We start from the raw sequence: 60948 nt of genomic DNA on the forward strand, positions 1-60948 counted from the left end.
AATCCGACTCTGAATCGATACCGAAATCTCAAAAATCCGTTTCTATGAGATTTCAAAATTTTCCCAAATTTCAATCTCAAAATACTAATTAAATGGTGAAAATAATGATATATTCGTTTATATTAACCAAATCCGAGTTAGAATCACTTACGCCAATGTCTTTCCTTGAAAATCTATCAAAACTCGTCTCTGCTCAAGCTCCAATTTGTCAAAAATGACGAATGGGACGAATGCCCTCATTTATAATTCTGCCCAGGTAGCCCTCGATCATGACCTCGATCCTCGGCCTCGATCGTGGTTCGATCAAGGCCATCGATCATGGCCTCGATCGTTCGAACATGGCCTCAATCCTCGGCCTCGATCGTGACTTCGATCATGGCCCTCGATCCTCGGCCTCGAGCCCTGCCTTCGATCATGGCCCTCGAGCCTTTGCCTTCGATCATGACCCTCGATCGTGGCCTCGATCTTGGGTCTCGATCCTGGGCCTCGATCTTGGGCTCGATCAAAGCCCAGAATTTCCAGCATAAGAGAAAAATTGCAGCAGTTGTTTTAAGTCCAACTTTTGATCCGTTAATCATCCGAAACTCACCCGAGACCCTCGGGGCCTCAACCAAACATACCAACAAGTCCTAAAACATCATACGAACTTACTTGAAACCTCAAATCACATAAAACGACGCTAAAACCACAAATCATGCTCCAATTCAAGCTTAATGAAACTTAAAATTTCCAACTTTTACATTCGATGTCGAAACCTATCAAATCAAGTCTGATTGACCTCAAATTTTGCACACAAGTCATAAATAACATAACGGAGCTATGAAAATTTTCAGAACTGGATTCCGACTCCGATATCAAAAATTCAACTCCCCGGTCAAACTTTCAAACATAAATTCCTATTTTTTCGATTTCAAGCCTAATTTAACTACGGACTTCCAAATAAATTTCCGAACACGCTCCTAAGTCCAAAATTACCATACGGACCTATTGGAATCGTCAAAATTTTATTCCGGGATCTTTTTCTCAAAATGTTGAACGAAGTCAAACTTGGCCTTTTAAAGCCAACTTAAGGAATCAAGTGTTCCGATTTCAACCCAAACACTTCCAAATCCCGAACCAACCATCCCCGCAAATCATAAATCATTAAAAACACATACAGGAAGTTTTATTTTAGGGAACGGGGTTCTAAAAGTCAAAATAATCGGTTGGGTCATTACATTCTCCACCTCTTAAACAAACGTTCGTCCTCGAACGGGTTTAGAATTGTACCTGGAGTGCTGAATAAGTGTGGATATCTGCTCCACATGTTTTCCTAGGCCTCCCAAGTCACTTCCTTGACTGGTTGGCCCCTCCACTGGACGTTTACTATAGAAATCCTTTTGGACCTCAACTGGCGAACATTTTTATCAACAATGGCAACCGGTTCTTCTTCATAGCCCAAACTATTATCTAGCAGAACTGTGTTGAAGTTTAACACATGTGATAGGTCGGCATGATACTTTCGGAGCATAGATACATGGAAAATCGGATGAACTCCCGATAGAATGGGAGGCAATGCAAGCTCATAAGCAACCTCGCCAACTCGTCTCAACACCTCAAATGGGCCTATAAACCTTGGGCTCAACTTGCCCTTCTTCCCGAATATCATGATTACCTTCATCGGTGAAACCTTCAAGAGAACTGTTTCACCTATCATAAAGGATAAATCACGTGCTTTCTGATTTGCGTAACTCTTCTTTCTGGACTGCGCTGTACGAAGTCGCTCCTGAATCAACTTTACCTTTTCCAAGACATCCTTCACCAAATCAGAACCATATAACTTAGCCTCACCGGGCGCAAACCACCCTATGGGAGAACGACATCGCCGACTATATAAAGCCTCAAATGGAGCCATCTCGATGCTGGATTGGTAACTGTTATTATAAGAAAACTCGGCCAAAGGCAAGAAACGATCCCACTGACCTCCAAAGTCAATCACACATGCCTTGAACATATCCTCCAAAATATGAATTGTTTGCTTTGACTGCTTGTCGGTATGCGGATGAAAAGTTGTGCTGAGCTCTACCCGGGTCCCCAACTCACTCTGTACTGCTCTCCAAAAATGTGAAGTAAACTGAGGGCCTCTACCTGATATGATGGAAATTGACATGCCGTGCAACCGAACTATCTCCTGAATATAAATTTGGGCCAACCTCTCTGAAGTATGCGTAGTCACAACCGGAATGAATTGTGCCGACTTGGTCAACCTGTCGACAATGACCCAAACTGCATCAAACTTCTGCAAGGTCCGCGGCAACCCAACTACAAAGTCCATAGTGATGCATTCCCATTTCCACTCTGGTATAGTAATCTGCTGAAGTAATCCGACTGGCCTCTGGTGCTCATATTTAACTTACTGGCAATTTAGACACCTAGCTACATACTCAACTATGTCCTTTTTCATTTGTCGCCACCAATAATGCTGCCTCAGGTCACGATACATCTTCGTAGTACCTGGATGAATAGAATACCGAGAAATGTGTGCCACATCTAGGATCTTTTTCCTCAGTCCATCCACATTAGGAACACATAGACGATCCTGAAGTCACAGAACACCATCCGCTCCAATAATAACTTCCTTGGCACCATCCCGTAGTACCGTTTCTCGAAGAACCATTAAGTGTGGATCATCATACTGGCGAGCCTTGATCTGTTCAAATAGTGAAGACTGAGATACAACACATGCAAGAACTCGGTTGGGCTCTGAAATATCCAGCCGCACAAGTCTGTTGGCCAAGGACTGAATATCCAAAGCTAATGGCCTCTCATCTACTGAAATGAACGCCAAACTACCCATACTCTCCGCCTTTCTACTCAAGGCGTATGCAACCATATTTGCTTTGCCCGGATGATATAGGATAGTAATATCATAATATTTCAGTAACTCCAGCCATCTGCGCTGCCTCAAATTTAGGTCCCTTTGCATGAACAAATGCTGCAAACTGCGATAATCAGTGTAAACTTCACAAGACACCCAATAAAGATAATGCCTCCAAATCTTAAGAGCGTGAACAATCGCAGCTAACCCCAAATCATGTACCGAATAATTCTTCTCGTGGGTCTTCAGCTGACGTGAAGCATATGCAATAACTCGTCCTTCCTGCATTAATACATAACCCAAACAAATGCGTGGAGCATCACAATACACTGTATACATCCCTGAACCGGAAGGCAACACTAACACTGGTGCTGCAGTCAATCCTGTCTTGAGTTTCTGAAAGATCACCTTACAATCATCGGACCATCGGAATGGAGCACCCTTCTAGGTTAATTTGGTCAAATGTGCTGCAATAGATTAAAAAAACCCTCCACGAACCGACGATAATAACCTGGTAAACCTAGAAAACTCCTGATCTCAGTAGCCGAAGTGGGACGATGCCAATTTTGAACTGCTTCAATCTTTTTGGGATCAACCTTAATGCCCTCGCTCGATACAATATGCCCCAAAAATGCTACAGACTCTAGCCAAAACTCACATTTAGAGAACTTAGAATATAACTTTTGTTCCCGCAACGTCTGAAGCACTACTCTCATATGCTGCTCATGCTCCTCCTTACTGTGCGAGTAGAGCAAAATGTCATCAATGAAGACAATGACAAACAAATCAATATATGGCCTGAATAGCCTGTTCATCAGATTTATAAATGCTGACGGGGCGTTAGTTAAACCGAAGGACATCACCAGAAACTCATAATGACCATATCTAGTCCGAAAAGTAGTCTTCGGAACATCCGAATCCCGAATCTTCAACTGATGGTACCCCGACCTCAAGTCGATCTTAGAGAACACCCTATCACCCTGCAACTGGTCAAATAAATCATCAATACGCGACAACGGGTACTTGTTCTTAATAGTGACTTTGCTCAATTGGTGATAATCAATACACATCCACATTGCTCCATCCTTCTTCTTCACAAATAATACTGGTGCACCCCAAGGCGATACACTCGATCTGACGAACCCTTTGGCTAGTAACTCCTCAAGCTGTTCGTTCAATTCTTTCAATTCTTTCGGAGCCATGTGATACTGTGAGATAGATATAGGCTGTGTATCTGGAGCCAGGTCAATACAGAAATCAATATCACCGAAAGATCTGAAGGAAATACATCGGAGAATGCCCGAACTACCGGCAATGAATCAATAGCCGGAGTCTCTGCAGTAGTATCCCGAACATAGGCTAGATAAGCCAAACAACCCTTCTCAACCATGTGTTGAGCCTTTATGAAAGAAATAACTCGATTAAATAAACTAACAGACGAACCCTACCACTTCAGCTTAGAAAATGCTAGAATAGCCAAGGTAACAGTCTTGGCATGACAATCTAGAATAGCATGATATGGAGATAATCAGTCCATGCCCAGAATAATTTCAAAATCGGTCATCTCAAGCAATAGGAGATCTGCTCTAGTTTCATAACCACAGAATGTAATAATACAAGACTGGAAGATCCGGTTCACAATAACAGAATCACCCATAGGAGTGGACACATAAATATGAGTATGAAAGGACTCACGAGAAACACCCAGGAATGGAGCAAATAGAGATGACACATATGAATACGTAGATCCTGGATCAAATAATACTGAGGCATCTTTGTCGCAAATAGAAATAATACATGTAATCACGGCATCTGAGGCCTCTGCATCTGGTCTGGCCGAAAAAGCATAGAACCGAACTGGAGTGCCAATTGGATGGCCTCCGCCTGGCTGATCTCCACCTCTAGGACGGACCCTACCCACCTGTCCTCCACCTCTTGGTGGTCGAACAACTGGTGGAGCAACTGGTCCAGTAATCATAGGCTGCTGACCATGTTGCACTAGTTTACCCCGAATCCTGGGGCAAAATCTCCGTATGCGACTGGAATCCCCGCACTCGTAACAACTCTTTGGTGCGATGGCCTACTGACTAAGTGTCTGGCCCTGGGGACCTGAATACCCACTAGAAGGGCCCTGAATAGCTGGTGAGCGATAAGAACTCTCTGGTATAGCACTGAGATAGGGTCGCACTGGAGCACCTCGAGGAGGCGGTGGAGCTGGATATGGGGGCCAGCTGGACTGCCCTCTCTCGAACTGACCTCTGCCCCTAGACGGAGCACCTCTGAACTCTCCAGAATACTTGAACCGCTTATCTCTCATAACATGCTCTAGGCTCCGCTGATGTACACCCTCAATCTTGTGGGCTATCTCTATGACCAGCTCATAAGAAGTACCCATCTCAACCTCTCGAGCCATAGTGGCCTGAATGCCAGTATGTAAACCCGCAATAAACCTCCACACTCTCTCAGTAGGGAGTATCATAAGTGCATGGCGAAATAACTCAGAGAACCTCGCCTCAAAATCGGTCACTGACATCTGACCCTGCTGGAGCTACTCAAACTAAAACCGCAACTCTTCCCTCTGAGAGGGTGGAATATACCTGTCCAGGAAAATACGCATGAACCTGTCCCAAGTCATGGGAGGAGAATGTGGTGGTCTGCCAAGAACATAAGACTGCCACCATCTATGGGCTCTGCCCTCTAGCTGAAAAGTAGCAAAGTCTACCCCATGAGACTCCAATATTCTCATGTTGTGCAATCTATCCTTGCACCTATCAATGAAATCCTGGGGATCCTCATGTCGCTCACCCCCCAATGACAGGAGGATGTAATCTAGTCCATCTATCCAATAGTTTCTGAGGATCAGCGGCTGCAGCTGGCCTGGGCTCAGGTGTAGCTGCTGCCACTGGCTGGGCTCCACCCACGGGTAGTGCACCCTGGGTATGATATACAGCAGTTGCATGTCCATGAGCCTGTGCGGTAGGGGCCTGTGCTCCCCCGCCCGCTTGGGATGTGGCTAGGTCTGCCGGAAATAAACCGTCCTGAGCCATATTGTCCATGAACCGCAGCATACGACCCATAACATCCTGGAATCCCGGTGCAGATGTGAAATCCACCAGAGCTGACTCTGCCACAGGCACCTCACCCTGTTCCTCAATAATGGGATTCTCTGCTGGACCCACTAGCGGGATAACTGGAACAGTCCTGGGATGTCCTCGCCCTCTACCATGGGCTGGAGCCCTCCCTCGGCCTCTGCCTCAGCCTCTAGCAACTGGGGGAGTAGCTCTTCCCTGGTTTGGAACTTCATTAGAGCGCGTTCTCACCATCTGTGAGAGAATAAGAGAAGGATATTTAGTACTACATCAATGGCACGATGGAATATGAAGAAAGGTAGTTTCCTAACACCCTATAGCCTCTCAAAGATAAGTACAGACATCTCCGTACCGATCCGCAAGACTCTATTAGGTCTGCTCATAACTTGTGACACCTACGTGAACCTAGTGCTCTGATACCATATTGTCACGACCCAATTTCACCAATAGGTCGTGATGGCGCCCAACACTACAGCTAGGCAAGCCAACAAATAAATTAAACGTATATCAATTATTTTCAGAATAATTTTCTAAGTAATTTTATTATTTTTTTCTAAAAATATTAAAGAAATTTGAAAAGATACTGATTAACTTAAATCCAAAAAAATAATACAATTCCAAATTCTATCAATGTGTGTGCCAAGACCTGGTGTCACAAGTGTATGAGCATCTAGTAGATTATACAAAACTTCAAATACTGTCTGAAATAAAAATAAACAGAATAAAATGCAAGAAGAGGCACTGGTAGCTGCAGAACGGCTCAGAAAGGCAGCTCACCACTACGCCTCTGGATAACGTGGATGTGCGATGATAGGTCCTCCACTAGTGCCTGTCTCATATCCTGCACAAAAAGTGCAGCAAGTGCAGTATGAGTACGTAAACAACGTGTACCCAGTAAATATCAAGTCTAATCTCGAAGTGCTAGAGACGAGATGGTCGACTTTGACACTCACTAAGGGTCAACAATATTAAATAGAATAAAACATAATTTATTTAACTCAGCATGATTCACAAAGTCAACAATAATTTTATTTAATGAGCAGAAATAATTAAATTCCCTCAAATACAACAATTCTCAATATATTAATTAAATTCCTTCAATTTCAATAAATTTTTAATTTATCAATTAGCTTTACAAGCTGCAATAAACTATCCAAGTATCGTGTAATTATTATTTTTAGGCACGATTTCTGTTAAGATTGTACGACCCGATCCAGTGTGTCGTGTACACTGCCGAGGGACGTGCGACGCGATCCATAGATGCATCTATCCTGCCGAGGCGTTCGGCCCGCTCCAGAAGAAAGGAGAACATTTTCTTATGTACCTCCGGAAGGAGAGTATATTTATTATAAGATAAATTCGAGAGGAAGAATAATTTCTCTTAATAATTAATTAATTTAAACAGAAAATCAAGCATATGAGATTTTCATCCTTAAATATTTTTATCTAACAATATATATATATATATATATATATATATATATTAATTAATTAAATAAAGAATACAATTTACAGAAGTAATTCATGCTTTAAGTTCTAAACTACCCGGACTTTAGCATTAATAGTAGCTACACATGGACTCTCGTCACCCCACAATTAGCAACAATTATTACTTTAATTACCTATTGGGTAATTTCCCCCTCACAAGATTAGACAAGAGACTTACCTCGTCTTGCTCCAATTTAATCCACTAGTAGGCCTTTTTCTCGATTATCCAACTTTGATTGGCTCGAATCTAACCAAAAATAATTCGATACAGTCACCAAAAATTATAGAATCAATTTCATAAGAAAATACTATATTTTCAATAAAACTTCCAAAATTAATTAAAAATTCGTCTGTGGGGCCCACGTCTAGGAATCTGGAGAAAGTTACAAAATCCGATAACCCATTCAATTACGAGTCTAACCATACCAGTTTCACTCAAATCCGACTCTGAATCGATACCGAAATCTCAAAAATTCAGTTCTATGAGAGTTCAAATATTTCCAAATTTCAATCTCAGAACACTAATTAAATGGTGAAAACAATAATATATTCGTGTATATTGACCAAATCCGAGCTAGAATCACTTACCCCAATATCTTTTCTTGTGAATCTATAAATAAAATCGCCTCTGCTCAAGCTCCAATTTGTCAAAAATAGCGAATAGAACGAATGCCCTCCTTTATAATTCTGCCCAGGAAGCCCTCGATCATGACCTCGATCCTTAGCCTCGATCGTGGTTCGATCATGGCCTCGATCCTCGGTCTCAATCATCGCCTCGATCCTAGGCCTCGATCGTGACTTCGATCATGGCCTCGATCCTCGGCTTCGATCATGGCCCTCGATCCACGGCCTCGATCGTGGCTTCGATCATGGGCCTCGATCTTGGGCTCGATCACAGCCTAAAATTTCTAGCAGAAGAGAAATATTGCAGCAGCTGTTTTAAGTTCAACTTTTGATCCGTTAACCATCCGAAACTCACCCGAGGCCCTCGGGACCTCAACCAAATATACCAACAAGTCCTAAAACATCATACGAACTTAAAAGGACGCTAAAACCACGAATCATGCTCCAATTCAAGCTAAATGAAACTTAAAATTTTCAACTTCTACATTCGATGTCGAAACCTATCAAATCAAGTCCGATTGACCTCAAATTTTGCACACAAGTCATAAATGACATAACGGAGCTATGAAAATTTTTAGAATTGGATTCCGACTCCGATATCAAAAAATCAACTCCCCGGTCAAACTTCCAAACTTAAAATCCTATTTTAGTCATTTCAAGCCTAATTTAACTACGGACTTCTAAATAAAATTCCGAATACGCTCCTAAGTCCAAAATCACCATACGGAGCTGTTGGAATCGTCAAAATTCTATTCCGGGGTCATTTTCTCAAAATATTGACCGAAGTCAAACTTGACATTTTAAAGCCAACTTAAGGAACCAAGTGTTCCGCTTTCAACCCAAACACTTCCAAATCCTGAACCAACCATCCCCGCAAGTCATAAATCATTAAAAGCACATAAGGAAAGTTTTATTTTAGGGAACGGGGTTATAAAAGTCAAAATAACTTGTTGGTTCATTACAGGGATCAAATCCAAAATCCATCTATCTCTACTCGGTTCTCTCAACGGACCTCTTAGAAGCAAACAAAATTAGTTATCTTTTGCGCAATGTCTATTTATATAAACTAATTTGAGGTTTGTATCTTCTCTTCTTTGACTTAATTCCCTTTCTTCTCTTTTCCTTCCAAGTATGGATCTGTATTCCTATGGGTATTGGAGTTAATTTTAATTAACCACTCGTATATGGTTTTGGTTTTGGGCTTCTATATATAATTGGTTTTAGATGTAATTTTTTAATTTGATCCCACGAACCCATATATATGTCACGACCCAAAATCCAACTAGTCATGATGGCACCTAACTCAACCCGCTAGGTAAGCCAATTACCAACTATTCAATTCCAATGAAATTAATAAGGCAATTAATTAAAAGAAAATATCTAAAACCAATACATTTTCCCAAGAACTGATAGTACAAATCATGAGCTTCTAAGAATAGAATTTACAAAACTGATATGAAATAATACGTCATATGTTCGAAATGTACATGAACGAATTGTTATAAATCTAAGGCTACCATGAACAAGAGGCAACTATATGTCACGACCCGGAATCCTCACCGTCGGGACCGTGATGGCGCCTAACATTTCATTTGCTAGGTAAGCCAACGTTAGAGAATCATTAAACCAAATCCTTATTTCCATTTAGTAAATAACAATAATTAGCTAAGGTGAAATATAATAAGTGCGTAATAATATAAAAATTATATTAATTACTACCACCCGAATCTAGAGTCACAATTCACGAGCATTCTAGAATTTATAACAAGTAATAGTCTGAAAGAAATACAACTATTTGAATGAAAGAAACAGTAAAATAGAAGGATAGACGGGGACTTCAAGGTTTGTGAACGCCGACAGATCTACCTTGAGTATCCGGATAGCGGGTCCAACAGCTAAAATCTCGATCAACCCGAGCCGATACCAAAATCTGCACAGAATGTGCAGAGTGCAGTATGAGTGCAACCGACCCCATGTACTGGTAAGTGTAGAGCCTAACCTCGACGAAGTAATGACAAGGCTAAGTCAAGGCACCTATATACTGTGAATCAACAAGAACGGCGAATACAGTAAAGGAAAAATATACGGTATCACCCTTCGTGCTTTTACTCTCAATCTCACCATAAAATCAATAGAAACGGCACGACATCACCCTTTATAAATTAACTCTCATATCATGGCACGGCATCACCCTTCGTGTATTAACACTCACAATATGGCACGTCATCACCCTTCATGCTTTTACACTCACAATATGGCACGGCATCACCCTTCGTGCATTAACACTCTCCCTTACCATAATGCAATGAATAAATAATAACAGGGAGATAGAATAACCAGTACAAGTCTTACTTCAACATTTGGTTCCACCATATCAACCTCAACTTCGGAATCAATACTAAATTATCACCAAAATATCCATGAACATGATAAGAACGATCAATTTAACATTAGTATAAACACGTAGCAATTAGGCATAGGAAAGAGACAATTTAAGAAAAATGGGAGAAATAGGGAAAACAGGTAAATTGGTGGCGCATAAGTACTCGTCACCTCACATATACGCCGCTCACATGAATTTCACATAACAAATAGTCTGAGGTTTCAAATTCCCTCAAGTCAAAGTTAGACACAACACTTACCTCACTCCGAAGGCCACTTAATACTCAATCACAACTTTTCCTCTAGAATTCACCTCTAAACCACTCGTATCTATTCAAAACCGACTCAATAATATCAAATATTTCTAAAGGAATCAATTACATTGCATATATTTAATTTCTCAAATTTTCCTCCAAAAAGTCAAAAATCGACCCCGGGCCCGCTTGGTCAAAATTCGAGGTTCGGACCAAAATCAATTTACTCATTCACCCCTGAGCTCGGATATATAATTGGTTTTGGAATCCGACCTCAATTTGAGGTCAAATCCCTAAATTTTGAAATCCCTAGTTTCTACCCTAAACCCTCAATTCTACCATAAAAACTCTAGCTTTTAGGTTGATAATTCATGAAATGTAATGGGTAATTGAAAGAAAATAGTTTAAAATCACTTACCAACACTTTGGGGAAAAAACTATTTCTTGAAATCGCCTCTAGCCCGTTTGGTTCTTGAAAATGTGAAATAATGGCTAAATCCCGTTTTTGATTCTGTTTTAAGTGCTGGGCGATAGTGTTCATTGCGATCGCGTGAACACTTTCGCGTTCGCGAAGAGCAGCCTCCTAAGGACTTATGCGATCGCGGGAGGCTTTACGCATTCGCGAAGGTTTAGCCTACCTTACCTTTGCTTTCATGAAACATGGCTCGCGTTCGCATAGAGTTTCCCAGGTCCCCTGCCCAGTCTAGCTAAAGCTACGCGTTCGCGTTCGACGGGTCGCGTTAGCGTAGAGCAACACCCCCTAATGCTCCGCGTTCGCGATCATGGTCTCGCGTTTGTGTAGAGTAAAATCCTCCCCAGCCCAGGTTCCCCTTCGCGATTGCTAGAGTGACTACGCGATCGCGAAGCACAACATATCAGATACCAGATACAGCATAGAAACACCGGATTTTCTAAGTCTAAAACATCTCGTAGCCTATCCGAAACTCACCCGAGCCCTCGGGGCTCCAAACCAAACATGCACATAAGTCTAAAAACATCATACAGACTTGCTCGCGCGATCAAATCGCCAAAATAACACCTAGAACTACGAATTTAGCACCAAATCAAATGAAATTCTTAAGAAAGCTTTAAGATTTCTATCTTCACAACTGTACGTCCGAATCACGTCAAACCAACTTTGTTTCTCACCAAATTCCACAAATAAGTCATAAATATTATATTGGAATTATACCAGGCTCCGAAACCAAAATACGGACTTGGTATCAACAAGGCCAAACATCAACCAATTCTTAATGACAATTAATTTTCAGACTTTTAATTTTTATCAAAAACTCATAACTCGAGCTAGGGACCTCCGAATTCGATTTCGGGCATACGCCCAAGTCCCATAATTCGATACAAACCCACCGGGACCGTCAAAACACAGATCCGGGCCCATTTACTAAAAATGTTGACCGAAATCAAATAAAATCAACTTTTAAGGCAAAAATTTTTATTTTCATCAATTTTCAACATAAAAGTTTACTGGAAACATGCCCGGACTGCGTACGCAAATCGAGGAGGGTAAAAATGAGATTTTTAGGGCTTAAGAGCGCAGAATAAAGTTCTAAAATATAAGATGACCTTTTGGGTCATCACATTCTCCACCTCTAAAACAATTGTTCGTCCTCGAACGGACATAGAATAGTACCTGGGCTGGTGAAAAGGTGGGGATATCTACTCCGCATATCGGACTCGGACTCCCAGGTGGCTTCCTCAACAGGCTGACCTCTCCACTGCACTCGAACTGAAAGGTAACTCTTTGATCTCAACTGGCGAACTTGCCGGTCTAGAATAGCCATTGGCTCCTCCTCATAAGTCAAATCCTTGTCCAACTGGACAGAGTTGAAATCTAACACATGGACGGATCGCCGTGATACTTTCGTAGCATGGACACATAGAATACCGGATGAACAGCTGCTAAACTAGGTGGCAACGCAACCCTGTTAGCCACCTCTCCTACTCTCTCTAGAATCTCAAAAGGTCCGATATACCTAGGGTTCAACTTGCCCTTCCTTCCGAATCTCATTACACCCTTCATGGGTGATACCCGAAGCAACACTCTCTCTCCGACCATGAATATAACATCACGAACTCTGCGGTCGGCATAACTCTTCTGCCTGGACTGAGCTGTGCAAAGTCGATCCTGAATAATCTTGACCTTATCTAAGGCATCCTGTACTAAGTCTCTGCCCAATAACCGAGCCTCCCCCGTCTCAAACCACCCAACTGGCGACCGGCACTGCCTACCATATAATGCCTCATAGGGAGCCGTCTGAATGCTCGACTGGTAGCTATTATTATAGGCAAACTCTGCAATGGGCAAGAACTGATCCCACGATCCTCCGAAGTCTATAACACATGCGCGGAGCATATCCTCCAAGATCTGAATAGTGCGCTCGGACTGCCCGTCTGTCTGAGGATGAAATGTTGTGCTCAACTCAACCCGTGTACCCAACTCATGTTGTACTGCCCTCCAGAAGTGCGAGGTGAACTGCGTACCTCGATAAGAAATGATAGACACGGGCACACCGTGAAGACGGACGATCTCACGAATGTAAATCTCTGCTAACCGCTCTGAAGAATAGATAACTGCTACAGGAATAAAGTGCGCTGACTTGGTCAGCCTGTCCACAATGACCCAAACTGCATCGAACTTCCTCTGAGTCTGTGGGAGTCCAACAACAAAATCCATAGTGATATGCTCCCACTTCCACTCAGGAATCTCTAACCTCTGAAGTAAACCACCAGGTCTCTGATGCTCATACTTTACTTGCTAGCAATTTAGGCAACGAGCTACATATGCAACTATGTCTTTCTTTATTTGCCTCCATCAATAATGTTGCCTCAAGTCCTGATATATTTGGCAGCGCCCGGATGAATAGAATACCGAGAACTGTGGACCTCCTCAAGAATCAACTCACGAAGTCCATCCATATTAGGCACCCAAATACGACCCTGCATCTTCAAAACTCCGTTATCTCCAACAGTAACCTACTTTGCACCGCTGTGCCGTACTGTGTCTCTAAGGATAAGCAAATGAGGATCATCATACTGTTGATCTCCGATACGCTCAAACAAAGAAGACCGCGCAACTGTACAAGCTAGAACACAGTTGGGCTTAGAAACATCCAACCTCACGAACTGATTGGCCAAGGCCTAAACATCAAATGCTAGCGGTCTCTCATCAATGGGAATATATGCAAGGCTACTCATACTAGCTGACTTTCTACTCAAAGCATCGACCACCACATTTTCCTTCCCGGGATGATACAAGATGGTGATATCATAATCTTTCAATAGCTCCAACCACCTCCTCTGCCTCAAATTGAGTTCCTTCTACTTGAACAAATATTGCAAGCTCCGATGATCCGTGAATACCTCACATGGCACGCCGTAAAGATAGTGCCTCCAAATATTTAGCGTGTGAACAATGGTTGCCAGCTCTAGATCATGAACATGGTAATTTTTCTCGTGAACCTTCAGCTGCCGCAAATCATATGCAAAAATCATGCCACCCTGCATCAATACCGCACCCATACCAATACGAGATACGCCACAATATATTGTATAAGATCCTAAACCCGTGGGTAACACCAATACCGGTGCCGTAGTCAAAGCTGACTTGAGTTTCTAGAAGCTCGCCTCACACTCGTCTGACCACCTGAACGGGGCACCCTTGTGGGTCAACCTGGTCAACGAGGCTGCTATAGATGAAAAACCCTCCACAAATCAACGGTAATAACCTGTCAATCCCAAGAAACTACGGATCTCTGTAGCTGACGTGGGTCTAGGCTAGTTTTGAACTACCTCAATCTTCTTAGGATCCACTTGAATACCCTCTGCTGATACAACGTGACCCAAGAAAGCAACTGAACTCAACCAAAACTTGCATTTTGAGAATTCAGCATATAACTGGCTATCTCTCAGAGTCTGAAGAACGATCCGAAGGTGCTGCTCATGCTTCTCTCGGTTGTGGGAGTAGATCAAGATATCATCAATAAACACAATCACAAAGGAATCCAAGTAGGGATTGAACACCCGGTTCATCAAATTCATGAATGCTGTTGGGGCATTTGTCAACCCAAAGGAAATCACCAGAAACTCATAATGCTCATAACGAGGATATTGGATGCCCTAATACTCAACTGATGGTAGCCAGATCTCAAATCAATCTTCGAAAATATCTTGGCACCCTAAAGCTGATCAAACAAATCATCAATCCTCGGCAATGGATACTTTTTCTTGATGGTGACTTTGTTCAAATGCCGATAATCTATACACATCCTCATCGATCCATATTTCTTCTTCACAAACAACACAGGTGCACCCCAGGGCGATACACTAGGTCTAATGAAGCCCTTATCAAGCAGATCTTGCAACTATTCCTTCAATTCTTTCAACTCTAGCGGGTCCATGCGGTATGGCGGAATAGAAATGGGCTGAGTGCCCAGAGCCAAATCAATGCAGAAATCAATATCTTTGTCGGGTGGCATCCCCGGTAGGTCTGCCGGAAACACCTCTGGAAACTCACGAACCACCGGCACTAAATCCATGGAAGGAACCTCTGCACTAGAATCGCGGACATAAGCCAAATAAGCTAGACACCCCTTATTGACCATATGTCGAGCCTTTATATAAGAGATAACCCTGTTGGTAGAATGGCCAAGAGTCCCTTTCCACTCTAATAGAGGCAGCCCCTGCAAGGCTAAGGCCACCGTCTTGGCGTGACAATCTAATATAGCATGAGAGGATGACAGCCAATCCATACCCAGTATGACATCAAAATCAACCATATCGAGAAGTAGAAGATCTACACGAGTCTCAAGACTCCCAATGGTGACCACACACGAACGATAAACATGATCTACAATATTATCATCCCCCACTGGCATGGACACATACACAGGAGCATTCAAAGAATCATAGGGCACAACCAACTATGGAGCAAAATAGGATGACACATAGGAGTAAGTAGATCCCAGATCAAATAGAACTGAAGCATCTCTACTGCAAACTGAAATAGTACCTGTGATGACAGCATCAGATGACTCAGCCTCAGGCCTGACTGGGAAAGCGTAACACCAGGGCTGGGCCCCACTACCCTGAACTACGTCCCTGGGAGGACCTCTAGTCGGCTGGTCTCCACCTCTAACGGCCTGACCTCCACCTCTAACAGTATGGCCTATACCTCTGGCTGGCTGAGCAGGTGGTGCAGCAACCGGTGCCAGAACCATGGCACAAGAACTATGATGCTATGTGATGCCCGTTGCCCGAGGGCAAAATCGAGCAATGTGCCTCAGATCACCACTTGTATAACATAACCTCAGCTGCTGTGACTGCTGACCCTGAAACTGACCCTGTCGACCTGAGTAACCATCCTAATAACTTTGGATTGGAGGTACACTAATAGGAGTTGGTGATGCACTGTAGGCTAGCTGGTTGGAATAATGCATCTGAGGGCCACGACCACCTGAGGCACCGTGGGATGCCTGGAGTGCTGAATGAAACGGCCTGAGAGGACGGCCTCTATCAAAAGTACCCCTGCCACTAGATGAGGCACCGCTGAACTCACCGGAATAACGAGGTCTCTTGTCAGACCCCTGGCTTCCCTGAGTAAGAACCATCTCGACTCCTTTGGCGATATTAGCAGCCGCCTGGAAAGAAATCTCACACCCAGTCTCTTTAGCCATCTGTAATCTGATAGGCTGAGAAAGTCCGTCAATAAACCTCCTCACCCTCTATCTCTCGGTGGGAAACAGAAGAATAGCATGATGGGCCAAATCCACAAAACGGGTCTCATACTGAGTAACAGTCATACTACCCTGCTGGAGACGCTCAAACTAACGGTGATGCTCCTCTCTCAATGTGATAGGTAGAAACTTCTCTAGGAAGAGCTAAGAGAATTGGTCCCAAGTAAGGGCATGCGACCTAGCTGGTCTGGTCAGCAAATAATCTCTCCACCATTTCTTGGCGGAACCAGTCATTTGAAATGCAGCAAAATCGACCCTATTGGTCTCCACTATACCCATGTTCCGTAGCACCTCATGACAGCTGTCAAGATACTCCTGGGGATCCTCTAAAGGAGCACCACTGAAGTGAACCGGGAAGAGCTTGGTAAACCTGCCCAATCTCCATAAAGCCTTAGAAGACATAACTGACCCATCACCGGTCTGTGCCGCAATAACCGGCTGAACTACTCTGACTGGATGAGCGGCTGGAGTCTGATACTGGGGAGCCATCTACTCTGGAGTTTGAGTAGCAGGAGTCTGGGCTCCTCCTCCCTCCTGAGAGACGGCTGGTGCCAAGGGGAATGCGCCAATCTGGGCCACACTCTCCATAAGGCACACCAAACGAACCAAAGCGTCCTGAAGTACAGGGGTGGCAATGAACCCCTCCGGAACCTGAGCTGACCCGGCAGGAACAGTCTGGGCTGGAACCTCCTCGTCAAGCTCTATCTGAGGCTCCACTTCTGGGACTGTTGCTCGGGCTCTGGGCTGAGCCCTGCCCCTACCTCAGCTTCTGGCACGGCCTCGGCCTCGACCTCAGCTACTCGTAGGAGCTGCCACTGGAGGCTCTAGCTGCTGCTCAATTGAGGAAGTTATACGTGTTCTTGCCATCTGCGAGAGAATAAGATTAGAAGAGTTCAATCAGTATTGAGAAAACAAAATCGCACGACAGAGGATAATAGAAGTAAAATTTGTTCCTAAACTTCATAGCCTATGGAAGATAAGCACAAATATCTCCGTACAAATTCCCCAGAATCTACTAAGTTTTCTTGTAAATCGTGAGACCTAGGCAACCTAGTGCTCTGATACCAACTTGTGATGACCCGGAATCCCCACTGTCGGGACTGTGATGGCGCCTAATATTTTACTTGCTATGCAAGCCAACGTTAGAGAATCATTAAACCAAATCCTTATTTCCATTCAGTAAATAAAAATAATTAGCTAAGGTGAAATATAATAAGTGCGAAATAATATAAAAACTGTATTAATTACTACCACCCGAATCTGGAGTCATAATTCACGAGCATTCTAGAATTTACTACAAGTAATAGTCTGAAAGAAATACAACTGTTTGAATGAAAGAAACAGTAAAATAGAAGGATAGATGGGGACTTCAAGGTCTGTGAACGCCGACAGATCTACCTTGAGTCTCCGGATAGCGGGTCCAACAGCTAAAATCTCGATTAACCCGAGCCAGTACCAAAATCTGCACAGAAAGTGCAGAGTGCAGTTTGAGTACAACCGACCCCATGTACTGGTAAGTGTCGAGCCTAACCTCGACGAAGTAGTGACGAGGCTAAGGCAAGCCACCTACAAATCAACCTGTACAATTTAACAGTGTATATACAAATAAAAATAATGAAAAGCAAGACAAGAAATATCGGGATGGGGAAACATGCTAGGGGAAATACGAGATAAAGAACTACAGCAGAATGATAGCTGGAACAACCAATATATTGTGAATCAACAAGAACGGCGAATACAGTAAAGGAAAAATTCATGGCATCACCCTTCGTTCTTTTACTCTCAATCTCACCATAAAATCAATAGAAATGGCATGGCATCACCCTTCGTGCATTAACTCTCATATCATGGCATGGCATCACCCTTTGTGCATTAACACTCATAATATGGCACGGCATCACCCTTCGTGCTTTTACACTCACAATATGGCACAGCATCACCCTTCGTGCATTAACACTCTCCCTTACCATAATGCAATGAATAAATAACAACAGGGAGATAGAATAACAAGTACAAACCTTACTTCAACATTTGGTTCCACAATATCAATCAAACTTTGAAATAAATACTCAATTATCACCAGAAAATCCGTAAACAAGATAAGAACGATCAATTTAACAACACTAGTATAAACATGTAGCAATTAGGCATAGGAAAGAGACAATATAAGAAAAAACGGGAGAAATAGGGAAAACAGGTAAATTGGCGGCGCATAAGTACTCATCACCTCACATATATGCCGCTCACATGAATTTCGCATAACAAATAGTCTGAGGTTTCTAATTCCCGCAAGTCAAAGTTAGACACAATACTTACCTCGCTCTGAACGCCACTTAATACTTAATCGTAGCTTTTCCTCTAGAATTCACCTCCAAACCACTCATATATATTCAAAAACGACTCAATAATATCAAATATTGCTAAAGGAATCAATTACGTTGCATAAATTTTGATTTCCCAAATTTTACTCCAAAAAGTCAAAAATCGACCCCGGGCCCGCTTGGTCAAAATTTGAGGTTCGGACCAAAATCTATTTACCCATTCATCCCCGAACCTGGATATATAATTGGTTTGGGAATCCGACCTCAATTTGGGGTCTAAATTCCCAAATTTCGAAATCCCTAGTTTCTACCCTAAACCCTTAATTCTACCATAAAAACTCTAGATTTTAGGTTGATAATTCATGAAATGTAATGGGTAATTAAAAGAAAATGGTTTAGAATCACTTACCAACACTTTGGGGAAGAAAATATCTCTTGCAAATCGCCTCTAGCCTATTTGGTTCTTGAAAATGTGAAATAATGGCTAAATCCCGTTTTTGATTCTGTTTTAAGTTCTGGGCGACAGTGTTCATCGCGATCGCGTGAACACTGTCGCGTTCGCGAAGAGTAGCCTCCTAAGGACTTATGCAATCTCGGGAGGCTTTACGCGTTCACAAACATTTAGCCCGCCTTACCTTCGAATTTGCGAGACAGGGCTCGCGTTCGCATAGAGTTTCCCAGGTCCCCTGCCCAGCCTAGCTAAACCTACGTGTTCGCGTTCGACGGGTCACATTCGCGTAGAGCAACTCCCCCCAATGCTCCGCGTTCGTGACCATGGTCTCGCGTTTGCATAGAGTAAAATCCTCCCCAGCCCAGGTTCCCCTTTGCGATCGCGAGAGTGACTACGCGATCGCGAAAGTGACTACGCGATAGTGAAGCACAACATATCAGATACCAGATACAGCATAGACACACCGGATTTCCTAAGTCTAAAACATCATGTAGCATATCTGAAACTCACCCGAGCCCTCGGGGCTCTAAACCAAACATGCACACAAGTCTAAATACATCATACGGATATGCTCGCGCGATCAAATCACCAAAATAACATCTAGAACTACGAATTTAGCACCAAATCAAATGAAATTCACAAGAAAGCTTTAAAATTTTTATCTTCACAACCGGACGTCTGAATTACATCAAACCAACTCCGTTTCTCACCAAATTCCACAGATAAGTCATAAATATTATATTGGACCTATACCGGGCTCCGAAACCAAAATAAGGACCCGGTATCAACAAGGCCAAACATCAACCAATTCTTAAAGATAATTAATTTTTAGACTTTTAATTTTTATCAAAAATTCATAACTCAAGCTAAGGACCTCCGAATTCGATTCTGGGCATACGTACAGGTCCCATAATTCGATACGGACCCACTGGGACCGTCAAAACACGGATCCGGTCCCGTTTACCAAACATGTTGACCGAAGTCAACTAAAATTAACTTTTAAAGTAAAAATTCTTATTTTCATCAATTTTCAACATAAAAGTTTTTCGGAAACACGCCCCGAACTGTGCACGCAAATAGAGGAGGGTAAAAATGAGATTTTCAGGGCTTAAGAGCACAGAATCGAGTTCTAAAATATAAGATGACCTTTTGGGTCATCACACAACAACCAGAACGTAGGTACGTCTTCAATTCCAGCTCCCGTCGAGTACAGCAACATCAACATCCAATATCTGCACCCAAGGTGCAGAAGTATAGTATGAGTACAACCGACCCCATGTACTCAATAAGTAACAAACCTGACCTTAGGTTGAAAGTAGTGACAAGCGTTTACCAAGGTCGAGTCCAAAACCAATAGTCCACAACAGTCCATAACAACGTAAAGCAAATAATACAAGAAGTAATTCAGAGATAAAATGCTCAGCTAAATCATGATTTCTAAAAATAGTTCTTCCTTTCAAGTACATCAGTCAAAAATCCAAATCTTTTACCGAAGTTGCCAAAAATATGTATAAGTTTGAAACCAAAATCCTTTCAATAATAAATAAGATGTTTCATTTTCTTTCCAGATAACTCGTGTAAAACAAATGCATCACTATGCCCATCTGTCAACATGTGTGAGAAATCATGAATGATGTGATACTGTACAGCATGAGGAAAACATATCGCTATGTCTGTATGTCAAATGTGCATGTCAATGCGATGCAACTCAATGATAAAATCATATGCATACTCTCAGACTATCATTTCACTCAGTCCTCCCAATCACTCAATCCTCCCAGTCACTCAATCCTCACAGTCACTCAGTCCTCACAGTCACTCAGTCCTCACAATCGCTCGGCACTCGCACTCAGTAGGTACCTGCGCTCACTGGGGGTGTGTACAGACTCCGGAGAGGCTCCTTCAGCACAAGCGCTATAATCTGCACGGATAACTCACATGCTGCATGGATAACTCACGTGCTATAATAAAGCCTATAAGGCCGGCTGCAGGTGGGCAGCCCCGATCCACATAATAGTAATAATATATATAAAGCCAAGATGGCATACTAAGGCGTGCAGTCTCTCTCTCATGGGCTCACAATGTCATGAAAATAGCCCAAAATAATGATATGATGTATCAATAAATAATAATAGAGACTGAGATATGATATGTAATGAAATGAATATGACTGAGTATGAATTTTCAATTCAAAACAAATAATTCACTGCAATATGACCTCTGTGGGTCCCAATAATACTGGCACATAGCCTCAACATGATTTTTAATATGATTCTCAGCTCAATTTCTTTATCACATAAAACTATATAGAAAATGCCAAGATTATTTTACTACAAAATTCCACGGAAATAATTTTGTCACAATTTCCATGGTGCACGCCCACATGCCCGTCACCTAGCATGTGCGTCACCTCCCAACAATTCACATGATACATATATTCAGGGTTCATACCCTCAGCTCCAAGATTAGAAGAGTTACTTACCTCGAACAAGATGAATCCAATGCCGAGCAAGCTAAACAATGCTCCAGAATTCCCATGCTGCGTGTATCAACTCCTGAACGGCTCGAATCTAGCCACAATAAATTTGATTCAGTCCACACAATTATAGGAATTAATTCCATTTCAAAATACTAATATTTTCCTACAAAATTCGAAATTACACTCCAAAAATTGCATGTGGGGCCCACGTCTCGGAATCCGATGAAACTTACAAAATCCGACAACCCATCCAATTACATGTTCAACCATACAAATTTTACTCAAATCCGACATCAACTTGACCCTCAAATCTTCAAATTAAACCAAGAGGGTTTTCACAATTTTCCAACTTACTTCACCAATTAAATGTTAAAAACAACCATGGATTCAGGTAATTTGACCAATATTGAGTTAAGAACACTTACCCCGTTATTTTTCTTGCAAAACTCCAGAAAATTGCCTCTTCCCGAGCTCAAATCCGTCAAACATGGAATCCCATTTTCAGAACTTAAACTCACTGCCCAGACTTTTCTTCTTCGCGAACGCGGTCAGTGCCTCGCGTTAGCGAAGCACAAAATTATTCCCGTCCAAATTCCTCCTTCACGAACGCGACATACCTTACGCGTTCGCGAAGCACAAAGTGCCTCTGCCTCACTGCCTTCTACGTGAACGCATTCAACCAATCGCGAACGCGATGCTTCGTTTCCCCCTCACTACGCGAATGCGACACCCCTACGCGAACGCATAGACTAATTGCCTGGGGTCCTCAGCTGCTTCCTCTCTTCTTCGCGAACGCATAACACCTCTCGCGTTCGTGATGCACACCCTGTCCACCCTTCGCGAATGTGCCCTTCTCTTCGCGAACGCGAAGAGAAAATATTGTTTGCCTCTTAGTTCCTCTTTGAGAATGCGAGGCTCCACTCACGAACGTGATGAAGGAAACTAGATGGTGCACCAAAAAAATTTCAGCAGAGTTCCAAGTCCAAAATCCAACCCGTTAACCATCCAAAACTTACTCGAGGCCCCCGAAACCTCAACCAAATACACCAACAAGTCCTAAAATATACCACGGACCTACTCGAGGCCTCAAATCACATCAAACAACATCAAAACGACGAATCATACTCCAATTCAAAATCTATGAACATTGAACTTTTAAATTTTATATCTTGTGCCAAAACACATCAAATCAATTTGGAATGACTTCAAATTTTGCACACAAGTCACATTTGACATAACGAAGCTATTCAAATTTGCAGAATCGGATTTCGACCCCGATACCAAAAAGTCAACCCCTCGGTCAAACTTTTCAAAATTCAACTTTCGCTATTTCAAGCCTAATTCCACTATGGACCTCCAAATAACTTTTCGGACACGCTTCTAAGTCCAAAATCACTTTACTGGGCTATTGTAACCATCAGAATTCAAATCTGAGGTTGTTTACACATAAATCGACATCCGATCGACTTTTTTAACTTAAGCTTTCCATTATGAGACTAAGTGTCTCAATTCATTCTGAAATCTCTCCAGACCCGAATCAACTAACCCGATAAGTTATAAATCAACTGTAATGAATAAATTGAACAGTAATTGGAGGAACGGGGTTGTAATACTTGAAACGACCGATCGGGTCATTACATTCTCCCCCCACTTAAATATATGTTCGTCCTCGAACGTGCTAAAAGTTGTTTTCATGCCATCAACTCACTATTCCATCTTATCACGCACATACCCATGGGCGATCCCACGTCACCCTATTCCATATAGGCCTGACAACACAATAGAACTGAAAATCCTTAATTTAACCTTAGCCCAAAAATCTTGGAATTCAATTCCCAACCTTCAGAATTTCTTTTCAAGACACTAATCTTACATTTACACGTTGTATGAGTCTGAACAAGCTACATAGAGCTATAACTATAATCACGGATATAATCACCCAGCATATTAGATAACTCGCCCGCTCGTAGCACCATTCCTGATCATAATAAATACTTCAAACCAACCAAGTACTAGCATTAAACCCCATTTCGAACAAAACTTCATCCCACAACCTTCGTACACTGTTGATAATAAAGAAACACGGAGAATCTCGTAACCATTTATCAGATCAACAAGTCATGGAGCTCTCTCGCCCCAACTATAACCCTAATCACTTCCTAAGCCGACTTTCAATATTATACTCCTGAATATACCGTAATCAAACCTGATAGTACCCATTCTAGGTCCAATGGCCTTATATTATTAAACACAACTATTCCACGGACACACCACATCAATATAACTCTAGTCACATCTGCGCCATTAGTGTACCCAAATATGGGAGATGTCTCAAGGAAGAGAACCGTATTGCAAGTTCAACAAGCACCACCACAACCACAATGTTACAACCAACTCCTCAAATTTCGCGAAGAGGATAACCGTAGGCACATGTGCACAATTATAGATGAAGGAAATTAATGAATCAGATAAATTATCATAGAAATAAAATTCCCACACACGGCACAGACAACTCACGTGCCAATAATATAAACCGCCTGGCATGGTCACAGGCCTCCCGTCCCAGCATAACATACATGAGCAATTAAACAAGTACACTTGTATATGATAATGAAATAAGATTCTCATGCTCCTGGACTGGTAGAAATAGCACGCCATAGTGTAAGCACGTGCAAAGTCTGCTATCACGCTTCAAATCGGCAATTTTTTTAACGCAAAATTAGTAACACTCCCGTTTATTTAGGGAATCATCTTCTTTGTAACCTCAAGTATAGTCCAGATAGTTCTCAACAAAGGTATGAATACGGAAAACGTTATAACTTTACGCTTAACATTCAACTCTAGGCATATAATAGCCTAAGCATTCTTCCGAGTATGAATACTTGCTCTAATGACCGCACATGGCCTCAAACCTCACATATATGCGCACTCATAGCGCATTAGTTATCACAAATAATTAACGCAACTAGTGCCTCCACCGAGTTTTAAATAAAATAGTCACCTTAAATAGGTCGCAACCCCGAAACAATATACTTATGAGAACTCTCAGTCTCCAAATTCATCGAACACATGAATCACCGTAACTGATCCCAACTCCAGCACTAAAATGACTAACATATCTTCCATTCACGATAATTCCATGAGGAATACTTTCATAATTCTTCTGTGCCACATAGCAATAATTTGAATATCAGCAGTCTATCAACCAGGTGAGTACTGCAATACCGATGAACATCCGTAAGTCAAAACACAACGCGCCTTATGAAATGCGCACCCTTATCAGGAATTACCGAGCAGTTATAACATTCATCAAAAATTTTGAAACTGACCTTGCTGTCCAACATTCGTTACCTTCTCTTCAAGACTGAACTGCCACCTTGTACATATAAATCCTAATCCCGCACAATACACCACATCTATTATGCCATCATGTGACAAGCACAAGAATTCCATTATCAACTCTGAGTCACCAGCAAATTACATACCTGGTTAGTTAGAAACCTTTCTCTTACTTCCTTCCAGTAGGAAATCATAATACACAACACGTTTCCCAAACCAGTAGAAAATATCTGGTTCAAACCATGGTAGAAACCATCAAGAATACTTTGAAATCCATCTGCACATAACCAAGCTATTAGAATTAAATTCCTCTAACTTGACCAAACCACGTAGGTAACCAAACCCAAGAATATTGCCACCAAAACATCTGTAGAGTCTCACCACATCATAATTACCCCTATAAATACCACAACCCAAACACCCACTATGAAAATACCTTATTTGAGTCTAAGGCCGTTTCATTCACCTTCTTGATACCGAAATATAAAATCCATAATGATATACAAAAATGCCACAAGTCTCGACACCATCCAACTTAAATCTCATATTTTAGCCATAAACAAATCCGCCAAAAATTCTCAATTGTTACATATTAATCTCGAATCCATTAGAACTTTCTCGAGAGTCACCCCTTTTGTTCCAAATACACATTACACCGCCCAAATGGGCCAAAAGACCCGTGCACCATTAGCACAACAACACTCAAAGAAGTAACTCTACTTTAATACCACCTATCAAATTCATACTCCGTGCGCACTATATCATTCACAAATAAAAACTCACTCATCCCATGATTTTCATATACTCATAAGTGCAATATAACCCGTATCCAGGAATTTTCTTATTCGAGTCATCCTCGATCTCAACTTCTGCAAGTCATAACTAACCCACCGGTATGCCTCAGCCCAAAACTAAACCTTTAAATATAACCATGAAATTGAATTATCAATAGTATGATCCCCCACTTGGTTCAAAGCCATAGATTAAAATATTTCATAACTCACAATACCAATACTCTATTACTGCCATAATGCCACAGTCAGTTCAACGAAACTTCTTCTCAAACTCATGCAACGCCAACCATAAAAATACTCCAAATTATCCGCTAAGCTCGCAATCATTCTCTTGACACTCAAGTCAACTTTCTCAGCCAGATTCAAATTCAAATCTCCATACATACGCCCTGCTGGCAGAAAAAGAGACTCTCTACTCACATATAAGGAACATACCTACGTAGATTACTCCGCAGGGGATAACCCACCTGCTTAGCCTCAAATTGATATCTTGTTATACCCTTTCGCAATCACAATTACTATGCAATCACTTAATCTTTCCAAGTCCAAACTTATTAACAAGACATGAGAATTTAGTTTGTCCCAAAATTTAACAACATGAAAGATCCTTCAAAACATTCATACTCAAGACTGTACGTCACATCAAATCAAAAATCAAGCACCCAATGGCCTTTCCTTTATATTTCAAGGAAACACTTCTTGTCATATCCAAATCATCTTAACACATCCCGCGGTCACATCATACCCATCACACAGCCATTCCACCACTCACCGAGCCACAAATTCTACTCGTAGGGTCATTACCGTACATATGAGTCTAATTGTATAAGTTGCAACTGAAGCTATCGTGCTTAAGCTGCGATCCAACCATGGCCTCAAGTCCTCCAGACTGGCCCATTACCAAAACACAGAATACTCACCTCGAACCTCGTCCGTGGAATCACAAGCTGGCGATGCACAGCTGATACCGAGCGCTCATGTGCGTATACGAATACGTGGAAGGAATTCAAAGAGTTATATTTCAAGCTGAATCAATTTCGCACGATAAAGAAAGAAAAATGGAAAATTATCCTAAATGCCTTGTAGCCTCTCGAAGATAAGTATGGACGTCATCATACTGATCCGCAAGACTCTACTAGACACTTGCTCATGAATTGTAGAACCTATAAACCTAGAGCTCTGATACCACCTTGTCACGACCCAAAATCCAACTAGTCATGATGGCACCTAACTCAACCCGCTAGGTAAGCCAATTACCAACTATCCAATTCCAATGAAATTAATAAGGCAATTAATTAAAAGAAAATATCTAAAACCAATACATTTTCCCAAGAACTGATAGTACAAATCATGAGCTTCTAAGAATAGAATTTACAAAACTGGTATGAAATAATACGTCATCTGTTCGAAATGTATATTAACAGATTCTTATAAATCTAAGGCTACAATGAACAAGAGGCAGCTACAACCAAGACGCAGGTACGTCTTCAATTCCAGCTCCTGTCGAGTACTGCAAAATCAACATCCAATATCTGCACGCAAGGTGCAGAAGTGTAGTATGAGTACAACCGACCCCATGTACTCAATAAGTAACAAACCTAACCTTAGGTTGAAAGTAGTGACGAGCTTTTACCAAGGTCGGGTCCAAAACCAATAGTCCACAATAGTCCATAACAACGAAAGCAAATAATACAAGAAGTAATTCACAGATAAAATGCTCAGCTAAATCATGATTTCTAAAAATAGTTCTTCCTTTCAAGTACATCAGTGAAAACCCCAAATCTTTTACCGAAGTTGCCAAAAATATGAATAAGTTTGAAAACAATAATTTTCCCAAAAATCCTTTCAATAATAAATAAGATGTTTCATTTTCTTTCCAGATAGCCCATGTAAAACAAATGCATCACTATGCCCATCTGTCAACATGTGTGAGAAATCATGAATGATGTGATACTGTATAGCATGAGAAAAATACATCTCTATGCCTGTATGTCAAATGTGCATGTCAATGCGAAGCAACTCAGTGATAAAATCATATGCATACTCTCAGAGTATTTCACTCAGTCCTCCCAGTCACTCAGTCCTCCCAGTCACTCAGTCATCACAGTCACTCAATCCTCACAATCGCTCGGCACTAGCACTCAGTAGGTACCTACGCTCACTGGGGGTGTGTACAGACTCCGGAGGGGCTCCTTCAACCCAAGTACTATAATCTGCACGGACAACTCACATGTTGCACGGATAACTCACGTGCTATAATAAAGCCTATAAGGCCTGCTGCAGGCGGGCAGCCCCGATCCACATAATAGTAATAATATATATAAAGACAACATGGTCTGCTGCGGCGTGCAGCCCGATCCCAAAAATATCCTCATAATCAGGCCATCTGCCTCCCTCAGTCATCAATCTCTCCAATTTCTCTCTCATGGGCTCACAATGTCATGAAAATATCCCAAAAATGATGATATGATGTATCAATAAATAACAACAGAGACTGAGATATGATATGTAATGAAATGAATATGACTGAGTATGAATTTTCAATTTAAAACAAATAATTCATAGCAATATGACCTTTGTGGGTCCCAATAATACTGGCACATAGCCTCAACATGATTATTAATATGATTCTCATCTCAATTTCTTTATCACATAAAACTATATAGAAAATGCCAAGATTATTTGACTACAAAATTCCACGGAAACAATTATGTCATAATTTTCATAGTGTACGCCCACACGCCCATTACCTAGCATGTCTGTCACCTCCCAACAATTCACATAATACATATATTCAAGGTTCATACCCTCAGCTCCAAGATTAGAAGAGTTACTTACCTCGAACAAGACGAAATCCAATGCCGAGCAAGCTAAACTATGCTTCAAAAATCCCATTCTGCGCGTATCAACTCCTGAACGGCTCGAATCTAGCCACAATAAATTTGATTCAGTCCACACAATTATAGGAATTAATTCCATATCAAAATACTAATATGTTTCCACAAAATTCGAAATTATACTCCAAATATCGCTCGTGGGGCCCACGTCTAGGAATCCGACGAAACGCACAAAATCCGATAACTTATCCAATTACAAGTTCAACCATACAAATTTTACTCAAATTCGACATCAACTCGACCATCAAATCTTCAAATTAAACCAAGAGGGTTTTCACAATTTTCCAATTTAATTCATCAATTAAATGTTAAAAATAACCATGGATTCGGGTAATTTGACCAATATTGAGTTAAGAACACTTACCCCGTTATTTTTCTTGAAAAACTCCCAAAAATCGCCTCTTCCCTAGCTCCAATCCGTCAAAAATAGTCACATTTTCAGAACTTAAACTCACTGCCCAGGCTTTTCTTCTTCGCGAACGCGGTCAGTGCCTCGCGTTCGCGAAGCACAAAATTATTCCCATCCAAATTCCTCCTTCGCGGACGCGACATACCCCTCGCGTTCGCGAAGCACAAAGTGCCACTGCCTCAATACCTTCTACGCAAACGCGTTCAACCAATCGCGAACGCGAAGCTTCGTTTCCCCCTCACTACGCGAACACGACACCCCCTACGCGAACGCATAGACCAATTGCCTGGGGTCCTCAGTTGCTTCCTCTTTTCTTCGCGAACGCGTAACACCTCTCGTGTTCGCGATGCACACCATGTCCACCCTTCGCGAACGCAAAGAGCAAATATTGCCTGCCTCTCAGTTCCTCTTCGCAAACGCGAGGCTCCACTCGCGAACGTGATGAAGGAAACCAGATGGTGCACCAGAAAATTTTCAGCAGAGTTCCAAGTCCAAAATCTAACCCGTTAGCCATCTGAAACTTACCTGAGGCCTCCGGAATCTCAACCAAATACACCAACAAGTCCTAAAACACACCACGGACCTACTCGAGGCCTCAAATCACATCAAACAACATCAAAACGACGAATCATACCCCAATTCAAAATCTATGAACTTTGAACTTTCAAATTCTATATCTTGTGCCGAAACACATCAAATCAATCCGGAATGACTTCAAATTTTGCACACAAGTCACATTTGACATAACGAAGCTATTCAAATTTCCAGAATCGGATTTTGACCCCGATACCAAAAAGTCAACCCCTCGGTCAAACTTCCCAAAATTCAACTTTCGTCATTTCAATCCTAATTTCACTACGGACCTCCAAATAACTTTCCGAACACGCTTCTAAGTTTAAAATTACTATACGGGGCTATTGTAATCATCAGAATTCAAATGCGAGATCGTTTATACATAAATCGACATCCGATCGACTTTTCCAACTTAAGCTTTCCATTATGAGACTAAGTGTCTCAATTCATTCTGAAATCTCTTCGGACCCGAATCAACTAAGCCGATAAGTTATAAATCAACTATAATAAATAAATTGCGCAGTAATTGGAGGAACGGGGTTGTAATACTCGAAACGACCGGCTGGGTCGTTACAATATACTTCTTTGAATTGCTTGAATATAACCTCGGATTACAAAAAAAATATTTTGATTTGCATGTTTCATCTTTGCTGCTAATTAAGAAATTACTACTACTACAAATTATTAACTTCAGAGAAACAATGAATAGTAACACCGCCAAAGTCATGAAACTACATGGGCGTGAATGTGGGAGGAGAATAATAATAAGTCAGCGTGCCTTCCAGATGAAATAATTTTGTACATAATGAGCTACTTGCCACTTTCGTCTTTATTCAAATTCAGAAGCGTTTGCAAGCTTTGGAATACCCTATTTATGCTTATTTGAAATATCGCATACAATGCCCTCTATTGCGCCAAAGACTCGTTACCCCCAATCCACGAAATCCTAGTTTGTGCATTGCCTTGGATTTCGTTCACTCTAAAGATGCGGTCAAGTTAGTTTCTTTTTATGAAGATGATGAAAATCAATATTCACTTGGTTATGAAACTCTCTCTCTTGGGATTGGAAGTGATCAAACTACTTACTTCTGGTGAGCTGTTAAGGTACCATCACCTAACTTACAGCAGAATAGTGGATGAAATGGAAGGAGGAAGAGAATTCACGTTTTCTTTCGAATGGAGGTCTTATTGTATTTAGTATGTTGAAACGGAGGATGATGATCTTGATATTGAAGTTGATGTTTTGAATATGGCTAATGAGAGCTACATTGGTCATACTACTTTCCCTAGAGGTTTCTTCTCAAAGTTGAGCTTGAGCAGCACTAATCTCTTCTATTGGAATGACCGACTCTCATTCGCTGAACTAGTAAAATAGCTCCATGTCTTGGTATTAAACGATTATAGAAAGTTCAAATGGGCTGAAATAAAGCGAATCATCAAGCTGACTTTCTTGAAACCGGATAATAAGGAGTGAATAACATTTTTCACTTTTGATGATAATTCTGTTCTTTTTTTTTTGTGAGACAGGACAAGCAATCTTTATGCTCGTACGACATTAATACGAGAAAGTTAATTACTTCTGTAATGTCAGACAGCAATGATTAACCTGAAGAGGTCAAGGATGTGATCGCACAAATGATGTTCTACAGGAAAGCGTCTAGGAATAACTGGTTGAGGGTTTAAATTAGATTTTTTTTATTTTATTTTTTTTTTTTAGATCTTTGCTCAAGTGTTTAAGTCTAATAAAGTTACTTTCTTCTTTGCTTTCTTCAAATCTTATACATTATCTTTGCACTCTTTACTATTGTGAATACAAACTTGATGATGTTTATCGATGATAATCTCACAGTTATGTGATTGATTATGCAATCCATTCTCAAAATGGCTGTTGTCTTAGTGCTTTAGTGATCAGATATAATATGACAGTGAATATTCAGAGAAGCCACATGTCAGTTAGCTTAAACTCCTGGAGGAGAGGATTGTCACGTCGATCGACAGTTGAGAAATACTATCTCCGGGGAGCAGTATTTGGAACCACCCTCTTGTAGTGCTATTCAAAGAGTAGGGATCTGATTTTCATTTGTTCCAGGAGATGTCAATGTATGTTATTTACTAGATTTGCCATGTGAATAGCAAGAAGTGTATGACTCGTGAGATTGAATATTTGGTAATTGTTTGCGATTTTTTGGACGATTCATAATAAAGGATTCGGAGGTTACGGGTGGCACTATTTTATACATACAGTATATCCATGGGCGGATATATATAACACTAAGAGCTGTCACGGGATATCGCTTCGCTGAATTGTTTTAATATATATAATAAAATAAAAATATTAGGTATAAATACAAAAATTGATATTGTTTGTCATTATAATAATTTGTTTTGTTTATTTCTTCGAATATTGACACCACTTATAAAAAACTTATGTGTACTAATTGTTATAGTTAGCTTTTGAATTAGTATAGACAGTATTTGATTTGTGTGATTGGAGTTATTTTTATTTATAATAAGACGATGGATAGTGGTGGTAGATTTGTAATGCATTAGCTTGCAATAGAAGTTTTTGAAATGCAGAAAATGCAAAAAGTCATCAAGAAGGTTTCATTCTTCTTTTATATTTTTGTGTTATTAGTTGAACAAATTTATTGGCGGCATTAACCATAATAGAATAGAAATTCATACAATATGTATTTATTTAATCCGATTGAACACTTGCTTGGCGATATGCTTACGACCAAGTAAGTTATCTCGGTTGCCCTTCTCACGCAAAGAATGTACACAATCTTTTTTAATTGGGTTTTACCTTAAATACTTTGAAATGTGCAGAACTATATTGTATACATGCAGAGTACGATTACAGTGACTACTTTAACTTCTATTTGTGTCTTTTATGCAAAGATACATTCACTTTTTTTTCTTCTTTGATTTGTTTAAAAAATCAACGCCAATAATAGTTCATCTTTTTTCAAAGTTTTGTCGGGATACATTAATTAAAGAGAGGGGTAAAGAGATGGATGAGAAGATTTTGCGGTGCAAATAGATAAATAAATGAATTTTGATTATAGTTGTATTCGTTCAACATGAAATAAAAAATTGATTCTTCTGTATTGAAAACAATACAATTCAATATGTTCAAATAAATCCGATCACAATTTAATATTCTTTGATACAATTCGTGCATCGCGCGGGTACGGATACTAGTGTTATTATATAAGGAATATTGACGATTATAAGAAAACTTGATTTTTCTCCAGCTAAAAATTAATGTCTAACACTCATCATTTTCCTAGTGTCAAATCATTCATTCATCTTCTTTCTCATGACTTGTGCATTTAGCAAGGACTCTCCTTAACAGAAGAAAGAAAACTATTTTCCATCATTGAACTGATCAGATGACTGTGAAACTGATTATTTGAGGAAACTATAATTTAATAGTATCGCACTAAAACAACTCATGCTTTACATAATTAGATTAACTACTGAAATTAAAGAGCATAATTATCTATGCTACAAACCTCTAGATTGCAATCTGTAGGAAAATTAAAATCAAAAAATACATAAAATATTTATTAAAAAACTAAAAGAATGTGCTCAGTGGAATGAGAATGAATTAGAGAGATTTTCCTCGGCAATAATTATATTAACGAGATTATTCAACAACCTCATCTTCGCACCTCCTTTTCTTAAATCAAATTATGCAAACACACAGAGACACACACAGAAAGAGAAAATGAAACACTATTTTGAAAGTTGAGAGATCCATTCAGCGATTAACGTCAATTTGCAGGAAAAAAAAAAAAAACAAAGTTCACTATTGAGAGTATTTATTCATGTAATTAGTAGTAGCTATCACAGGGGTACTTCTGTAATTAGGTGTTAGCATTAGTCAATTAGATATTTATTTTTCCTATCACACGTGTGTGTATATAAAAGAAACATAACAAATGAATACAAATTAGTCTTCATTTCCTCACTTTCATTTGTCCAGAAGCTTCTTCTCTTTCACAGCTCAATCTCTCATTTGTCTTTCGAGCTCAAGGTTCCATATCAATGGCAGTCTATAATCACATATTTTAGTCGCTTATTGCACTCTAATTTACTACACTTTACTCATGTTGAGCTTTAATTAGTAGTGTTTTACACTTATTCTGTGTTTTATGCCGTGTAGGAGTGATTCCGAGTTATTTAGATGTTATGGAATGAATTCAAGCTATTTTGGAGCTTTGAAGTCTGAATAAAAGCTAAAGGATTAAGTTGGGATCATATTCGGGGATCAACGGATGATAGTGTACTTTAAGAACGAAACGAAGAATCGAGCAGGCATACTGTGCATTGTCCAGTAAAATACACATAACTTTTCGCTAGATAATCCGTTTGGGCTCCACAATATATCGTTGGAAAGATATTTAAAAGAGTTATAACTTTCATGTTTTATATTTTCCCAAATTCTCAACTGCCATAGCGCATGGGGCGGCGCAAAGCGCGGCTCGAATGTACAAAATGTGCCCGGAAAGTGATTTTGCAAATGTTCTGGAACGGTAGTGCAAAATTCTTAGAGTATGTTCTCAATTCCGCTAAAAAAAGGTATTTTCGTCCTGAATTTATTTGGGGATAGTTAAATACACGGGAAAGATACCATTTCTAGACTTTTGACATACCTTAGACCTAAGAAAGCTAAGGAGAAGAAGGAGAAGCAAGAGCAAGAGGATTTCATCCTTCCTTCCTCACTCATGATCCGGTTTTGGATTGTATTTATGTTTTTCTAGAACTTCTCCATGTCTATGGAGTAAAACCTTTTGGGTTTTAATGGATTTGGTGTATTGATGGTTGTTTGTGGATTATAACTCTATCTTTATGTATTTGAATTATTTTTGGAAGATTTAATTGTTGCGTCTATGTTCACTTGTTCTTGTAATCGAGAGAGGCATAACTTGTGATATATTTACACTATATTGTTGGTTGAGTTCATAGATTATTTGAAGTAATCGAAAGAGGCTAGTTGAATCCTTGATTAAACCTAGTTAGGAGGATAATCAAAAGAGGTTCTCCTAAAGACCAATCAATTACGAATTCTTATATATCTTCACCGAGTTTAAATTGGTTCATATTGTGAGGTTGAAACTTAATCGAGGGAGGAGTTACTACTAATCAATTGTACTGATAATTAAGTGAATTCGGGAGACTCACTTGAACATTATAAGTGAATTATCTAAAGTTAGATCCCCGAACAATTATCTTGCACTTATTCCGTCAAACCCCTATTTTCTCTCATTGATAACTTCTTTGCTTACTTTTGTTGCGGTTGTCATTAGTCAATATCTGTAGATTTTAGATTATTAATTGTATAAATCTCAACTGTTGATCCTCCTGGATAGAAATCTAGCTACAAACTACGATAATACTGTTTAAATCCAATCCATATGGAGACGATATCATACTATACTATCTTTGACTAGTAAAAATAATTTAAGTGTGTGTTTTGTGCTCGTCGGGGAGCGGTGCGATGACATGTTGACATCGTAGATCCTGAATTCACTTTCGAAGGATTTAGCCGATAGCTTGCAATATGTCAATAATGCTCAGGAGCTATAGCAGGAATTAGAAGATAGGTTGGACCAAACGAATGGAGCGAAACTCTATCAACTTCATAGGGAAATCAATGAATTGAGTCAGGGAGCCCTAGCTATTTTAAAGGATATTATACAAAAATGAAAAGATTTTGGGAGGAACTGAACACCTTGAACACACATGCGCAATGTGGCTGCCAGTGTACTTGTGATGCCAAGGCCAATATGCATAAGGTTGAGCAGGATCGGAGACTAATCCAGTTTTTTCTAATGGGATTAAATGAGGTATATATAGTTGTGAGGGGAAGTATCTTGATGATGAACACATTACCTAGCATAGAACAAGTTTTTTCCATCTTGATTCAAGAAGAAAAATAGAGAGAGGTTAGGTCGAACAGCCACTTGGTCATGGAATCTGCTTCACTGAACGTCAATGGACCTGTGAACAACACATTAGGACCAATTATGCTCAACAAAGAAACATTGCAGTGAATAATTCATACAGGACTGGTCTTTTACCTAATAGATCTCGGTTGTTCTGCGATTATTGCAAGAAAGGTGGACACACCAAGGATAAATGCTATAGACTACACGGATTTCCTCAGGATTTCAAATTTACTAAAGAGAAAAATATGGCATCCGCTGCAAATGTACATGGAGGGTCTGAGGAGATATTTTCTGGAGGTCATGATAAGATTGAGAATCGAAGCCAAAACAAGGGGATTCAGAATCTGACAAAGGAGAAATACATTCAGCTGTTACATCTGCTGGAGAACTTTCATGGTGGAAATGCAGTCGAAGTCTCAAACAACATCACTAGTGCAGCTGCAAACTTGGCAGGTATATTGGCTTGCTCCACTCATGAAGAAATAATTGGCAATCTTTCATGTAAATATTTCAAGTCATCTGCTGATTTTTGGATATTATATTCAGGGGCCTCTAACAATATGTCGTATAATAAAGCACTTTTAACTAATACCAAAATTCTACCTTACCCTTTTTTAGTAACTTTCCCAAACGGATATAGAGTTAGAGTGACAGAAATTGGTGATGCGATCCTTAGTCCTAAACTGACTTTACACAAAGTATTATTTGTCCCTATTTTTAAGTTCAATCTGATTTCAGTTCACTCCTTGACATCACATCTTAAATCTATTGTTCAATTTTCTGATTCTTCGTACATATTGCAGGCCCCTTCAATGAAGAGGCCTCTGGATATTGGTAGAGCAAGGAATGGCATGTATGTCCTCTGCTCAAGGTGTCAGTTCCTTGGTTCAGCCTCTGTTCCCATTTCTAATATTTCTAGTTCATATTCTGTTTCTACTTGCAATACACAGAATATGCCTTCCAATCCCTCATCATCTTTTGTAAATAGTATTCATTCAAATATGGAAGACATTATTCTGTTGTTTGTCCTTCATCATCATCATTTGTAAATAACTCACATTCAAGTAATAAGAAAGTGTGTTCTGTAACTTCTTGTCCTGCTAATACATGTGCCCTGCTAATACATGTACATCTTCATCTCAACGAAACTATGTTGATTATTTGTGGCATAATAGATTAGGCCATGTACCTTTTGTGAAAATGAAGAGTATCCCCTCCATTCCTATAACCTTTGCACATAAACAACCCTTTTTGTGTTCAATTTGTCCCATGACTAGACAAACAAGATTGCCATTTCTCCCAGAAAATCACACTATCCACCAAAGTATTTGAACTAGTACATATGGACTTGTGGGGACCATATGATACATCCACACATGACAACTATAAGTATTTCCTAATCGTGGTTGATGTCTTTAGTAGGTCAACCTGGACACACTTGTTAAGCAGCAAAAGTAACACACTTCAGGTTATCAAAGCCTTTGTGTGCAAGATAGAAAATCAGTTTAAATGTTCTGTTAAGTCCATACGATATGACAATGGGCTGGAGTTTGTTAATAATGAATCCTCCTCATTGTTTCAATCAAAGGGCATTGTGCACCAAAAGACTTGTCCATATACACCACAACAAAATGGTATAGTGAAAAGAAAACATAAATACTTACGTGAGACTACAAGAGCTTTATTATACCAGTCTAAATTACCTATTAAATATTGGGGAGAGTGCATTCTTACAGGCCACCTACTTGACTAATAGACTGCCTTCCACGGTCCTTAACAACAAATGTCCTTTTGAGGTCCTTTACAAAAGAAAATCAAATTATTCACATCTCAAAAGCTTTGGATGCTTGTGTTATCCTACTGTTCTTAAAGCTCACAAAGATAAGTTTGAACCAAGAACCGGACCTCATATCTTTGTGGGATACCTTTTGGCACAAAAGGTTACAAGGTACTAGAACCAAGAGGATACACATTTCTAGGGATGTCCAGTTTCATGAACATATTTTTTCTTTTGTTGTTCCTTTCAACCATGCTTCTTTTCCTTGTGTCTTGTCATCACTACATTTAGACTCTACTTTTATGAATCATATGCCTGATACTTTAAGTGATTACCAGCTATAAACTAGGACCTCACCAAGTTCTGTCACCGGCACTTCTTTATTTGCTGGACCTGAAACTATTGACCAAAGTATAACTGAAACTTCACCAGACCACCCAAATACTTCTTCTCATTCTGATAGTCACACATCTTCACATGTAGTGCCTATGAGACCATCCAAAACAATTAAAATACCCACATACCTCAATGAATTGTTTATTCTCTGCCAAACCTGAAAAATAATACAACACACACCAGTTCACTTAATTCACTTTTTGCTAAACACCAGCACATTTCTTTTACTGCATTGAGTAAGGACAGTCAACATGTGATGAGAAACATCTCCCATGATTATGAGCCATGTTTTTATAAGGACGCAGCCTAGAATCCTGCATGGCAGGCAACCATGACACAGGAGTTTGAGGCTTTGTATGCTAACCACACTTGGGATCTAGTACAATTGCCTACAGATAAGAAAGCTATAGGGTGCAAATGAGTGTACAAAATCAAGCACAAAACAGATGAAAGTGTTGAAAGATTCAAAGCAAGACTTGTGGTAAAGGGATACACGTAACAAGCTGTCATAGACTACACTGAGATATTTTTTTAGGTCGTTAAGATGACAATTGTTAGGACCTTGATCAGCATAGCAGTCAAGAGAGGATGGGAGCTTTTCCAACTGGATATAAATAATGCCTTTTTGCATGGAGATTTATATGAGGAGGTGTACACGGAGGTTCCACAGGGGCTGGAGGTTGAAGCCCCTGTGGTTTACAAGTTGAACAAGTCCTTGTATGGACTAAAGCAAGCAGGCAGGCAATGGTATGATAAACTAAGTGAGTTATTGTGTACAAGGGGTTTCACACATTTAGTGAATGATTATTCATTGTTCTATAAAAGGGATGGCACTTCGATTGTCTTTGTGGCAGTCTATGTAGATTATGTGATACTCACAGGCACAGACCTTGAAGAAATTAAAGCACTGAAGATCTTCCTACATGATCAATTCAAGATCAAAGATCTAGGAAGGTTGCACCATTTCTTGGGATTAGAAGTATTTTATAAAGATGATGGGGCTCTCATATCACAAAAGAAGTTCACTACAGACCTATTGAAGGAGTATGACAATCAATATACTATAGTTTCTGCTCCTCTTGATTGCAGCATCAAATTAAAGTGTGATGAGGTATCTCTATTGCCTAATCCTACACACTACAAGAAATTGGTTGGGAAACTTAACTTCCTGACCAATACAAGATTGGATATTGCTTATAGTGTACAACACTTAAGCCAGTTTATGCAGGCTCCCAGAGAGCCACATCTCAGGGCTGCCATACATGTTCTGTGGTACTTTAAAAATGATCCGACCTTGGGAATCTTCCTTTCCAATAGTTCAGATTGTACAGTAAAGGCTTTCTGTGATTCAAACTGGGAAGCATGCCCTGATACGCGGCGATCAGTGAGTGGTTACATTGTCTTGCTTGGTGATAGTCCAATTAGCTGGAAATCAAAAAAATAGGAGACAGTGTCCTTGTCCTCTGCAGAAGCAGAATATAGGTCTGTCAGGAAGGTAGTTGGCGAGTTGATCTGGGTTAAGAGATTGCTGGAAGAGCTTACAGTAGCTAGTCCACATCCTATCTCTGTCTTCTGTGATAGCCAAGCTACAGTGCATATGGCAAGGAACCCTGTGTTTCATGAGCGTATAAAGCATATAGAGGTGGATTGTCACTTTGTAAGGAATAAGCCTCCACCACATTTCCACACATGATCAATTGGCAACCATATTAACCAAGGCCATAACAGGGATTAAGCACACGAATATTCTTAGCAAGTTGGTTGTGAGTACCTCACCTCCAACTTGGGGAGAGGGGGGTAATAAGATATTTATTCATGTAATTAGTAGTAGCTATCATAGGTGTACTTCTGTAATTAGGTGTTAGCATTAGTCAATTAGATATTTTCTTTTCCCATCATACGTGTGTGTATATAAAAGAAACATAACAAATGAATACAAGTTAGTCTTCGTTTCCTCACTTTCATTTGTCCAGAAGCTTCTTCTCTTTCACAGCTCAATGTCACATCCTTAGTCTTCAACTAAGCACACGTACGGCACTTGACAATTTGCTCACGTTCTTGCTATGCCAAGTCAGCCTTACTACACTAAAGATCGCTAAGGGAATATTAGAACACAGGAGAATTACCAAAGGAAGCTTTTGTATTAGAGAGAACTTAATTATTTTGCTTGATGAGTTACAAATGAATATCCCTCTTTATATACTAGTCTCCTAGGGGCTAGTAAGTAAATAAAAATTATTATATGAGTCCCTTATTATTTACAAGTAAGTCCCCTCTCTAGAACTCTCTACATAGCTAGAATCTTTCAAGGACTTCCCTAACAATTCCATAAGGTTCTAGGGTCTTCTTAGGGAAACTTCTATATTTTTCTAGAACATTCCTATAAGTGCTAGCATATTTCCTATGTAAGATTTTCATATGGCAAAAATATATGCCAAGTGGAACCTACATGGCATGATGATGTGGCGTGTCATGACACTCTCCCCCACCTAATTATGTGTCGCCCTCAGCACAAAGCATCAATATGTACGCGCGCACCTCGCCTTGGCGTTGCCGAAGATCTTTGTCCATTAGCCATGATGCCCTATGAAGAGGTTCGCCTTCCCATATCACGAGGTACTGGTCACCTTTCTTCCTACCCTTTTTGTACTTTGGATGGCTAGCAATGATATTGTTACACCCCGTACTATTGTATGTGGATTTGTCGTAAGATAATTGTCATCAGTTCAAGGACAAGATTATTTTGAGGTTATAAGTATTACGCTATTTCAAATAAGTGATAAGTAAATTCGTGAAGGTGAGAGGGTAAGTGAATTGAAGAAAATGAGTTTCGTCAAAGTTTGATAATTTGGGATAAAATATGGTCCAAGCTATAATACCCCATGCTTATGGACTAGTACCATACAAGGTACCACATGACCATGATAGTAAAGTGTATAAGGTATGTTAAAAGTGAGTAGTATTTTACGTAATTTGAGATAATTCTTAATTATGTGGATAATTAGTTAATTATTGATTTGAGTGGGAAATTAATAAATTAATTAGAAATTTGTGGATAAATATTTTAGTGAGATTCTTGGATAATTATAAGGGGCAACATCCACGTGGGATTTTACAAATTTGGCAGCAAATTACCATCTAGTCATGTGCTTAAGGAGGTGGTGGCTTATTTAGAGGATTTTGGGACTAAGTCATCACATAAGTGTGGGCCCACACCCACTAGGATAAAAGGCCTTTCTAATTCACAAAATGGAGATGTCTATATCTATAATATAATGGAAAGCTTCAGCCAATTCATACAAATTATATGATAGCAACGTGATTTGCTACAACAAGATTCATACAAGACTATTTAGTACTATAGAAGCGTGAGATTTGCGATTTTAAGGAAGTACAGTGCAATCTTTCTCAAAAATATCATACGGATTTTTTCCTACTTCGATCTCATTGTTACATATTTTTCGCAAAAGACGTGGGTTAGAGGGATATTTAAGAGAATCGGCTCAGGTATGTTAAGGTTATCCCTTCTTTCCTTTTGGCATGATCCATGTAACGATACGTAAACGTAATATTATTTCATAAATGGTTCTACTCTTAGAAACTAAAAAGGTCTACGTTGTTCATTCCTGTAAAATGATATTCAAAGAATGCCTAAGTATGATCCTAACTCTCTGTTAAGGCATTCAATAAAGATGTTAATGTTCACAATGGTATTATATGCATCATCATTTACCACCGAGCTACGGCCGGTCGGGCAGTCATGCATTTACTATATATTTACCACCGAGCTACGGCCGGTTGGGCAGTCATGCATTTACCATCGAGCTACGGTCGGTTGGGCAGTTACACATTTACCACCGAGTTACGGCCGGTCGGGCAGTCATGCATTTACCACCGCGCTACGACCGGTCGGCCAGTTACCGTTGATCAGTTGGGTAGTTAACGTCACGAGAATGATGTAATCAGAACTATTATATTGTAGTTTTATTTATATATATGCGATGGGTTTTATTCTATATGTTATGGCCCTCAGCGGCAACTCAGAGGTTATAAGTTGACTCTTATCCCTCCCCGAGATAGTATCTTATTATTACATTTCATTTCGGCCTTACATACTCGGTACATTTTTCGTACTGGCGTCCCTTTTCCTGGGGCGCTGTGTTTTATGCCACGCAGGTGTAGATAGACGAGGTGAGTACCCTCCACTGTAGGCTACCTCCAGATATCAGCTTTTGGTTGGTGAGCTTCACTTCTTCCCGGAGTATTGCCGAGTCACGTTCTATATATGTTATTTTATTTTATGAGGATGTCAGAAACTCTGTCCTATCTTATATATTATGGTCATGTTTTCTTAGAGGTTTTGCAGATAGTGTCTTGTGTATAGTTTTAGGTATGACATGTCAACAGCCTTGTCGGCCCCTATGTATCTATATAAATATTTTTGAATTAGTTATGCGAGTTAAGTACTAATATTGTTACTTATATATATATATATATATATATATATATATATATATATATATATATATATATATATATATATATATATATATATAGGGCCTATCATGGCCTGTGACGAGTCTTATAGTAAAGAAGTATAAGGTACGTGGCGCTCGATTGAGTAGGCACTAGGTGCCAGTCGTGGCCCTCCAATTTGGGTCTTGACAGATATCCTCCTCTCATCAGATGCCTCTCCTTGCTTTTGGCCTGAATCTCCCCATGACTCGACCAAATCTAAGCAGCTTCTCAAGCATCGGGTCCATGTGCCTTTTGTGGTATCTGCCTTACTCGCAAACTTAAACACATTGCTTGGTGCATCATCTAAGTCCGATAACGTGCCATCACTTTGTAAATCGCCTTCCACTTCAATTATGTCTGTTCAACTTTTCTTGCTGCCACCATGCTCCATTTGCATGGCACCAAGATAGGCTTTGGAATCCTCTACTTTTGGCTTAGATTCCAAGCGCATTCCCCCAATGCAGGCGGTCCCTCCTGTGTCACCTTTGTGTGCCTGAGCAAAGTTTCCGATCATTGCTGCAAGCCTCCCCAAATCTGGGCATTCACTTGCCCGATGTGATCCTTTACAGAAGTAGCACCCTCCCTTAGGCACGTACTCGCTACCGTTTGTCGGCCCCTTGCCGTTTCTCTTCGACCCCTATCCGTCATGGGATAGACCCTTGCTGCTGCCCTTGTATACCTTGGCTATGCCTTTCCCGTTGTCCTTGTCATGATCTCCCCCGCCTCCCTCTCGGCGTTGCCTTCTTTGAACTTGGCAGGATCCATCTTGAAGTCAACGAGCGACTCGGCTACCGCTATGGCCTCGTCCACATTGGCTACTTGACGTCTTCTTAACTCCTGCTTTGCCCAATTTTGCAACCCATCCATGAAATTGAAGAGTGAATCTTCCTCGAATAATAATGGGATTTGCAGCATTAAGGTAGTGAACTCGGGCATATATTCCCGAATTGTGGCCCTCTGTCGGAGCTCCCTTAGCTTCTGCCTAGCCTCATACACCACATACACCGAGTAGAATTGTTTTTTCAACTCCCTTTTAAACTGCTCCTATGTCTCAATCTTACATAGCCCCTTCTCCATGACAACACACTTTCGATGCCACCACAACGCGGCAATCTCTGGGAGGTACAACACAGCAGTGTTGATCTTGGCCTAGTCGTCTTTCACTTTGTCGTGCCTAAAGTAGTTCTCCAAGTGGCAAAGGAAGTTTTCCACTTCTTGTGCATCACGAACACCTTTGAACACCGGTGGTTTGGGAGCCTCGATCTTGGCCCCCCTCGTCACAATAACATTAATGTCTGCCTCAGTTACGCCAGCATTGACATGTTCCTCGAGTAATTCTATCTTTGCCTTCATGGCATCGATAGTACTCAAGGCCTCCATGAGTCTACATTCCAAGGCAGTGATGGTTTTCCTTAGCTCCATCTCAGTCTGTATGCATCCCTCCAAGTCATTTCGGATACTCTCAATCTCTTCAAGAGTGTGCCCCTCAAGAATACTAAGGGTGCCTTCCACCTTCCCCAAGCGTTGGCCAAATATCTACACAGCGTCCATCCCCGCATTCATCTTCATCACCCACTCTTTACCGAGCGAGACGTCCTCGGGGAGGACCTCCACTTCATCCTCGCTTGCCTCAGTGGAAGATGGTTCTTGGGATGTAAGCCCATCGTTTGACACAACCTCGGGTGGTACCTACTGGCTCTTGTTGGTGGCATTCCTCTTTTTATTACGGCCACTCTTGCTAGCAGCATCTTGGATGACGTTGGATTGGATGTTGGCAGCGTTAATTTCTCCATCATTCGACATTCCCTTAGTTGCAACCTTTGCTCTGATACCATGTTGTCACGTCCTTAGTCTTTGACTAAGTACACGTGCGGCACTTGACAACTTGCTCACATTCTTGCTATGCCAAGTCAGCCTTACTACACTAAAGATCACTAAGGGAATGTTAGAACACAGGAGAATTGCCAAAGGAAGATTTTGTATTAGAAAGAACTTGATTGTTTTGCTTGATGAGTTACAAATGAATATCATTCTTTATATACTAGTCTCCTAGGGGCTAGTGAGTAAATAAAAATTATTACATGAGTCCCTTATTATTTACAAGTAAGTCCCCTCTCTAGAACTCTCTACATAACTAGAATCTTCCAAGGACTTCCCTAACAATTCCATAAGATTCTAAAGTTTTCTTAGGGAAACCTTTATATTTTTCTAGAACCTTCCTATAAGTGTTAGTTTATTTTCTATGTAAGTTTTTCATATGACAAAAATATATGCCAAGTGGAACCTACGTGGCATGATGATGTGGCGGGTCATGACATCAATCTCTCATTTGTCTCTCGAGCTCAAGGCAGTCTACGCTCATCTACGCTCATGGTTAATCTCTGAAACTGAAAGTACTTTTTGGTTTGGGAGACTTTCTATATTAAGAATTAGTGTAATTAACGATTCAACTTATCAAATCGTTGGCTGAGTAACTTTTTTCAAACTTACTGGTTATCAACCTTATAAGCAACTGGAGTATAATCTATACCAAAAACGGTATTTACATCATGCATATCATCATTCTGTTACCAAAATAACAAGTAAAATTAATGTTAGCATTAGTTTTACGTAGCGTGTCTGATTTGGTAGGTATAATTTATATCTTCCATTTTCTCCTTCTTCCAACAACTTTAAAAAATCGATTACTATAGTACTATGACTATTGACTAGAGTTCATCAACGAATTAAAATGGCTGCTCCGGCATTGCAGGAAAATGATTAACCAGTTTTCTTGAAAATCACAATTCATAGCTAGGAATGTTTCAGCCACCAACTATTTAAGTTGAGTAACATTCCTTGCTTGTAGTTTGTAAAATTGTGGTTTTAGACAAATTAATCTTTTTTTTTTCTAACCTCACTTACGTCAGCTATAGTTATGTTATACGTTAATGCTCGATCGATCGTTAATTATATAAATCATCAATATTAAATCAAGCATTCTTGAGCAGTGACAGTTCTATATGAAAGCAAGGAGTTTCAACTGAACCCCATTCACCAGAAACATTTACTCCTATACTATTTATACATGTAAATTATATACCATTATATGCTAAAATGATTTAATAAATGGACTATAGCGTTCCTGAATCGATGAAGAAGTACAGTGTGGTAACAAATGAGATTCAAACTCATGCCTTATATCATGTTTTCAAGTATTCTAGAAAGCAAACGCGGGCATCTTAAAATTTCTTTTTTATTTTAAAAGAATTTCTTTTTATTATTAAAAGAAAACCTATATTTTGCGGCATAAAAGATCCGCTTATCTTGCCAAGTACTGTCCATATTGTCGGTTGCTGCTGTTGGCTAAGCTTTTTTTATAAAGACGGATTCAAAATTTGAACATGCGCTGAGTTTGGAATTCACAACTCATTTATATTGATTTTGTGAACCTTTTAATATATGTACTTCATCTAGCTAAACTAAAGTTATTAAATTCAGATGAACTCATAACTTATGCACTAATATGCCTCCTTACCCAAACTCCTAAAGTCTGTCCATGCTTCTTTAAAAAAAAATAGTTTCACGCGTACAGGAGCAAAGCTAACTATATATGGACGAACTTTAAGCAAATATTTTTTGGGGAAAAATTTCGAGGGAAACTCGCAACCGCTATTTTTTGAGTGTGCGCTGGGTAACCTGTTCACTGTGCAATAACTCGCAAACCACACATGAGATGTAAACTGTACTAGGCACGCCCGGTGCAACGAGCTCTGACTCATGAAGAGACTGTTGGTTACTTGATTAGGGGAATCGATCCCGGGTCTCTCGTATGGGAACCCACTCACCCAACCCTTGCGGACAGAACTTTGAACCCGTGAACAACACATCACTTTAATTATACTCCACTAATCTTGACTGCATGCAAAGGTTACGTGAAGGGTGAACAACTTAGACCTTAATCAATATTCAAGATCAGCAGTCAGCCACCAATCCTTTTACCTTAATTCTCGGTTGCCGGCGTGCCTCCATTCATTAAGGAAGAAACCTTCATTATAAAGCTTAGTTATGGGTGTGCTTTTACCTTTACTTTCAAATCATTTCTTAATTAATTTACTAATTAACTTTATTCTCTGCACCCCTATCGAGACAGGTGTTTGATTAACAATTTATTGCACATGGATGCTGCTTCATTGATAATCAAATTTCATGTTATATTTCTCATACTCCTACTAGTTTGTTCTAATAGTAATTCAACTTTAACCATGGCTGCCAATGACTCTAGTTCAGGAGGACCTACGAATTTTTCTACGGCCATTCTTATTAGAGTAGACCAATCTGGTCAAGGAGATTTCAAGAAAATCCAAGACGCTATTGATGCTGTTCCATCGAATAATTCAGAATTATTCTTCATTTGGGTTAAGCCAGGGACTTATAGGTTTGTGTTTATCATTTTGTAATTTTATAATATCTTGTATTTTTACCTGTTGTAATAGGTAATCTGTCTTCATATTTTTCGACTTACGTATCTTTTTTATGTGCGGTCAGACATAGTTATCATTTAGGAAGCATGATAATGTAAAAATTACATAAGTAAATATATATATTTTTTTTTTAATCTATTTTTCATGGAGCAGAGAGAAGATTGTGGTTCCTGGTGATAAGCCATTCATAACGTTGAGTGGAACTGAGGCATCTAACACCATAATTACATGGAGTGACGGTGGAGATATTACTGATTCTCCTACACTAACTGTATTAGCTTCCGATTTTGTTGCAAGATATCTAACAATTCAGGTAATAACGTGTGCTTAGGATTTTAACTCATATAGGATGACTCTGCAAAGACATTTTATATTATTAGGTCATTTTAACATGTCGTAGCAGGTAATCTGCCTTATTTTCCAGGTTACTAAGTCCATATAATTGTTTCAAAATGTAGAATTCATTCGGAACAAGTGGAAAAGCTGTAGCACTAAAAGTTAAAGGAGATAGAGTAGCATTCTATGGTTGTAGAATTCAATCGTACCAGGACACTTTGTTAGATGATGCTGGGAGGCATTATTATAGCAACTGCTATATTGAAGGGGCCGTTGATTTCATTTTTGGAAATGCAGCCTCTCTCTATGAAGTGAGTTCTCGTAATTCATGAATTATCATTTTTTTTTCGACTCGGTGTAGTTTACATGTTAGTTGCCATCTTATTCATGTTACTTATACATATTTTCATAGATTAATGATCTATACATTTATAATAAATGATCTTATTCTGCAAATAATTTTTACCTTATCAGTGCATATATTTGTGTCTCACGGGTTAGGGGTAAGGTCTGTGTACACTCTACCCTCCCCATACCCCACTCGTGGGATTTTACTGAGTTGTTGTTGTTGTTCCGGTGCATATATCTGTGTAGTAATTTTGTTTCTTTGTAATATTTGGCAGAGATGCCATATTCATTCAGTTGCAGCAGGAGCAATCACTGCTCAAGGAAGAGAGTCCCCTTTAGAAAATACAGGATTTACTTTTTTGGGTTGCAAGATAACAGGGACAGGAGGGAGCACTGCATTAGGAAGGCCATGGGGTTCATATTCAAGGGTGGTATTTGTCTACACATTTATGTCCTCTATCATACAGCCTGAGGGATGGAATGACTGGGGAGATTCTAGCAAGCAAAGGTAACATTCATAGAAACTTAGTCACATAATTGAATAAAAGGTTCAAATTTGTCGCTCTTAATTTTACATTCCGTTATACTTTAGAACTATTCATACCCTTATCAAATTTCTTTGGTCTATTTTGCTTTGTGGAAGCACTGCATATTATGGTGAATACAAGTGTTATGGAGCAGGGGCTAATAGATCAAAGAGGGTGGGTTGGTCACGTAGCCTATCGAATGAGGAAGCTGCACCATTTCTGACCAAGAATATGATCGGAGGGCGAAGTTGGTTAAGGCCTGCACCTACCCATTTCAAGAGACGTTCAACTATTGTCACTCCCACTGGAGGAAACTAAAATCAACTACGACCATCACTAGATATATATATATCAAAAGAAGAAGACTACTCAAGATCAATTCCAGCTTATCTCTTGTGAAAATTTTCATTCTTTAATTATTAAAATTGATTTCTTGAGGCCATGTATATCTCGTAGATAGTACTCTTACACGTACCTCCAAGAGATATTCACGATTAAAGTATACATGTTTTTCCTATTTCAGTAGTTGTAGTAGTTTAGTAGCTGGTTCTAATGAAAAAGAGGAACCGTCACCATCACCTTTGTCACAACTTAATTGACTTTCAAGGTCAAATGTTTATCTTAAAAATGGCAGCTCCATGCACTAAACTCTCGCTATGCCCAGGGTCCAACGTAAGATTACCCTGCATTTCTGCAAGAGGTTGTTTCCACGCTCGAACCTGTGACCTCCTAAACACATGACAGCAACTTTACCAGTTACGCCAAGATTCCCCTACAAGGTCAAATGTTTATCTAGTTTAATAAAAAAAGCTTGAGTTTCGTGAAAGATGGCACTATCTAATTTAAACGACATCATAGAATATGAAAAATAATGAGGTTAATCTTTCCAACACTGGCCTTGTAAGTTGTAAATGACATCACAGAATACAAAATGATGAAGATCTAATGGGTAGCAAGGACAAGCCAAAAATCTTGATCAGATTCAATAATTCCCAATCTCAAATTGTAATGTAGGAGTATCATTTCCAATCCATTTTACATACAAGCAGTTGATGAACAGAAATCATCAAAATCCAAAATAGCCTTCGGACAACAAACAAACAAACAAAAGCATGATGTACTGAAAAGAAGAAACAAATAGGAAGTAAAACGGATAGAAGTCCAAAGCCCTTAAACCTGAATTCAAAATAGAATTGCAATAAGGCATAGCAACAAGAAAACCAGCACCACTGCGCCAATCCAACAAGCCCAAGTCGTCCTCCTCTTCATTCGTTTAGCACGATCTAGCTCCTTCATCCCATCATTCACATATCCACCAGCATTAACCACATTTTGCTCAATATTATTCATTTGATCACCTTGTGTCTCAACCATAACAGCCATATCAAGAAACACTTGGTGCAACTCAATCAAACTCTTTTGTATCTCCTTTACAGCTTCATCCCTTTCCTCCTTTTCTACTTTCCCCTCAAAAACCCTTTCTTGCATCATTTTTTCGATCACTTCCTCACTCGGTTCCTCCCCGTTAGCACTACAGTACTGTCTCCTTAAACCTTCTTTATGTTCCGCTACAATGTTTTCCCTTAGGTATTGAAAATCATTCATCATATCCCTCAGTCTAATTCTCAAACCATTAGTCACTGAAATCCTCGTTCTATCAACCGGGCTTCCTTCTTTATACGCCCCACGATTTTCAAGATTGGATTTATCAAGCAATTCAAGTCTTGTTTTGATGATTTTCGCCTTCCTAAGAACAGTGATAATGTCAGAGTTAATCTGATCTCTAAGGCCTTGAAGAATTTTAGCACTCGGGGCCGACTTGGTTTTTACATTAAGGTCTTGAAGATTGAAAAGAAGCTTGTTAATCTCCTCCATATCAGACTTAATAGCAGCAACTTCTTCAAAGAATTTTGAGAGGTTTCTTTCATCAGCCGGGTCGAGTTGACCCATTTCAATGTCAGGTCCTGCTTCAAGGTCTAACATTGCTTGCTTCTTCAAATCAACGTAACTTAAGAACGATTTCGTCATGAGATCGTTCATCTTTGCGACAATTTTGCGAACACCTAGATAGAGAAAAGAGCTGAGATATCAAATTCTGTCCCTAATCCTAAAATAATTCAAGAAAATTCCAATTTTGTGATTTTTTGAGTTTTACTTATCAGTTACTACAAAATTTCCTTAGAAAACAAAGACAGAACATAAGCAAACATTGTACACTCAATTTTTCTTAGTACCATTACATACCACTTACATTCCCCAGTTTTCAGTTTCAAAGTTGCAAGTAATTCCAAAATTGGGGTACATAAAAACAGCAACAGAACAGCATTAATAAGTACTAAAAAACATCAAAAATAACTAATACAAGTTGCATCCATTTATATGAATTATCAATACCCATTTTTGGTATTACCCAATTCAGCAAAGAAATACTAACATTTATTGAAATTTAAAAATTTAAAACCATAAAAGAAAAAGTAGAAGTTTATGATGAAAGATTGCAGGGTAAAGAAAAGAAGAGCACCTTTTGAGACGTTTGTCTAACTCTGTGTTGGAATTCCCAAAGAGTGTGAGAAATGAAAGAGTGAAGAATTTGGGGTGATTTAAGGGTTAATTCAAAAGCGGTGCTGCCTTTAAAGTTTTGAACTCTGTTTTCAAATTAGAAGTTGATAAAAGAAGGAAGAGAGGAAATATAGCCGTTGTGTTTCGTAACGTAATTAAGCTAAGGCTCGCAATTGTAAATCTCCACATTTGGAAAGTTATTGATAAATTTTCTAATTAATTTTTGTAAGAATAAATTTTTTTAACTTAATATGCTATTGAAAAATGAATTACTTGAATTTGTATAAAGCAAGAGTTGATTGATACTTAAAATGGATAGTAACTAAAACATGTTGCGACCAAATAATTAAAGAATTTAAATTTCATGCACCGACAGTGTATAATATTTTTACGCTATAAAAATATTATATGTAATTGTTATAAAAAATAAAATTAGTAAAGTCAAAACAAAAATAATTATTACATGCTGCAACAAATTAAAATAGATTGATAGTGTAAAAAAAACCTACATTTGTCAATATATATAAATTAAATTCTTAATTAAATTGATCAAGATGGTTACATTTGATACCCTAAACTTTGACATTAAAGTTTACCCATTTTCGTTTGGTAAATAAAGAAAATGTAAGAAGTCAATAAACATTGTCCTTAAATGGCATTTTAAAAGTTATAAAATGAGTACCTAGATGAAGGATATTTATATTCTATAAAGAAGAAAGGACATTAAAGTTTTGCCCATTTCCGTTTGGTGAATGTATCTTCACCAAAATTGTCAATTTATTTACGTAAAATATCTATTACATCGATGATAAGAACAAGAAACAGTGTTAACTCTGCATACCGACATGTTTATCTCACCATATGTTTGTTAACTTAAGGCCATCTCCAATGCTGCTGCATTTTGCCATACCGCAGTCAGTTTTTTGAGAAATTTGGCTCTAATGCTCTCCCATTTTTGCTTCAAAATGAGGGATGAATAGTGTCGCTTTAAATTTGGAGTGACATTATTTATCTCCACCATTATTATTTTCTATTATTTTATTATTATTTTTATTATTTAACTCTTTTAATTTATTTTTTTATATATACCTAACTATATTTATGTAATATCTTTATAATATTAATTTTACATCTTAACTTTGGCGTATAATTTTGATAAATTAATTTTCGTGCATTTATTATTTTTATGTAATATAGTTTTACAATTGTTGCAGGACCATCACGTTTTTGGAGAAAAGAAGTGCTACATGATATAATAACTACATGTATTATACCGCACAACATAATAATCGAGGATGAGCGTGATTTTAATGTACCAATTCAAGATGATTGGGAATGTCCACCTCCAACGGTAGAAATGGTAGTAGATGAAAATCACTGATTTGAATAATTTTTAGCTCGACACAAAAGAATTAAGGACAAAGATGTTCATTTTGCACTTCATAATGCATTAATAGATCATTTATGGGAGCATACTAGAGGTGGAAGTTGAATATTTGTGTAGTATTTAATCTAAATTTTATCATAATTAATATGTATTTAATTATCTTGTATCTCAATGATTTCACTTTTATTTGAATTATCCGTTAATATATATAATCTATAATATTTGCTTATAAATTATATTATTTAAAAAATTATGGGATAAAATAATTTTATTAAATGATTATATACGAGAGGCATATAAATTATATGTGATGAATATGTAAAAAAAATAAAAAAGATAGAATTTCTTTAATAGAAATAAGAAAATAAAATTTAAATAAAAGATAATAATATAATATTATAAAAAAGAAGAATATAAAATAGAATATTCTTTTTGGAATAATGGTTGGAGTAACTTTAATCTATTTTTGAGTTTACTCCATTTTGGAAGAAAAAATGGAGGCATGGGCTGGAGATGGCATATGACGTAACTAGTCAAGTTATAATTATGGAAATAAAGTGTGAATATCAATTTTGAGTATGTGACCAATATACAATCTACTTATCTATATAAGCGGAGAGGAAATTTATTAATAGCTTTAGTCCAAACTCTAAATTTATATTAAGAAATTCATTAAAATACATACAAAAATTAAAGTCAAAATCTAATTAGTAACACATAATGTTGCTATTTTAAAATTCAAATACTGAACTCTCCCATGAAGGTAACTCTAATGTTAGCACCTGGAATATGGTTGGTTTGTTGACATATAATCAATTAATTTGGCCATTTAGACTAAAATTATTGTAACAATTTTAAAGCAGGTCGCTTTTTGTACAGGCGACATACTCTTCAATTAGGCAATTGCCCATTTCAAGAACCTTTGCTCTATGCTTGTTTTCTTTATCCCACTCGATGTGGGAAAACTAGCCAAGACCAAATAAATTAGTTTTCATCAATAGACACTTGAAGCAAGCATTTTGTAAAAGCTATAGCCAATTTAGCTTTGAAATTGAATTTTGAGAACATATTCCTATTCGGAAAATGGTATAATCGCTCTCAAAATAATAGTCAAAAAATGTATATTTTTTGTATATATATACATTATGTATGTTATATACAAAAATTATATAAATTTTTCGGCTACTAAATATAAAGTGCGAAATTCAAAAATAGCCAGATTTACAAGTGATAGTTGAAAAATAGCCACAACTTCAAAAGTAATCGAAATTTAGCCACTTTTCATGTAAAGATAAATTTGAATGAAAACACTGTTCAAAAACCGAAAAATATTCCAGCATAATATACTGGAGTTCGAATTTTTTACATGTGAACTTTCAGCATAATATACTGGAGTTCCAGCATAATAAATTGGAGGTGTTCCAATCTCCAGTATATCATGCTGGAATTTTCCGTGTGCTGGAGTTCCAGCATAATATACTGGAAGTTCATACACAAGTGCACCAATCTCCGGTATATTATGCTGGAAGTTTTCATGTTGCAGCAAAATAATAGCTATTTTTCAATGACTTTGCAAACGCTGGCTATTTTTCAATTACCAGTTCGAAAACTGGCTAGCCTTGCTATTTTTACAAATATAAGTGGTTTCGGGCGCGGGCTAAAAGTGAAAAAAGCCCTTCCTATTACGATTATCATAGGTTGTCCAAACACATTTTCATCTTCAAACCAAACTTCACCCAAAATAGATTTTTCAGAACAAATTTGGGAATCGGCCAAACGTTAGCAAGGTATATTTAGCCAAATTGACAACTCAAATTTTCTATACACAGTTATAAGTATATAATTTGCCTTCTAAAGTTATTTATAGTTGAAAAATAATTATACAGTCATTACATAAAACTAAACCAGTTAAAAGGGTTTTGAAATTTATTTAGTAAAATGTTGTAAAAAAAAAATTGTCTCTATATGTGCAATTTAAATGATTTTGACAACTTACTTTACCTGTTTACCATACTTCCCAAATTATGTACCAACCAACACTTACCATAATACCTATTAAATTTAAGTAGTCTATGATAGTATAAAATAGAAATTTATTATCAGCATATAAAGGATTTACGTTATATCATACTGAAGTATAAAATAATACAATTAAGTGTAATTTAACCACTAATAGTAGGTTGTTTATTTATCAAGTATCAAATGATAAAAATTTATTCGCACATTTTATCATTAAATCATAATTAGTTACCTTAATCATGACTTTACCATGGTAACTTAGTACTATAATTTAGCATAAAAACCGAATATAAGTAAGTTTTTATTAGTATCAATATATTTATTTTAAATCTTAATTAAAAGAATATAGAGAAAAGTAAGATTTTCTTACATTTGCCAATGTATAAATATTAAACCTCCCATGAAAATTGGAAACCTCAAAGCCGTTGACGAAGTACCAGCTGAACCCCAGATCGGAAACTCAGAAAAAAAGCTTGTCCGATCTGACGGAGACTTCAAAACTGATGACGGCAGATTTCAGTTTGAGAAATTGGGGAAAAAACTTAGGCCCCCATAACATTCTCAACGGCCGATGGTTCACAGTTTTCGCTTCAATCTTGATCTTGTCAGTTTCTGGTGGCACTTACTTATTTGGTCTTTATTCACAACATGTCAAATCTTCATTGGGTTATGACCAAACAACCTTAAATTTGTTGAGCTTTTTTAAGGATGTCGGTGCTAACGTAGGAATTATAGCTGGGTTAATTAATGAAGTTTGTCCGCCTTGGGTTGTTCTTTTAATTGGATCAGTGATGAATTTTTCAGGGTACATTTACTTGTGGTTAGCAGTCAACGGTGATGAATTAGTCAAACCACAGGTTTGGCAAATGTGTTTGTGTTTAATGATTGGTGCTAATTCTCAGACTTTTACTAATACTGGTGCTTTAGTTACGTGTGTCAAGAATTTCCCTGAAAGCAGGGGAATTGTAATTGGATTGTTAAAAGGGTTTGTTGGTTTAAGTGGTGCAATTATTACACAGTTGTTTCATGCATTTTATGGGAATGATGGGAAATCTTTAGTCTTGCTTATTGCTTGGCTCCCTCCATTTGTTTGCTGCATTTTGCTTAAATATGTTAGGGTTATGAAAGTCATTAATCTTCAAGAAAATGAGGTCAAGATTTTCTATCAACTTCTTTACATATCACTTGGTCTAGCTGGATTTCTGTTAATGATCACTATTTTGCAGAATAGGGTAGCCTTTAGTTTGGTTGAGTATAGATTGAGTTCTTGTATCGTGCTGCTTTTGCTATTTGCGCCTATAGTTATTGTAATTAGAGAAGAGTTAAAACTCGGGAAGAGCAAGAAACTAGTATTTGATGAGTCTGTTCCGTTGAAAGGAACAGAACAAGTGAAGTTACTTTCAAGAAATCAAGCAAAAGGAGTTTCATGGTTCAAGAATGTTTTTAAGCCACCGGAGAGAGGTGAAGATTATACGATTTTGCAAGCACTTTTGAGCATTGATATGTTGATTTTGTTTATTACTACTATCTTTGGAGCTGGTGGAACGTTGACAGCTATCGATAACATAGGTCAAATTGGTAAGGCATTAGGATATCCTAACATGAGTATTGCAACATTTACTTCACTAGTGAGTATATGGGGTTATCTTGGAAGAGTAGTTTCTGGCTTTGCCTCTGAGATTTTGTTGACAAAGTATAAAGTCCCTCGTCCGTTGATGCTTACTTTGGTGCTTCTTCTATCTTGCTTTGGCCATATTCTTATAGCAATGGGAGTTCCAAGTTTTCTTGAAGTCGCGTTGGCTATACTTGGGTTTTGCTTTGGAGCTATGGCACCGTTGATATTTTCAATCATATCTGAACTTTTTGGCCTAAAACACTATGCTACATTGCTCAATTTTGGCGGCGCAGCTAGCCCAATTGGGGCTTATGTGTTCAATGTTAGATTGGTTGGTCATTTTTATGACAAGGAAGCTTTGAAGCAAATGGCAGCCTTGGGACTTTTAAGGAAGCCTGGGGACCATTTGACATGCATCGGTATCGAGTGTTATAGGCTTTCTTTTCTGATTATTGCTGCAGCAAGTTTTGTAGGGTGCATTGTATCATACATTTTGGTGCTTAGAACAAGAAAGTTCTATAGAGGTGATATATACAAGAAATTTAGGGAGCAAGCTTAACTTTTGGAGGCTCAGAGTAAGCTTGGCCAAATAGTTTCATTCTGCCACACATTTTGTAACATGCTATGATTTATAGCTAAAAGTTTTAAGTCCTACTGATCCATTATAGGGGATATGGAATATGAAATTTAGGGAGCAAGCTTAACTTCTGGAGGCTCAGAGTAAACTTGGCCAAATAGTGTATGCTCCACACATTTTGTAACATGCTATGGTTTATAGCTAATAGTTTGAGTCATATTGATTGATTATATGGGATACCGAATATGAACCAGTGTAATACATTATACAGAAATCAAGAAAATAGATTGACATGTTGACAAATATCAAGGATTCTTGGCTCATGATATTTTCTGTTGGAGTTTGGCGCATTAAGGTTCTTGTACTGGATTACTTCTGGATGGATTTTATTGAGAAGACACTTTTTGCAAAACCAGATTTCTCTTGTTCTCTTTTGCAGCTTCTCTTATGCTTCATTTATCTTCTTTTTTTCTTTTTACAATCTCTTAAGTTTTTCTCTTGTTTTAATTTTATTTTAACGTGCAGCTTTTCTTTTCTTTTTTTCTAGACTCTATGCCACTTTTCTTATGTTCTTTATAACAAAAGTTACATTATTCATAGCTTCTATAAAATTTTACGTCAAAGCGTCTTTAGAAAGGATTACAGGTCACTAAAGGATTATAATCCAATAGAATTCACACTTCGACCTTTTTGCCCTTTTAATGCTTATTTCTTGCAATAAATGGTCTTCAAGCTGAGCAAGAGATGACAATGTAAAAGAATGCACGCTGGATTTAGATTAGTTTAAATGGAATTACATGGACAATGAGAATTCATATAGTCGACCTCAAGTTCACTTTGAATTGAGGAGCGTTTGTTGAGATGAACATGACTCGATCAGATATAATAGCCTCAACAAGACAAAACAGCGATACAGCCACTTCACAATATACTAGAAAGATTTTACAAGTAACTCAAGTTGTACACTGAATCAGATCTTGGACAACCAGAGGGTGGATGCATAAAGTACAGGTTACGAAGGGATGTAATTTCATATGCCAAAGAAATTCCAGTGCCAGTGACTACAAAAGATCATTCTCCGTATACGTAGCTTCTATTGCAAACAAAGGAATAACTCCGGTTCTCTACGTCCAAAAATTAGATTAATATTACCAGAGATGATCAAGAAAAAACTGGAAAAGAAAACAATTAAAGAACGCTAACAAACTACAATTGTTTCTCTGTTTTTTGGGTCAGAGTTCAATGTAAGTACAAATCACATTAACCAAAAGATATGCATCAATCCATCTTGTTCTTTTCTTCTTCTTCCTTCTCCACTTTCTCCAAAACCAGCAAAAGTTCAGTCAGCCCTTGGGCTGCTGCCACTTGTTGATGGCCTTTTACCAGAATATTTCTGTTGCAATAACAGAAGAAACAATATTAAACACTTCCTCCAAATGAGAATAGTAACCTAAAGTTGCCTGCATCAGCAGCTCGAATGCTAGTTGAGACATAAAACTACTCTTAGCTACTGAGATTACCTGCTTTCCAAGGTTGAATGGGATGTATCTGTATTTAATCATGTGCATAATTTGTCGTCTCATGGTAAGGACAAAAAGAACAATCCAGTAGCACAACAATATAGGCCAGAACACAGGAACATCAAAAAGGGAGAAGAAAGTCATGACAAATGCCACACAGAAAGCCTTTGTTATGGCATACCTGAAAAAAATAAAGGAGCATTAAATATTGCTGCTACAACCAAAAGGTTCAAGAAAGTACTAGATGGCCTAAAACATGCATAAAACCTCTCCTATTCTATGTTGACTATATAACAAAAGATACAGGGCAGCTTCACACCCAAACTGGTTAGGGTTGCTACTTTCTAACAAGGCTGGCTGGGGTCAGCTAAATGAATTCTGGTATCTATTCAGGCCTGTCTGATAATGACCGACGGGAGGAAAAACAAATCTTCTCCTTTCTTCAACTCATGTTTCTTACATGAAAAATAAGCCAGCACAAGATCTTATGCAAAAAATGCAGCAGTGTTTCACAACAGGAAATTCATGCACACAGGGACATAAATGAAAAACCATGTTAATTTTGAGGTGGTGGAAGACCTTCTAAAGGACCACCAAACAGAAGAAATCAAAGTAATAGGCAAAAGATTACAAATAAGCAAGAGCCAAAAGAAAAAAGGATAAATAGCTGTAGGCGCTAGGCTCAATATTCTCTTTAACAACCATGACAGACCTGGGCTAAATATTTCTTTGAAAGGGTTTAGTAACCAATCTGCAATCTCCTGATTCCTGAAGTGCCGTTACTCTTAATAGGACAGACACATTCATCAAAAATCATATCATAGGCCAGTACACTTTAACCGGTGAAAATTAATCAAAATATCCAAGACCTTGTTGCGCAGGGAAAATGGATCTCAGGTGCTACTACTTACGAGATCTTTGAAATACAGATATGGTGCAGCAACTTAAGCAATAATGAAAAAGAATTTGTATAAACAGAACCATAATGCAAGGTACAACATAAATGTTGAATATGCTGGGCAGAATTTAGAAACAGCTAAATCTATGGTCATGGTGCTGTTTCGAGGTATAACGAAGATGTTAGTGCTGCCATGTCAAATACTAAAAGCTCCAAGGGACAAAATAAGTACAATGGTGACTTAAAATTGACAAAAGGCAAATCAATTAAGAGTTACTTCAAATGCACTTATGCGATGAGGTTCTAATGCATCAATAAATAGTAGTATTCAAAGTTGACCAATAGAAACATTTCACAACGAGATAAAGCAAATTGAAGCGATTTTGATACAAGATAATACAAAATGGAGAGATGACAACACTTTCTCCTTTGAAATTAGCAAGGCAAAACCCATATAAAGCAGGAACTATTACCAGAACTTGAATTCCGGGAGGCGACGTATGAAAGGCTTGAATTCATCTGAACCTTTAGTTGGCAACAAAGGTCCGTCTGAAGGTTCGGACTCGGGGTCAACAAGAGGTGACAGGAAACCGATCAGCAAATTGAGTATATAGATGCCCAAACCGTAGGTAACAACATAGAATCCTTGAACATAATAAACCCGCAGAGCATAAAGCAATGCTAAGACAAAAGTTCCAATCCACCTATATGTAGCATGAGGAGTAGTTTTATCTAAATAGTATTGGAAAAGTTTTGAAAGTTCAAGCCTCTGTTTGTTCAATGCTGCAGCCGCTGAGGCACCATCACCCTCCATAAAAACTCAATTTCACAATCCTAGAAGTTCCATAAAACAATGCAATAAGATTAACACAAGCAAGACATTGTGGTAGAAACAGCTAGATATACATAGCCAGCTGAGTGCACTACTTGCTCAAGCTACGAAATAGAAGAGTTTGGACTTTGAATTCTATAAATGCTTAGACCGCTAGGAAATTAACACTAGTAAAAAGGCTGATCGCTCATACCACACACCATAATATCAATCATTGACATGTGAACAACGATACTACTTTCTTATTACCAGACAGTTGCAACACCCTCCATGAATTCATTAATAGGCACCCAACTGTCACACTTTAAAAATAAAACTGTTGCTGGCAAAGTGACGGGCTAAAACAAAACCCATAGAAATCACATGTATTCCCGTTCAATGGTAGTTAAAATGTAACATCACTAAAATCCCCTATGGGAGGTCAATTCTGACCCAGACATGCGTAACCTGCCAAATCCGTCCAAACTAGGCGAGCTTTAGTTAGTGATGTACTTATTTAAGATAAAGTGGGTTCAACTTCAGCTAGTAGTCACAACCCATCATAGTTTTGTGAAAAAAGGGGGGGAAATTCACTTAAAATGTAGGATATAGTTTCATTTTATCATGCAATTATTTTTTAGTAAATCAATTGTGTAGCTAGAATTAAAAGAAAAAAATAAATAAAATGGAAAAGTGATGATTGATTTCGACGTTGACCAAAGCAAACTTTGGGGAGTTGGGACTTGAACTGACTCACCCCATCATAATTTGATACCCTATAATCCTCCATTAATAACCTTAAAGTCAAGTTCATTCGGTCCAATGGAACCCAGCTGTAAATTACTACATTACAAACGACGCAAAGAAAATAACTCTTAACACATTCTTATTTATCCTAGTCATAAAGATACCCAGAGCTAAGATCACATTAAAAAATCATTCCTAAACAAAACAAAAAAAAGAAAAATATATACTCAAACAACAATAAGAATCAGATCCGAAACTGGAAATTAATACGATAAAAGAAAATTCGCCATACGATACGACAATAAAATGGAAATTTTACATAAATGTGTGGCAGTCCATGTTCGCTATTCGGGTTAGTAGAAAAATTAGGGTTAGAGAATACAAAACGAACATTGAAAAAAAATGATAATACAAAAGTTACCTTCGCTAACTGAAGATAAATGAGGAGATTGAGTCTTGGGGAGGGCGGGCAGAGGAGAAATTACGATCGGATCTGTGCTCTTACTCCACTAAAATGGGCCTGCCGACGAACGGAGAATTTTTACTATTATCTATCTTTTTTTCAATTGATATTTGTGCTTTGTCCCCCTTTTCACTAGTATTTATCATTTTCTATTCCCCTGCATTTTCTCATTTCTTTTCTTTTTCCTTTTACATATTTAATCAGGACTAATTTGAATTTATATCACTATGAATGTATATGATTGTGAACTCTTTACTGTTAAAACAATCTAAACAGAGATTTTATATTTATCCAGTTGTAACTAGATTAGTTAGTTTGTA

The 60948-nt window shown here is 38.7% G+C and overlaps 4 protein-coding genes and 1 non-coding gene across 6 annotated transcripts; 2 read left to right on the forward strand and 3 right to left on the reverse strand.

Moving 5' to 3' along the window:
* Positions 1-33302: 33302 nt before the first annotated feature.
* On the reverse strand, positions 33303-33386 carry LOC117279473 (small nucleolar RNA U30). The gene has a single exon (XR_004509896.1). It is a non-coding gene; the product is annotated as a small nucleolar RNA U30 (small nucleolar RNA).
* Positions 33387-46500: 13114 nt separating this feature from the next.
* LOC104113040 (putative pectinesterase 11) lies at positions 46501-48474 on the forward strand. The gene is made up of 5 exons (XM_009623122.4): positions 46501-46775; positions 46975-47134; positions 47280-47468; positions 47781-48013; positions 48149-48474. Exons 1-5 carry the CDS (start codon positions 46516-46518, stop codon positions 48348-48350), a joined length of 1044 nt encoding a protein of 347 aa, XP_009621417.1. The 5' UTR covers positions 46501-46515; the 3' UTR covers positions 48351-48474.
* A 202-nt stretch (positions 48475-48676) lies between these two features.
* Positions 48677-50686, reverse strand: LOC104113039 (syntaxin-112-like). 2 transcript variants are annotated; one of them, XM_033660487.2, is made up of 3 exons: positions 50554-50686; positions 49209-50095; positions 48677-48804 (listed from the first exon to the last, which is right to left on the reverse strand). In XM_033660487.2, the coding sequence occupies exon 2, from the start codon at positions 50070-50072 to the stop codon at positions 49215-49217; it is 858 nt and encodes a 285-aa protein (XP_033516378.1). In that variant the 5' UTR covers positions 50073-50095; positions 50554-50686; the 3' UTR covers positions 48677-48804; positions 49209-49214. The 2 variants fall into 2 exon arrangements, with proteins under 2 accessions (XP_033516378.1, XP_009621415.1); XM_009623120.3 differs by lacking the exon at positions 48677-48804 and having other exon boundaries at positions 48994-50095.
* A 3700-nt stretch (positions 50687-54386) lies between these two features.
* LOC104113038 (protein NUCLEAR FUSION DEFECTIVE 4-like) lies at positions 54387-56786 on the forward strand. Its single transcript, XM_009623119.4, has one exon. The coding sequence runs from the start codon at positions 54501-54503 to the stop codon at positions 56169-56171; it is 1671 nt and encodes a 556-aa protein (XP_009621414.1). The 5' UTR covers positions 54387-54500; the 3' UTR covers positions 56172-56786.
* Positions 56787-57195: 409 nt separating this feature from the next.
* Positions 57196-60742, reverse strand: LOC104113037 (protein RER1A-like). Its single transcript, XM_009623118.4, has 4 exons — positions 60587-60742; positions 59081-59441; positions 57710-57890; positions 57196-57582 (listed from the first exon to the last, which is right to left on the reverse strand). The coding sequence occupies exons 2-4, from the start codon at positions 59419-59421 to the stop codon at positions 57529-57531; spliced, it is 576 nt and encodes a 191-aa protein (XP_009621413.1). The 5' UTR covers positions 59422-59441; positions 60587-60742; the 3' UTR covers positions 57196-57528.
* Positions 60743-60948: the final 206 nt, after the last annotated feature.

The sequence above is a fragment of the Nicotiana tomentosiformis genome, chromosome 1 (assembly GCF_000390325.3).
Source record: "Nicotiana tomentosiformis chromosome 1, ASM39032v3, whole genome shotgun sequence".
Lineage (NCBI taxonomy): Eukaryota > Viridiplantae > Streptophyta > Magnoliopsida > Solanales > Solanaceae > Nicotiana > Nicotiana tomentosiformis.

What these genes read in the sequence shown, in the direction of transcription:
- LOC104113039 (XM_033660487.2), bottom strand. Translation starts at nt 50,072, where the DNA reads ATGAACGATCTCATGACGAAATCGTTCTTAAGTTACGTTGATTTGAAG.
- LOC104113040 (XM_009623122.4), top strand. Translation starts at nt 46,516, where the DNA reads ATGGATGCTGCTTCATTGATAATCAAATTTCATGTTATATTTCTCATA. An exon ending in CAAGATATCTAACAATTCAG is followed by an intron (nt 47,135 to 47,279) that starts GTAATAACGTGT and finishes TTCAAAATGTAG; the next exon opens with AATTCATTCGGAACAAGTGG. An exon ending in GGAGATTCTAGCAAGCAAAG is followed by an intron (nt 48,014 to 48,148) that starts GTAACATTCATA and finishes GCTTTGTGGAAG; the next exon opens with CACTGCATATTATGGTGAAT.
- LOC104113037 (XM_009623118.4), bottom strand. Translation starts at nt 59,421, where the DNA reads ATGGAGGGTGATGGTGCCTCAGCGGCTGCAGCATTGAACAAACAGAGG. An exon ending in CTCCCGGAATTCAAGTTCTG is followed by an intron (nt 57,891 to 59,080) that starts GTAATAGTTCCT and finishes TATTTTTTTCAG; the next exon opens with GTATGCCATAACAAAGGCTT. An exon ending in CATTCAACCTTGGAAAGCAG is followed by an intron (nt 57,583 to 57,709) that starts GTAATCTCAGTA and finishes TTATTGCAACAG; the next exon opens with AAATATTCTGGTAAAAGGCC.
- LOC104113038 (XM_009623119.4), top strand. Translation starts at nt 54,501, where the DNA reads ATGACGGCAGATTTCAGTTTGAGAAATTGGGGAAAAAACTTAGGCCCC.